The following is a 52,178-nucleotide window of genomic DNA, read 5'->3' on the forward strand; positions in this document are numbered from 1 at the left end:
AACAGCTCATACAACTTAATATTAAAAAAAAACCCAATTTTAAAACAGCCCAGATAGACAGTTTTCCAAAGAAGACATACAAATGGCTAACAGGCCCATGAGAAGATGCCCAACATCACTAGTTATTAGAGAAATGCAAATCAAAAGCACAATGAGATATCACCTCACACCTGTCAGAATGGCTATTATCAAAACATCTACAAATAACAAATGTTGGCAAGGATGTGCAGAAAAGGGAACCCTTGTACACTGTTGGTGGTAATGTAAATTGATGCAGCCAGTATGAAAGTTCCTCAAAAAACTAAAATTAGAACTATCATATGATCCAGCAATTCCACTCCTGGGTGTATAGCCGAAGAAAATTAAAATGCTAATTTGAAAATATACATGATGCATCCCAATATTCATAGCAGCATTATTTACAATAGCCAACATATGTAAGCAACCTAAGTGTCCACCAGCAGGTGAATGGATAAAGAGGATGTGATTGATACACACACACACACACACACACACACACAATGGAATACAACTCAGCCATGAAAAAGAATGAATTTCTGCCATTTGCAACAACTTGGATGGAAATGGAGAGTATCATGCTTAGTGAAATAACTCAGACAGAGAAAGACAAATACTGTATGTTATCATTATATGTGGAATCTGAAAAATAAAACAAACAGATGTATATAACAAAACAGACTCACAGATAGAAAACAAACTAGTGGATACTAGTGGGGAGAGGGAAGGAGGACAAGATAGGGGTATGGGATTAAGAGATACAAACTATTATGTATAAAATAGACAAGCAACAAAAATATATTGTACAGCACCAGGAAATATAGCCTTTATCTTGTAATAACTTTAAATGGAGTATAATCTATAAAAATATTGAATCACTATGCTGTATATCTAAAATTAATATAATATTATTAATCAACTATACTTCAATTTTTTAATGCATTTGTAAATATGATTAATATTATAGAATTATTAACTAATAACATTAATATTATTATAACTACTAAGTTATTTATAGTCAATTTGCAGCAAACCAAAACCCATAAGCCTTTTATTTTCACTTGGACTACTATTAAATGAGGTCTCTCACATACTATATTTATACTATTGTTTTTAACCAAAGTACATTTTGCATTTTTACCCATTCAATTTCATATTTTTTGTTTTGAAAATGAATTAATATACAGAAAAGTATACATGTAATAATGTTAATGATTAAATACAAATAACATGTATTCCAGTTATTTCCATATAAAACATTTATGTATATATTAATATTTACAAAGCATGAAAGTAATTTTGGGGCATGCAAATAATTTGATATTCACCAGGTTCCTTTTCCCATAAAATTGATTAAATAAATAATAAATTTTAAAATTTCATTATCATTGACATTTGTTTTCTGTAGTCTTTTTTGAAAGCCAGATTTTGTAAACTTCAGACTGGTGAGTTTGTCTGCAAAGTAGAAAATTCTGGAAGGGACTATTAAATATAAATCTTGATTTTGTCATCCAGTATATTAGCAGTTGCACCTGAATCTGTGTTATATGCAAATTTCATACACATGCTATCTATGACCCAATTCAATAAGTTAATAAAAATATTGAAGAAGGACAGAGTTGAAAACAGAATCCTTAAGTGACTTCTTTCCAAGCTGGCATAGTACACTAATAGCACTCTAGGTATTGATATTTCCAGAGGTTCCTATTGAGAAATGATGTGCTTCTGTCATATGCTGGTCATATGGATACTTTACATTTTATAATCAATCTTGTTAGTCATTTTGCTTTACTCTCTAGGAAGACCAAGCCCAAATTTGCAATGCAAGTCCAAAAATTGACATGCATTCCTCATTTCACCTAACTTTATCCTGACTTCACCTGACTATGCTATTCAATCTTCCTTTAGCCCTGACATTTTTTTTTCTTTTATCCTTTTTGGAATGTAGGGTTTTCTGTACATACAAACATACTGTAGTGATGCTGTGATGTGCTACCCAGACTCCCTTTCAGAAATGAAGAACAATTTCCCCAGCTGTTGGCCTCTTTGGGAATTGCCTCCACCAAAGAGAAGCACCTAAGCCAAAGACATACCCCCTCCCCTTCCCAGGGGAGGGGATTAGATATGTACAGGGATCAGACATATATCTAATGTCTAATCCCTGAAATTGTTCATGGGTCACCTTGAAAGAAGTGTCAGTGGAATAGTGGAGTAAGCAATAAAACTTGTATGGAGTAGGCTGAGGAGAGAATGTAAATCGAAGAAATATAGACTATGGCTACAGGCACTTCAAGAGAGATTTTGCTGAGAAGGGCAGCAGAAAAAAGGAGCAGCAGCTGGAAGGGTGCTGGATGAAGGTAGAGCAGGTATTTTGTTTACATTGAAATGACTGTTTGCTAATGGCAGTGACCCAGTAGAAAGGAAAAAATTAATGCTGTATGAAACAAGAGGGGTTAGTTGCGGTACCAAGTTCTTGAGGAGAGAGGAGATGGGATCCAGAACCCAAGTTGAGGGTCAAAAGGGAGCAGAGACAACCATCCACCATGACAAGAGGGAAGTATATGGTACAATTGGTACATTTGTTGGTGGGAAGATGATAAAAATTTGGTCTGCCTTCTGTTCTCTAGAGCATGAGGTAAAGCCATTAGCTAAAAGTACAGAGGAAAAAGGGAAGTTTAGGAGATTGAAGAGTGGGGAGAAGCAGAGACAGAAACTGAACATACTAGGGAAGTATATTAGGCCTGGTGAGCAGTACCAAGTGCCTACTAGATATTTTGGACATAAATTTAAAGAGAGACCAGTCAAGCTGGTATGAATTTTACTCCAGCTGTTTGACTGCAGGAAAAGTGTAAGTGGTTAGTTGGGTGGGACCACAGCTGGGATTTTCCTAAGAAGTGGATGGAGAAAGCAGCAGGGATGCTAAAGAGGTGTTCAACGGAGTGGTATTTTATTAATTCCCTCTGTGTCTTTCCAGGGTTTCTTTTTGCTAACATAAGTAATTATAAACACGTATTCATATTATCTTACTCTTTTTTTTTCACACTACATTTTTTTTTTCACTTGAAACACGTCTTGGAGATCCTTTGCAAATGCACTGGTTCCTCATCCTTTTTTACAGCTTCATAATATTCTATAGTATGCTTATAATTGACCATACACTTGGCTATAAAGCAAGTCTCAATGTGGTTTAAATGATTCAAATCACAGTGTATGTTTTCTGACCACAGCAGTGGTTAAATAAGTGTGTAAAAAATCATCAAGCTGAACATTTATATTGTCTGACTCTTCTATTAAATATATTTTCTTAAAAAAAACAAAACAAAACAGTTTTAGGGACTTCCCTGGTGGTCCAGTGGTTAAGAATCCACTTTCCAATGCAGGGGACACGGATGGGTTGGATCCCTGGTAGGGGAACTAAGTTCCCACATGCCACAGGGCAACTAGGCCTGCATGCCGTAACTACTGAACTTGCGCTCTCTGGGGCCCGTGCACCACAACTAGAGAGAAGCCCGTGCACTGCAACAAAGGGCCCACATGCCACCACGAAAGAGCCCGCATGCTGCAACTAAGACCTGATGTGGCCAAATAAATAAATAAAACAAACCCCTTGTAAGTTAACATAAATAATATTTTAAAAAACCCACTTTTCCACTGCCAGTCATAAGTTCCCTTCCATCAAGTCTCAATGATATCTATGCTATTTTATTTATCTTATTGTGTTTACTCATGTACATCTCTAAATCCACACGTTTTAAATGACAGGCATTTTACATATGTTATCCCAGTAAACTTTCACAACCATCCAAAGAGATAGTCTTTTAACCCCCATTTTATAGATAAGGAAAGTGAGAAGTGGAATAGTTAAAAAGTAACTTGCAGTGACCACTAAGTAGTGCTGAGTCAGAACTAAGAACTCAGAACTCTGATTCATAGCCTTTGCTCTTTACATAATAACATGCCATGATACCATTCGTGAGTATTATTCCCAACTTTCTCCCCTTGCATTTTCCCCCCTGGGAATTATTAAACACCGCAATAAAAATTCAACATCTATTGAGTACCTCCTTTATGCCAGGGTCTGGTTTCATTGTTGGCCATACAAAAATAAAATAAACAGTCCCTCCCCTTAGAGTTCAGTCTAAAGGGGAAGAACCACATAATTTATAATACAGTATGTTAAGTGCTACATAGAGGTGTGTGCTTTATCCACCATTCTCCTGTTTCTTCTGTCCTTCATGGATCAGTTATACAATCTTATCTGGTTATTTTTCTCCCTTTTCCTTCAGTTTACAAGCCCTCTAGATGAAGACGGCAAGCATCCTGCCAAATACATTCTTCTAATTTTTGTGAAATTTCGTGTGGCACAAAAGAGGCTGGAAGCTTCCCAAACAGGGTAAATGTTGAGTAAAGGCCAGGGTCAGAAAGGAGTAGGGTCTAATTTGGCCACTAAAGAAACTAGCCTGGGCTTCCCTGGTGGCGCAGTGGTTGAGAGTCCGCCTGCTGATGCAGGGGACACGGGTTCATACGCCGGTCCGGGAGGATCCCACATGCCCTGGAGTGACTGGGCCTGTGAGCCATGGCCACTGAGCCTGCGCGTCCGGAGCCTGTGCTCCGCGACGGGAGAGGCCACAGCAGTGAGAGGCCTGATGGGAGCTGGCACTGAAAGATATGTTTGAAAAGGCAGGGTAATGCCAGATCCAGACTACAGCCTGCTTGAAATGCCAGGCCAAGACATGTGCTTGAGCCACTAGGCAACAAGGACCTATTGTAAATTATCAACTCTGACTGATAAGATTAAAATGTTATTTTAAGATTGCTCAGGCAGTGATGTTTCAGAAAGACTGAAATTAGAAGATTCGGAAAGTGGGGAGGCCAGTGATGCTCAACAAACACCTACTGAGAACTCAGATCCCAGGCACTGGAGGTAAGGAAATGAGAGCCAGTTCCTGCCTTTGAGGAGTTCACAACCAACTGAGAGAGATAAACAACAAAAACGTAATGTAGTAGACATGATGACACAGTCAACACAAACCTAGGGTAGATAAAATATGGTGAAAGAGGAGTCTGATGTAGCATGGAAAGAGAGAAGGCAGGGGAAAGACATAGAGCTGGTAAGCTCTAGCTCTTCAGCCTCACCTGCTGAAATAGTTAGCTATGAGGAAAGGGAAAGAGAATGTTAAAGGGCGAGGTAATGGCTTGGCACAGCCTATCAAGGTTATGAACCATATAGTTAATGAGAGAGAAAGAGGAATGTTTTCTTAACAATGATCAAGCCAGAGGGCGTGGTCATGTCGTGGGCCAGCTCAGTTTACTTCCAGGGTCCTCTCTAACCCTCATCAGCTAAACTGAAGAAAGCAAGTAGTGTAGGTTGGCAGGCCAGGAAGGAAGCTAGAAAACTAGTTTAGGTGCTAGAAGATAGAAAATGGTTGCCTAGAAAGAGATTAGGGATGGAATTGACTGGAAAAGCACCCTAGAGAAATTTGGGGGATTTTGGTGTTGTGTATCTTGCTTAGGATGCTTGTTACAAGTAAGCATACGATTGTCAAAACTCAATGAACAGAACACTTAAGAACAGTGCATTTTAGGGAATTCCCTGGCGGTGCAGTGGTTGGGACTCTATGCTTCCACTACAAGGGGCATGGGTTCAATCCCTGGTCGGGGAACTAATATCCCACATGCCGTGTGACCAAAAAGAAAAAAAAAAAAACAGTGCATTTTATTGTAGGTAAATTATGCCTCAATAAAAAAAGAAATCAAATTACAAAACTTGAGGAGGGAAAAAAGAAAACTAGAACAGTTAAGACTCAAAGAGGGAAATTAGATCCCATGAAAAATTTCCCAACCAGTCTGAGAACCAAAGGAATTTGGGTATTTGGGGAAAGAGTAACTGATACCTATTATTTGCCAGACCCTAGACTACACTCTTTCACATATTTCAACTTTATCTCCGACCCAACAATGTCCATCTAAGCTCGGTATTTTAACAGTATTGTGACTATTTCAGGGAGAGAGTGAAATAGGTCTATGAAAGGAGGTGGCAGAGCTCAGACGAATGGAAGATTTTGTAGTGTGCAGTGTAGACTGTGAGATAAAAGATGTATGAGGGCTGGGTTCAGCCCCCCCGAAAGGCAGAAGGGGAAGAGGAAAAGGTGAGAGAAAGGCAAGGAGTACAGGAAATGTCTGAAGGAATTTCTCCAGAAACTTGAAAATTCAGAAAATTGGGTCCATCTCTGACTCAACCTTTTCTTCCACAAAAAAAGGAATAAAATTTTTGTAAATCAAACTTAAGAAGTCAAAACTCTGCCATTAAAATATTTAGAAGGGGGCCTTCCCTGGTGGCGCAGTGGTTGAGAGTCCACCTGCCGATGCAGGGGACACGGGTTCGTGCCCCGGTCCCGGAAGTTCCCACAAGCCGTGGAGCGGCTGGGCCCGTGAGCCATGGCCGCTGAGCCTGCGCGTCCAGAGCCTGTGCTCCGCAACGGGAGAGGCCACAACAGTGAGAGGCCCGCGTACCGCAAAAAATATATATATATATATTTAGAAGGTCTGGAACCATATGCATTAAACCAGGAGTCCCCAACCCCCGGGCCACGGACCACTACCGGTCCGTGGCCTGTTAGGAACCAGGCCACACTGCAGGAGGTGAGCGGCAGGTGAGCAAGTGAGTGAAGATCATCTGTATCTACAGCTGCTCCCCATCACTCGCATTACCGTCTGAGCGCCGCCTCCTGTCAGCATTATGGTGAGTTGTAGAATTATTTCATTACATATTACAATGTAATAATAATAGAAACAAAGTGCACAATAAATGTAATGTGCGTGAATCATCCCAAAATCATCTCACCCCGACCCTGGTCCGTGGAAAAACTGTCTTCCACGAAACCAGTCCCTAGTGCCAAAAAGGTTGGGGACCACTGCTTTAAACCATGAACCATGCTAAAGGAAAGTTATATACCTACTGTATAATGTTGCATTTTATCTCAGTAAACATGTGCTTTTTCTTTTCTTTTTCTTTTTTCTTTTTTTACCAGTTAAATTTTGTTAAATCCACTGTGGGATCAGAGAACAGTGTTGCTAAAAACTGGGACCTCTTTCTGCTGGCACAGGAGGAACTCCTCATACCTGTGATCTGTGTTCGACACAAGTGTAGGATTAAGAGTGGCATCCATTCCTTCACGCGACTGCCTGGGAGAGCCAGGCAGAGCATTTTCTCAACCCAGTGACAAAGTCTGAGGGAAGTGAGGTTGGGGCTGGGGACCTGAAGATCTAGAGCAAGCATAGGCAAACTTTTTCTATAAAGGACTAGATAGTAAAAATGTTAGGCTTCGAAGAACATACAGTTTCTGTTACAACTATTCTGCCATTTTAGCAGAGGTAGCCACAGACAATATGTAAAAAAATGGTCATGGCAGCAAGACCAAATGGGGCCATAGTTTGCTGATCTCTGGTCTAGAGCAGTGGTTTTGGCTCCTGACTGCACATCAGAATCATTTGAGGGGCTTGTAAAACCACTAATGCCCTGGTCCCACTGCCGAGACTCCAAATCTGAGATGGAGACCAAGACTTTTTTTTTTTTTTTTTTTTTTTTTTTAAACTAGCAGGTGCGGGCTTCCCTGGTGGTGCAGTAGTTAAGAATCCACCTGCCAATGCAGGGGACACCGGTTCGAGCCCTGGTCCGGGAAGATCCCACATGCTGCGGAGCAACTAAGCCCATGTGCCACAAGTACTGGGCTCACGCACCTAAATCCCGTGCTCCGCAACAAGAGAAGCCACTGCAGTAAGAAGCCCACACACCTCAACGAAGAGTAGCCTTCGCGCAGCAGCCAAGACCCAACGCAGCCAATAAATAAATAAACAAACTGCCAGGTGATCTTGAATTATAGTCTCTCAGCAAACTGCTGGGTGTTTTCATTTTTGTTTTGGTTTTGGTGTGTGAGGGTGGAGGAGCAGATGAATGCTGGAAGAAGAACTTAGGGCTGAAATGAAGTCTAGGTTAAGATTAGAACTGTTTTCAGTTCTGACAAATTAAGTGCTTCCAATACTTTAATTAACTGCTCTTTATTTGTTGCTTTCGGTGCACAGCACTGTAAGAAGCTGCCCAACCCAGCAAGTCAGCCCCCTCATCACTCTTAGCGAAGGAGGCCATGGGCAGGTGGAGGGAGCATTCAGTAAGCTACCTTCTACCTAACCTTCTTTCTGGAACCATTCACTATAGGCGCCTTCGTAGTTCCTAGCCCTGTGGAGAAAAAGAGAAGTGAGGGAAGGACAAGCCCAGGAGGCAGTGCCCAGTCACGCCCCAGCTAGCAATTCACACCATCCCCATACCCTTTGTATCCAAGGCCCCGGGCCAACTGTGTGGCTTGAAAGCCCCGCTTGCCCCTCTGACAGAAGAAAATGAGGTTCTCATCTTCCAGCTTTGGTTTCTCGGTGGAGTACAAAGCCTTGAAAGCAGCTGGCTCCATCTGCAGGGCAGTTTCCAACTCTATCACTGGGAGGAGGAGTCGAGAGGACAGAATGGAAAGCCGGCAGTTTGGCAATCTCAGGCTCTGAGGCTGGGCCTGGAAGGACTGGTCCTGTGGTCGAACAAATCTCCAGGGGGCCCCAAAACAACACACGGTGACCACCACCCACCAACCTCAAGGACAAGATACAGCCTACCTGCACAGGAAGTCAGCCACACAACCTTTGAATGGAAGCCACTTCCCTAGTTTGTGAGGAGGAGCAAGCAAACTCAGGCATTCAGTCTTGGGGAGATCGAGCGTGTACAGAAGCTGGCCTGCCACTTTCTTGTCGCCTGTTATCCCCTCAAACTTGAAGGGCCAGTTCGGCCGCCAGGATCCGCCGCCAATCAACCCTTCTTAAGGGAAGTTTGGGGGGCTACCGGAATACTGGAGCCCCGTAACCAGTGCCTTCCCCACACCATCCTAAGTGAGGTCCCATTGGCTGAGACTCTCCTGGACAGCCTCTCCACTCCACCACCTGGGCTTCCCCTCTCAATCCCATACCCGGGATGTTGAGAGCCCCAGGGATGGTCCCAGCTGCCGCCTCCTCCCGAGATCTCACGTCGATGAGCCGGGCCCGGCCCGAGGCTAGAAGTGCACGGAGTTCAGGGAGCAAGACCGTGGGCTCTGAGGAAGGGGGCACGAGAGCATTGAGGGGAGCAGGAATGCAAGGCCCGGCTACCGCGGCACCCCCTCACCTGGCCGCGCCCCTACCCGGCGGGGGATGCGCGAGGACCCCCCCCTCCGCCACGCCCCTTTGCGCCTCCCTCCCCGTGCACCTCCACCGGGGGGGCTCCACGCGCGGCCTACACGAGATCACAGGTCTCCCCTGCAGGTACCTCCAGCCATGGTACGCGCCGCAAATGCGAGTTTCAGGAATGCGGATCCGGCCAGCCCCCTGGGAGCCCGCAGCATCTCCCCCGCCCTCCCGGAGCCGGAGCCGGAGCCGGAGCCGGAGCGAAGACCAGACCGGAACCGGAAGCGAAGGCACCGCCTCTCGCACAGCCCCCTGCAGCACCGGTTCCCGGTGGCCCTAACACACGCCAGCTAGAGAAATCCTCGCGATTGCCGGGAGTGGGCGGGCAACGACACACCGGTCTGGCCCAGGTAGTAGGACTCACAGTCCAGAAGCAGCACCCCACCCTAACCTTGGCCCAACCCTTACTGGTCAAAGCACAACGTGCCCCCTCCCTCCCGCCCTGGGGCCCGCAAAAGGAGAAAAAACGGAGACAATTGTGGCTCTGAATATTTTATCTTTAAAAAAAAAAAGAAAGAAAGAAAGAAAGGGGGGGGGGAACCGTCCCCACAAGGGGGTAAGGCCCCCAGTGGGCCCTGCCTGTTGTTCTCCCTGGCTCCAGAGACTTCTGCATAGGCCTTAGCTGCTTGCCGGCCAATCTCCTCTTCCTGGGGCAGCAGCCACTGCTAAGCATCCTATCCCCACTTCTTGCTGAAGCCTGTTGCCCAGAGTCCTCAGGTGCACATCTGAGCTCCAGGGAAAGGAAGAACCAGTGGAAGCGCCAGTGTCCTGGGTCAAGCCAGAGCTTTGCTTGTCAGCAGACCCTCTGCTAGCACTCTAAGCAAGCACAGGGCAAGCCCCCCAGTTCAGTGTGTCCAGTGTCCAGCATGGAGACAGCACATGCATTGTGCAAGAGGAGCACAAGGGCCCAGGGGCTGCACGGTAGGGTTGGGCGAGGATGTCAGTACACATCCACGTGTGTGTTTCACACCACTGCAGGCTGCTATATCACAGGGCCTCAGTTCAAAGACACGCCTTCTGAACTCCCCCCAGTCCCATGCCAGAAGTGGGCAGTGAAGGAAAGGGCACGGGGTTAGCCTGTTGCTCCTGGGCTATCTGCAGTTTTCTGAAAGGGGCTGTAGGGCCCAAAGGCTCTGAATCCCCAGAATTAGTTGCTATCACTCTTGATGACGACCTCTACTCCGTGGTGCCTCAACTGAGCTCGTAGCAGCAGATTCTTGTTTTTAAGATCTTCCACCTACCATGGGAAGGAGGCAGTAAAGGAAATAGGTAGAAAAGTTGGCACAGCCAAGTCCCTGAACTTACTGGGACACCCACCAGTGAGGAGGAAAAGATAAAGCCCTCTCTGTGGAAAACAAAATAGGGAGGCCCAAGCTAGGTTAGTGGTTAGGGAGGCCGAGGACAGCTATACTGAGGGTAGGGGGGGGGTCTGACCTGCTGTCGAAGCACGTCATTGTCCAACTGCAGCTGGTCAAGCCCCTGCAGTTCTTCAGACAACCTGTGGTTACTCTGCCGCAGTTCCTGGATATAATCACAGGCTTTGGATAGAATTCCACCTTTACTCTGTAAGAAAAAGCCAACAAAATGAGGACTAGGATATAAGATACCTGGCTTGCTTTCCAAAAGCATGTTTACACTTTGGACCTCATTTTCCCTTAAGGATGGTGAAATAACATCTCCCAGGGATTCAGGAACCTCAGAGATAGGAAAAGACTACTGCCGTGTGTGCCCACTCTCTACCATTTCTGGAAACAATACCAGGAGACAGAATTCAGGCATCTTGCCCACTACCAGGGTCTTTCCATGACCTGGCCAGACTTGGTGCTCTCCATGGAGCAGTCTGGGATGATCTTGGACAGTTGTACAATCCAGTTGTTAATCTTGTCTCGGCGGCGGCGCTCCACTGTGGGGCAAAGTAGAGGACAAGGTGACTCGGAGAACTCACCAAAGGCCCTAGGGTAAAAAAATTACCTAACCTCTCCCCTCAACATCACTGCTACCCCTAATCCCACCAGACAGCTCCAAGCTTCAGACGCAGATCATACCTACCTTCATTATGCTGAGCCCTGCGTTTCTCATCCCGAGTTGTCCGGGGAGCTTCTGACTTCCTAGCAACAGAGCCCAGATTGGCCAGAGTGAGGGAGGGTCAAAAAATGAGATTGGAGTTTGGGGTGAGGAATGACACCAAATCTGGAAGGAATCAAGACCATTTCTGGTAACTGAAAAGAAACAGGGTTACTCACGGGGAATAAGGGTGGGTCCTGGGGGCAATAGAGCGCTGGCTTCCTCCTTGCAACACTTCTTGTGGTGACATCATCACAAAGAACTGACCTATGAAGATGCACGGTAGGTTCTGTCAGGACATAAGCCTGGGAACCTCACCAAGCTCTAAGGCCAAGGCCCTGGGACCCTTCTCTAAAAAGGACATACTGCCTCCTGCTGGAAGGGCAGCCCCAGACTCACTGCCTGCCCAGGTCTTTGTGATCATTTAAGGGATCTTGAGTAAAGGCCCACTGCCCAGCAGCCATGTCCCACAGCCTATCCCAGCCCCTCCAGCCAGCATCCTCACAAAATATCTCACCAGTGCCAGGAGGGGTCGCCTGCCCCAGTAGTGCCTCTGAGCCCTGGGTGGTAACAACAGCTGCTGTACTCCCCGATGTGGTACCCCCTGCCCCATCTCCCACTGCAGTGCTGGGGAAGTAAGTATAGTGCGTCTCAGCAGCTGTCCCCTCTGTGTCAACTGCATCATCACTCGTGAACGCACCCTGGATCACAGCCTGGGAAGGGGAGCAAGAGAACAGAGACAAGGGACAGTTAAATACTGCCCATGAACTACTCTGTGGCTTCTATCCCTTGGGAGGAGGGAGGGAGAAACATCCAGAAAGGGAGAGTCTAGTGCTTTGGGTCAAGGCAGCCCTAGATGCTTCCCTATCCCTAGCCACACCTATCCTATTGGTTCCCTTCTTCATCTTACTACTCAGAGTTCTAGTCCCCTCTGCAGCCCATACCCCTGTACCTGGGTCATGGATTGAGTGGCAGGGTAGCCACTGATGGCGCCAGTCCCCTCAGTCTGGCCATCCAGCTGCCCCTCAGACACCTGGATCACCCTGTACATCACCTAGAGGCAGGGAGGAAAGGGGGAGAGGGGAAGAGGGCACAAGAGAGTAAGTGCCAGGGGTTCCCGGATCCCTCATAAAGCTGCTCTTGGCTAGGGCCCCCAAACAAGAATCCTTCACAGACATATAGTTAGCCATTCCCCCTCCTTTCCCCATATAGAGGTTTCAGCATAGCCCCTACCCCACACCGATCGCTACTCCAAACCTCCTACTCCATCCCCCATCCCCTTCCCCTCAAATAGTCCACATCTTCACCTCATCCTCCAAACCAGGTTCTCCCCATGACAGGTTCAGTTACCTCCCTCAATCCCAACCCCAGGTAACACCTGCAGCCACCTGGCCCCCTCCCTTACCTGGCCCCCATTTTCAGTTCGGAAGACGTACTTGACGTTGGGGTCAGGGAAAGTGGCAGCTGACTGGATGCTGGCGATAGCCACACTGGTTGGGTCCTCCCCAGTTGCCACTGCGCCTGAATTAGGAAAAGGACATGCCTATGAGTTACTGCTTTTCTCCCTCTGTTGCACTTGCATGTCATTTAAAAGAAGTAGCTTGCACAGGTGATAGGCCCATGGGCTAGGGGGAGAGGCCACGATGGGCTCTTGGTCTCAGCTCAGTTCCGTTTCTCCCACTCACCTTCCTGAATTTGCACTGTCCCCTCTTCCGTTTCAGCTGTTTTCTGCTGCCTGTTTGTGAAGGGACAAGAGGAAGAATAAGGGAAGAAGTGAATTAAAAGCTCACTGGCCCATTATCATAAGGCTCCCAAACTCATTGGCATTCCCAACAGGTGCTAGGTTAGGTTAGAATAACAAGAGCTAGTATTTACTTAGCACTGAGCTAAGCACTTAACAGGCAATATCTTACTTAATACTAAGAACAGCACTGTGAGTAGGTAGCACTACTTGCATTTTATAAACTGGAAACCAGATCACATAGCAGGGTGATGTAGCTGGGACCTAAATCTAGGTCTGCCTGACTCCAAAGCCAGTGCTCTTAACCATTTTGCATTCTCCCAGGCCTCCCATCTCCCATCCCAGACCCTACCTCTTCTTCACTCACCCCTTCATCTCTCTGTGAGGGGGCACATCCGAGGAATTGGTCCTTCTTTGGAAGTCTTCGTATCTCCTGCCTCACAGGCCTGAGTGCTAAGTCCTGGTAGGAATCAGGGAGTCTAGTGAGTCTAGGAAACTGAAAGCTGCCCTGTTTCTAGAACCTAGGCTCCCTGAAGACACAGCCAGGAACATAAACCAGTCATCTGCAGGCGACAATCAGCTTTCTCCATTCTGATACTGAGGGCTGACTACAGTGATTGAAAAAGTAACTCTAGGGCTTCCCTGGTGGCACAGCGGTCAAGAATCCGTCTGCCGATGCAGGGGATACAGGTTAGAGCCCTGGTCTGGGAGGATCCCACATGCCGCGGAGCAGCTGGGCCCGTGGGCCACAACTACTGAGCCTGCGCATCTGGAGCCTGTGCTCCGCAACGAGAGACGCCACGATGGTGAGAGGCCCGCGCACCGCGATGAAGAGTGGCCCCCGCTTGCCGCAACTGGAGAAAGCCCTTGCACAGAAACGAAGACCCAACACAGCCAAAAATAAATAAATAATTTTTTAAAAAAGAAAAAGCAACTCTACAAATAGTGCTCCGCGTCTCTCCAATTATCACTCCATCTCCTGATGGAGAGGGAATAATTTATACTGCAAGACTGAGAAAGAACATATTTATGGATGGATTATTATTAAAGCTATTACAATCTGCCATGACATGGGGATTAGGAAGGGCCATGTTTAGACCACAGCTATCAAAAAACACAGGGCCATGGATGCTGACGCTTCTTCCAGCCTCTCAGGCACATACTGTACACCGAGAAATTCCTGTCCTCAAATCTAGGAAAGGGAAACCTGAAACCCATTGGAAAAACCTCCGGAACCATAAAGACTAGACTTGGCCCTCGGGCCCCTTTCTACTGACAGGGCTCTTGTTTTGGGGAGTCCAGCTTTATGTCATTCATTAAAGACCCTAAAGCCCAAGTGTATCATCTTCAAGCTCCTACTATTTTATTCACCAAGCCTTCCTGTAGAACAACACAGTTGCTAAAATGTTGCCATGACAACTCCAAATCAACTGAGCCTCAGCAAAAAGGGGTGAAACTCCAGGTTCGGGGGTTCGGATAGAGAAGAGACAGTGGGGGAGGAATCCATCTACGAGGTGCCTGCCTTAAGACCGTTGACACCCGGGTGGGGGGGGGCGCGGACTGGGGAGGCGGGCAGGAAAAACAAAGGGCTGAGCAGACAGATGCCTCCAGAAAGAAACAGCTATGTAGTACAAAGCAATAAAATAATCCCAGCAGGAGAGGGGTAAGACTTTTGTAAATTCTCTACCCATAAGGTCCCCCAGACCTTTATCTTCAGCGAATGAGCCATGGAAAGCTTGTATCCAAAGTGTTAACCAAAAAAAAAAAAGGAACTGAAAGTGAAACTGTCCAGAGGAAGTAGCGCTGCAATAAGATCCCAGTCCCTAAGGGAGAAGTAGCACCAGTGTTTCGAGACCACCTACCTCTCCATCCTCAGACCTGCGGAGGAGGTGCCCCTCTAAGGCTTGCAGCGCTGACGGCAGAAGGAAGCAATGAAACAGAGACCAGGGCACAGGAGGCGTCTCTATAGCCCACAGCTGTCAGACAGGGGCAGCCTCTGAGAACACCCAGCAACGGGATCAGGCTACTTATTCAAATCTTATTTGGACATCAGGAAGCATTTCCTGAGCATTAGGGGTATGCGACACGGAAAGCAGGCTAGGATATTGTGGCGTGCACGCTCAGGGAACGAGGGCCCTGCAAGAGCCCTAAGTCTCGACACAAAGGGAAAAAGAATCAAGTTCGCAAAGAAGTCAGGCGCCTAGACCTTGCCTGAGAATGCGACGTCTCCCTGCAGGCCCACCAACCAGTAGACGCTCAGCAGCTGAGCGCCGGCCAGGCGCGAGGCCAAGAGCCCGCGCGGTGACCTGGCCAGCCCGGCCGGGCTCACCCCTAGCCTCCGCTGCTCTGCAGAGGTAGGAAAGGACACGGGGGGCTCAGCGGGGCCCGCAGTGTCCGGCCCAACGGCTCGCGGATAGCAGCGCGGGAGGGCGGGGACGTGTGCGCTCGGGGGCGGGGAGTGAGTTCGGCCCACAAAAGGGGAAGATAACGAACCAGGCACGGCCCCCTCCCTCAAAACAAAGGCTTCCGCCCCAGGAGTTCCTGAACCTAAAAAACGGAAACAAAATCGAGGCTGCTCTGCCTCGCCGGCGCACCCAGTCTCCAGACTCCCGCCGTGTCCTGCACTCACCGGCCAAGGCAGCTTCAGCCGCCGATCTCCCCCAACCGTGTTCTCCCTCTCCGGACTGGGGTATCTCCAAAGACAGCTGGTCATGCGCACTCCCGGCCCGCGCCCATGTTGGTGAGGGGCGGAAGTGTCTCTCTGGACCCGCCTAGCCTACTCAGCCTCTGAGTCTCCCCACTTCCGTTCGCTCCATCTTGATGAGGGCTTGGATGGGGGCGTGTTGTGGGTGTTGCTGGGGCGGGGAAGAAGCAATGCTCAGGGATCTCGGGAGAATGGTCCTGAAGTCCTTGTCGCTTTCGTCGTAGTCCAAGAACGGGAGAAAGGACGGCTAACTTGGTGCTACCATTTTTCTGCTGGACAGTGCCTTTTTAGTTCCAGGAGAAGGGAGTGAGAGAGGCCAGCTTAGATCAAGAGAGGGACATCGGATGGAGGAGCCATCTTTAACAAAGGACATCTTTTTCAAGTTTTCTATTGGAGATTAGGACATATCTGGGCATACATAGAGTTTGTATTAGCGTTAGCGGTCACCCAAAGACCCCCAAGGCTTAGGGTTTTTGTGAGGCTCAGAGTTTCTGTGAGAGGTATCTTGATTCCCATTCTTTTCAGTCAAGACCTAGCCTTAATGGATTTGGAGCAGTGTGGTGTAATAGGGAGAGTTCACACTCTGGAGCCAGACAAACTCGTGTCTCAGACCTAACCTCTGCCACTTCTTAATTCTGAGACTTTTGGCAACGTTTGACTTAACATTGGTTTCCTCACCTGTAAATGGAGATTACAAGTACCAACCTTAGAGAATTATTAGGTGGGCCAAATAAAATCAAGAGAGTATATTCTGTGCACAGAGAATACCTAGCCTTTACTGGCATATAATGAGCATTATGTAAATATAAGTTTCTCTTCCCCATTTTCTGACCAGCATGAACCCAGCTGTAGTTTCTAGCTACAGGTCTTCACAACAACAACTGAGGAAGAGCACCCAAACAATAAAAACTGAAAAACACAACGTTTGGCCAAACGTATCACTCAAGACTTTAATAAGAATAATGAGACACCACACTACTTATGTGTAAAAAAACAACGTTTATTCTGAGACATTGCCCCTTGGGATGTGTGGCCCCAGCCTGTCGGGAGAAGCAGTCCCAGGGCCTGAGTGACTCCATTCCCCTTCCCTAAAATAGGAAGTTATTCCAAAGAAGAAAGGAGAGGCCAGAGAGATCTATACAAGACCTCTCTTCCTTGAGATGCGGGGAGGCAGAGGGTGGGGGAGCTGGGAAGGGAGCCAGTCCCTCCAACAAATACTCCGCATTCAAAGAGTTTCCTGCACATTTTCCTCCTAATCTGGAGTTAAGAGGAGCAAGAGGTGTCCCTGGGCCCAAGAGTAGAACAAGGATGGGTAACTCTAGAAGTGTTTGTATGTAATAGGCTCTGATCTGGCCCTGACCCCTGCCTCTACTCTGGACTTCCATGAAGAGAAGTTCATTGCCTAAGAGGGCAGGAACTTGGCTGGAGTTCTGCCTTCATTCTTCACGTTGAGAAACCGTTAAGTATGCCGCCTACTGTTTGTTCACTTTGGCCAATGACCCCACTCTCTGGGAACAGGATCTTGGTGACTTTCTCTGGAATCTTGTAAGGGATAAGTGCTTTGTGTCTGAGACAAGCTCAGGTAAACGGACCAAAACGTGCCTCCCACAGTCATAATTAGAAGCTGGAGGGCCAAAACCTTTAAAGTTGGGCACTGAAGCTGCTCAGGCTGCCTAAGAGACAGCGGAGAGACCCTGGAGACAGCTACTGTCCCCTATGCCCAGTGCTCTGGTCCGAATCACAGCCCCTCACCTTTCTCAGAGTTAGCCTGTGTTTCAAATGCATACGATCGGCGCTGGGGGGACGTAACGGGGTCAGGGAGCTGGGGTTCTCTCGGGGGCAGACTAAACCGACTCCGGGGTCCAGACCCTTCTGTGCCTTCATCTGGGAGCTCCAGGCAGCTAAGGGGCCGCGGACAATAGGCAGGGATCGTGCTATAGGGGGAGGTTTGGGGGATGAGGCTGTAGTCCCCAGCCCCAGTACAGGTCTGGGTCCGCCGAACTGCCTGAGCTTCAGTCCTCTGGCGGTCCCGGGCGAGGGCCACAGCAGCATCAAAGGAAAGACTGCCCCCATTTCTCCAAGAGGAGCGGGAGGCTCGGGACCCCCAGGCCCGTTCCCCAGGAGTTCCATCAAGCCGGCCAGGCCTTGGGCATGGGTTTGCTGGTGCCACATGGATCTTGCCACACATTGCACTGGGCATCTTGGCAAACTGTGGTTTGGGGGGCACCACAGGCACAGAGCGGACCTGTTGGACCTGAACCAGGGTGGAAGCCAGGCGCATGCTCACACCACCAGCTGAGCCAAGGGGACTGGGCTGCCCCTCAGGATCCATGTCCTCTGGCCGGGGTGGCTGTGGGGCTGTGTGTTCTGCCTCAGAGGACTGGGCATTGCCCTCTTTGGCACTGTCAACCTCCAGGGACTCTACATGTGACACTTCAGGGAGAGAGCCCTCTTCTACATGGTCACCTCCAGCCCTCTGGTCTCCCTCAGCTTCTCCGTCTCCACACTCCCGTTCCTTGCTGACCTCCCCTGCTCCTCCTTCAGCTGCTTCTTCTGGGATTCTGCTATCTTCACCATCTCCTTGGTCTTCTCTTGCCTCTTGGTTCTCATCCCCCCTCTGCCCTTTGACCTCATCTTTGCCTCCTTCAGCCTCTTGTTTGTGTACAACTTCCCAGCTCTCTTCAGCAATTTGCTTTTCCTGGGCCCCATCCTCTGGGTCCCTCCCGGCTTCTCCCTGGGCTTCATCTCCTTCCTCAGCCTCTTCTTCTCGCTCAGTCTTTCTTTCCTTCACCTTGTCTTTACCCTGCTCCCCTCCTGTTTCCTCCACACTCTTAGCTTCCTCCATACTCTCATCCTCCTGCTGACCTTTGGACTCCTCTCCCTTGGCCTCTGTCTCCTCTCTCTCTTCCCCACATCTTTCGCTCAAACTGTCAATCACCTTTTGGCTTCCCTCAGCCTCCACTCCTCCCTCACTGGCCTCTCCACCCTCCACTTCACTCTCTGGACTCCCCTCAGCCTCCTCCCTGATGTCCCATCTACTTCCAGCCTCAGCCTCCCTGTCCTCCTCAACTTCCCAGAATGCCTGTTCTCCCTCAGCCTGTGCTGGAGCCTCCTGTCTTCCACACCCTGTTCCCTTTTCCTCTAGACTGCCTGAACCCTCCCAGGTTTGGAGTTCGGGCCCCAGAAGGGGACTTAGGTCATCATAGGCACTCAGGAAGACTTCCTCCCCACTTTCCTCCTCTGCTTCAGGCCTGGAGCCAGGAGAGTCCAGGGAACAGCAGCTGGGAGCCAGGACAAACTGCGCCTCATCCAGAGACAGGTCATCCAGGGGTGGCTCCACGGAGAACTCCTCCACCTGTAAGCACAGCATCGTGGCTCAGGACCAGGTGGCCCTGTCCACCCTCTGGATTCCTTAGCACCCCCAAACCCAGCACAGCGCCTCCTTACCTGAGGCCCAACTCCCAGGAGCTCCTCCAGGTAGCCCATCCCAGGGTCGTCCTCCCCAGGGGAGAAGGCTGCTCCTGCTGGTCCTGCCTTGGCCACCTCCCCATCCACCACCCCCACCCACTCGGGCTCTGAGCTGCTTGAGTCCTCTAGGAAGGAGAAGGAATCCTGCACCTCCTGGGACAGGCAGTCCTCCAGGGCAGGGGTCATGTCCTCTGGGCCTGAGTCAGCCAGGGGACCTGCAGCTGGACTTGCCTCCAACTTCTCATCTGTTGGGAGAAAGGTAGTCCCAGGAATACAGAGGTCAAGACCAGCCCTGACCCTTTCCAAAATGAGTCTTCCTAGCATTGCTACAGTATGGTCCCAACATTCCCAACATAGATACTCCATGTGGCCGATCCTCTCCGACCAATATCCCTAACTACTGGCTTATAGCCACCTTTATTGAGCTCCTACCGGGTGCCAAGCACTGTGCTATACATTTTTATAATGCATTATCTTATGTTCTCCATAAAACAACCCTATAATGTAGGGTATTTATCCCCATTTTATATATGAGGAAAGTGAGACTCAGAGAGATTTGTCCACGGTCACACAAACAATGAGTGGCACAGCCAAAATTTGAATCCAAGACTACTTAACCTTATAGCCCTTATCCTTACCCAGTACCTAGTGCTGCCTCAGTACTTCTCATTATTGACACTTCAGGAACTGGAGTCAGAGCAAAGATCAGACCCCATCTCTGCCATCTCCTACCAAATTGCTTAACCTAAGTTTCAGGTTCCACTGCTGTAATATAAGGGTAACAACAATACCTGTGTCAACATTATGAGAAAATGAAATGAGCTAATGCCTTCAAAGTCCTTAACAAAGCACATCATAAACTCTCGACAAGTGTTAGCTATTAGTATTAATGTTATTATTATTATTACCATCATCTATGATATATTCTCACTTTGTACTTAGTAATCCCTGCTGTATATATCTGACACAGATCCCCATTCTTGGGTATATCAGTGATCTAAGGCTGCCAGAGATCCTCTCTGCAAGAATTTCACACAACCTGATAATATTACTGGATTCCCCCAATCTTGAATCCGGGGAGGCAGCTAAAGATAACCACCCAAAGCCCAGAGCAGATCCCCAGCATCAGAGCCTCAGCCTAGAGTTCTAGTCCCCTCTCCCAGCCCTGGGAAATCTTGAATCCTCACCTGGGGGGCCAGGGCCAAGGCCAGGGCCAGAGCCAGGGCCAGAGGCAGGGCTTGGCCGGGGCTGTAGGGTGGGGTACTCGAGACCACGGGCAAACCCGGCCAAGGAGATGTTAGAGATGATGTTTGGGGATATGTTGAGCATAGAACTGATGTGTGGTGGGAGGTTGACATAGTAGGGCTCTGAGATGTGGACGCCAGCACGGCGCTCTGCATGGCTGCTGCCCCCAGCACGGATTGCTGACTGCCCAGGTCGTGGTGTGCCGGGCTCAGAGCTCGTGCCAGCCAGTGCCTCTGCCTCGGGCTCCTGTTCACCCTCTGCTGCTTCCACAGAATCATTCTCCAAGCTCGCCAGCAGCAGTGGGCCTGGCCGAGGACTGCTTCGTCCCACCAGCCCCTCTGGCTCTGTGGAGGAGAGAGAGGTAGGCAACAGCCTCTGCAAGGGGCCTGGACACCTCAGAAAGGCTCTGGAGAGTGCCCTCTGTTTTCTCTATCCTGGAAGACACCAGGCCCAGCTTCCCTTAGCCGCTACTGCAAACCTTACACAGTTAGCAGGTCAGAGGTCACCCCACCAACATCTACTTAGGAACCCCCTTCCCTCCCTGGAGGTCCAATCACTAGCCATCACTCCCTGCGCCCCGCCCCGACACACACACACACAAGAGTGCACACCTATACTCACCATCACTGACCCCAGCCACAGCACTCAGTGAGTCCATGCTCTTGGCTGGCCGCAGAGTCACCTTATCAGATTTGTCCTCTGCAAGACAGGGATGTGCGTAGAGCCAGGGCCTGGCACACCCTCAGCAGAGCTCCCCCTACATCTCCCCAGACTTACCCCTGTCCTCAGCCCCCCGTGGAAGTTTACGCTTGGTCTCATGGCCAGAGCGACCCAGATTGAAGATAGATCTCCACTTCCTGACCTTCAAAGACCCCTTCCTCCTGGAGGGGATGGAGAAATCACTGCAGTTGCAGCCTGGTGGCCAGTGCAGGGGAGGAGGGCCCAGGAAGAAGGCCTTACTTGTGCTCTGCAATCTCTATGATAGTGTGATAAGGCCGCATCTGTGGGGGTCCATCACCAGCCTGCAGGATGCTAGGCAGGTGGTAGGGCAGGGATCGGGGCATAAGGTCCTCGGGGCTGCCTGACACCCGGACCCCTGGAAGTGATCGCCATCCACTTTCCACCTCACCACCTAGGAAAAGAAGAGGAATTGGCCAGCCAGGAACAGAGAGAGGGCTTTGGGTACCGAGCTCCTCACTGCACCCTCCCACTCACCAACTACCATGCTAGGGATATACCTGGAGGCAGACCCTCTGTGTCTAGCTCCTCAAGAGGGAGTCCTCAGGGACAAAGGGGGCCAGGAGATCCCAGGACATTGGCCCAGTGGGCCGGGGGTGGGAATGATCCTTCACTAGCCTCGAGAACCAGGATGGATGGTGATTAAGAGGTCAAGTTATGCCCTGGACGGAGAGCAGAAGAGGCCTACTCAAGTCCTGACTGCACCATTCTCTCTGCAGGGTCTTCTCCACGTGACCATAAGCAACAACACTTTATGAGACTCAGTTTTGTCATCTGCAAAGCAGGGAAACTGAACTAGATGATCTTGGAGGCTCTCTATAACTCTGACATGACTCCCAGACAGACAGTGGTGATTTGGTGAGTTGGAAGGACACTGACCAGAGAGAGCAGCACCCTCAAAGAGCTGGTCCACATGTGTGAGGATGAACTCGACGACAATGGACTGCACCCGCACCTCCATGAAGGCTGCTGTCCCATTGAAGCCTGAGGCCTCTATGTCCTTAGACCTGTGGAGGTGTGGAGTTATTCTTCCCCAGCCCCACCACACTTCCCCATTCGAATTCTCCCTAAAAATGTCTTATACCCTTTCCCCTGAATGCCATAAACTTCATCTCCACCTCTTAATCTACATGCATGATTCAAGTCTCAAATGGCCACTTCCTCCAGGAAGCCTTCTTGGACACCCTCCTCAGGATTAACCTCTACCTCCTCTGCACACCAGGGTGCCTTGTGTATAAGGAATCTCAGGACTTCTCACAGTCTGCCTTGCACCACAGGGAGTGACATGCAGCCCACTTCTCCAAGACCTTTGCTCAACAAACGTTGGACAAGGATGCCCCGACCCCTTCCTGCTCTAGTCCCTGAGCTAAGTGATGCAGTGTAAGAAAACACAAAGGTCTGGGAATTCCCTGGCAGTCCAGTGGTTAGGACTCCGTCCTTCCACTGCAGGGGGCACAGGTTCGATCTTTGGTCAGGGAGAACTAAGATCCTGCATGCCACTCAGCGTGGACAAAAAAAAAGAAAAAAAGAAAACACAAAGGCCCTGTTCTTAGGGACTTCACTCAAGCTCAGAGAAGGTGCTCACGTGGGTGAACTCCACTGCACTCAGTGTGATTCTGAAACTTCCTGGTCTCACTGGGTGAGACCCCTCTCCAGTGCACCCACACAGCCATACCCCCTCCTCGAGCAGCTTCCCAGGGGCTAGGCTCTGCCAGGATCCCCGCACACGCACCCACCTCAGCAGGTTGGGGGCCCACACAATGGCCAGGTTGCGGGCGTGCATGTTGGTCTGGGCACTCAAAGAGGCCATGTGCACCAAGTGCCGCATGAGGAACTCCAGGGTCCTGCAGAAAGGGGGCGTCGTGGGGTAGAGCTCACAAAGTGAGCACTCAGGCAGAGGCAGGATTGAGGTGTGGGAGCAGGAAGAGAAGTGACAAGTCAAGTCCCCAGGTGGAGAGAGAGCCTGGGCTGAGTGGGGTGAGTCGGGACTCTGGGTGGGGAGGAGCCCCACACACCTGTAGTTTGGGACAGGGAGTTCTCGAAGCACCTCTAGGATCTTGACCAAGCGCTCAGGTTCCAGCTGCACTGCCACAGCCTCCTGGTTGAAATCAAGGAGCAGGAGTCAGTGACCCAGCGCTGCCCCTGCTTCCTCCCCAGAGTTCTGAGCCAAACTCTCAGAAACAGTCTGTGCTGTACCCCACTCCATGCCCCAGGCTGAATCTTCAAAGCACACTGACGTAGAATTTGGGTCCTACAGGACCTGCAGATGAATCTTGGCTATGCCACTTAATAGCTTTGTGACCTTGAGCAACTCACTGCCACTCTGCCTTAGCATCCTCATCAGTAGTGCTCTGGTTCTTGAACACATCAGGTTCCACCCTGTGGATGCCCCAGGGGCCATGGAGTTGATTTCAAGGTGTCCAGGAAGGCCCATGCCCACCCATTCTGGTCTGTATGGGCTGAATGGCATGCCCTGGTATTCAGGGTCTCTAAATGATGTCATGCTCAATAAAATGCAACTTAATTTTTAAGTGTTACTCAATTCAAGAGAGCACTTTTGTCATGTATTTTCGTATCCAAAAGATGTTCAACACACCATCACAGTTCATGGAAGGGCACGCTTGAAAAAAAATTGACTTCCTAAAAGGGTTCTCATTCTCTTAAATGTAGGGAAGCTCCGGTCTAGGTGATTTCCAAGGGCTTTCCAGCTTCTGCTCTCTGTCTGACCTCTACTCTCCCCCAGTCTCACCCTGTACTGTGTGCACTTTGCAGGGAAAGGAGGGACAATGCAGAGCACAGGGACAGGGTAGGGCGGAGGTAGCAGCGCCAGGAGATTTGTAAGGGAGGGGTCTTTTCATTTTCATGTGGTCTCTGTCATGCAGGATCCCTAGGACTCAGTCTGGCATTGGACACGTCTGAGATGTCAAAACCGCAGAGGTCACCCTCAGCCTTCTCTCCCCCCCACCGCCCCGCTGTCACTCAACTCACAGCAAACTTGTCATAGAGCCGGTAAGTGAGCAGGGGGTCCGGCAGCTCTCTGAAATAGGCCTTGCACAGGGAGGAGACGCAGTGAATGTCCTGAAGGTAAACATCTCGCCGCAGGTCTGGCTTCCGCTCAGCCTCAAACTCCTGCCTGGGGAGGTGCAGAGTGGTCAGGAGTGGTGACGGTCTGGGGAAATGTAGGGACCCTCACCTACATTAAATCTATGATTTGAGGGACGGTCACCTAGGGAGAGCTGTAGAGATGAGCTCCAGGCAGGGTCGAGGGTCAATATGTATGAATCTTGGAAGGAAGAGGTTGGGGCGTGTATATACGTGAGGCAGCAAGTATAAGGCGTTGTATCTGTCAACGTGCAGAGTGGATGTTGAGATGGGTAAGTAGATAGGTAAATGGATCTATGCATGAACAGGGGTACATATCAGGATGTAGAGTCAGTGTGAGTAGCAATGTAGGGGTATGTAGGAGTCGGTAGAAGTGGGGGGATGAGCCTAAATGTGTGTTTCTGGGTATGTGTAAAGATGGAGGAGTGTAACTCTCAGAAGGAAACATAAGTGTAAATCTTCAGGACCTTGGATTAGGCAACAGTTTCTTGGATACGACACCAAAAGCACACCCAACCAAAGAAAAAAAATAGATAAATTTAACATCAAAATTACAAACTATGGTGTACCAAAAGACGCTATCAAGGAAATGAGACAACCCACAGAACGGGAGAACAGATTTGCAAATCATAGATTTAATAAGTGTCTAATATCCAGAATACATAAAGAACTCTTACAACTCAAAAGACACAAATAACCTAATTTTTAAATGAGCAAAGATTTGAATAGACATTTCTCCAAAGATACACAAATGGCTAATAAGCACACAGAAGGTGTTTGACATAATTAGGTATTAGGGAAATGCAAATATAGATGAAATATCACGTCACACACATTAGGGTGGTTATAATCAAAAAGACACACAGTAACAAGTGTTGGCTGGGATGTGGAGAAATTGAAACCCTCATACATTGCTGGTAGGAATGTAAAATGATGCAACTCCTATAGAAAACAGTTCGGCAGTTTCTTAAAAAGTTAGACATAGAGTTACCATACGACCCAGAAGTTCCACTCTTAGGTATATACTCAAGAGAACTGAAATCATATGTTCACACAAATACATGTACACAAATGTTTATAGCAGCATTAATCATAACAGCCAAAATGTGGAAACAACCCAAATAGCCATCAACTGATGAATGGGTAAACAAATGTGATAACGCCACACAATGGAATACTATTCAGCCGTAAAAAGAAATGAAGTACTGGTACATGCAACAATATGTATGAACCCTGAAAACATGCTAAGTAAAAAAAGCCAGACACAGAAATTTACAATTATATGATTCCACTTATGTGAAATGTCCAGAATAGGCAACTCCATAGAGACAGAAAGTAGACTAACGGTTGCCAGAGGCTGGGGGAGAAGAGCAATGTGGAATGACTGCTAATGGGTACAGGGTTTCTTTTGGGGTTGATGAAATGCTCTGGAATTAGACAGCGGTGGTTGCACAACCTTGTAAATGTACTAAAAAACACTGAATTATACATTTTTTTTGAATTATACATTTTTAAATGGTAAATTTTATGGCATGTGAATTATATCTAAATTTGTTTTTAAAGCTGGGTGGGTGCATGTGGGAGGGGAGGGGTGTGTGTGCATGTGTGTGTGTGTGTACTGCGTGTGTGCACACACATGCATGCATGCAGGCTAGCCTGTGGGGAGTGCGGGGCATGGTGTCAACCTTTCCCGAGGAGACTAGAGCTCCTCCCTTGGACAGTATCTATCATCTATGTTTCCTTCTCACCAGATCCCCTCACCCCTGTGATTCCTGGCCTCCTGGCCACAGAGCCCTCCCCTCACTGCCTGACTCACCGGAGCTTCTGGATGTTGGAAGAGACCCCTGAGAGGCGGTAGATCCCATCCACCACTCCATACTCCTCCACAAACTCTGCACAGCTCCTTAGCACCTGGGGCACTGAGAACACAGATGGGGCAGAGAAAGAGAAATCAGAAGGTCTGGGAGGTCAGAGACTACAGGGGGTCTGAGAAATGGATGCGTCAGGGAAGGGGGCTTGGGGAGACTCAAGGCAAAGCTCGTGGAATAAAAACTTGTCAGGGGCTTCCCTGGTGGCGCAGTGGTTGGGGGTCCGCCTGCCGATGCAGGGGACGCGGGTTCGTGCCCCGGTCCGGGGGGATCCCACATGCCGCGGAGCGGCTGGGCCCATAGCCGTGGCCGCTGAGCCTGCACGTCCGGGGCCTGTGCTCCGCAATGGGAGAGGCCACAGCAGTGAGAGGCCCGCGTACCGGAAAAAAAAAAAAAAAAAACTTGTCAGAAAGATTCTTGCAGGACATCAGCTCCAGCCAGCCAACCCGTTACAATCTCTCCGCCTGTTGGGCCTAGAGTCTCAGCATAAACTCCCCCAGTAAGGGGGAGCTCACTGCCTCCCCATACTGCCCATTCCTGTTTGGAAAGTTATGTCTTTGTTGACCTGAAATTCTCTCTCTCTGTAATTACTAGTTGCTATTTCAAAAATTTTAAAGGGACAGCAATGTGATTGGAAGAGGACTCAGGGTGAAGCACTGGTCTTGAAAGTGCATTTACATAACACTCTACATAAGATAAAGGAACATTAGCTCTTGCAACCAAAATGGAACAGAGCTGATGGGCATTATTGTGAAGCACCTCCTCTGGTTAGTGAATGCATGGATCTTAGATCTGCCTTAGGAAGGTACATGAAGTTGTGACAGACCTTCAGACAGGTCAATTCAGGAGAGAAGCACCTATATGCCAAGCACTATGCATTAGACATGAAAACTGAGGATCACAGAAGTAATGAGTGTGCAGTATCATCCAGCTGGAGCCAGGATTCAAATCCAGGAGTGCAAAAAGCTGTATTCTCTCTCCCTTCTTCGGAGACCTTCCCAGTTACTAGACTGTAAGCTCCTTAAGGACAAGATCTAAGTATGACTCATCCTGCTGTTCCTCATTTTATCTGTCATGGTGTCTCAGTCATGGGAAATCCTCAGAAACCATGTGTTGAATCTCATCTCCACAGGCCACATAGTTATCTCTCTAAAGCACTTCCATGCTTTACTTTTGTTTTTTTTTTAAGCACTTCCATGCTTTAAATCCTTTGCTACATACACTCTCTGCTCCACCCCAATCTTCAATGCTTAGCTTACAAACACAGAATAAAATAGAAGCTCCTCAACATGGTATACTGTATAAGACCTTTCACAAACCAGGCCCAGCTGCCATTCCAACCTTAGCTCCAGCCAGCTCCCCCAATAAATCCTACGATCCAGCACTTTCCTACCCGCTGAACAAGCCTTGGTACCATCGCTCATGTTTTCCCTTGCCTGGAAATGCCCTCCTTTCTGTCTCCGCCTGGTGAGCCCCTATGCATTCCTCAAAACACACTTCAGACATCACTTCCAATTCTGAACCCTTTGCTTACGTCCATATTATACTTCCCAAGGTCCTTTGTTTATATCTGTACATAGTATTTATTGTACTTTGTTATGATTGGTATATTTTGTATCTATACCTTCTGACAAATAGTAACATCCTCCCCAGCGTCTAGCACAGTGTTGAAACAGAGCAGGTGCTCAACAGATGTTTATTAAATTACTCAATGAATTAGTCAATGAATTGGAGCTTTAATAGAGAATATTGCCTAAGACAAAACATTGAGTTCAATTAACTGAGACTCACCAGAGAAATTCCTGTCATGTGTTCATGTCAGAAAAATCTGTGCTTCTCCTAAGCCACCTATTTTTTTCTTATGGACTTTATGAATTTCATACCTGATTATGTTTACCTCTTTAACTACCAGGAAGCTCAGAGCGCATATCTTGGAACCATATAGAACCACCTGAAATGCATTTCTAGGTACTGATTTTACCCTTCCCTTTTTCCCTTCAACTCAATTCCTTCAGTCATTTATTCTTTTTGTAAAGTTTTGGGTTTTGGAAGTCATCCATCTCAAGCTCTTTGTGGAATTGAGTAAGTTAGAAATACAGACTGCAGAAAATCAATAAATCCATCAAACACTATTTAAAACCCTCTTTATATGACCCGGAGTCCACACCCTTTACCCTCCTGCGCCCCAGAGCCAGGATTTGGGTGAGACAAGGAAAGCATCAAGGCTGCAAAATTTAAGCACTTACTCTTAGGGCTGTGCAAGTGCTAACCGTGCACATGCATGATCTTGAGACTGAATGCCTCCTTAAGAAAGAAGCACCTAGGGCTTCACTTGCCTGGCCCTGAGAGTGAGAGTTTCCTTACATTTTGCACCCTAGTCACCTCTCTTGCCTCACCTTAGTCCAGGCTCTACAGTTCACCATCCATCCCTTCAGGACCTCTGCCCATTTGCCAGGTTCCCAGCACTGAATGCAGAGATGAGGCAGGTTCCCAGCACTGACCTCAGGTTCCCAGCACTGAATGCAGAGATGAGGCAGACCCTCCTGGTTCAAGCAGTTGCTCTACTCTTGGGTGAATAATGCTACCCCAACTCTTTCGGCCGTCACTCTGTTGACTCATAAATAGTTCGTTGTCACCTAAACCCCAGGTTGTTTTCACAGTAACTGCAATCAATCCATGTCTTCTCCATCCCACCCTTCTCTGTTGATTTTGAGTCTCCACAGGAGGCCTTTGAAGAAGGCATGCCTTTAAAGAAGGCATTTGAGAGCCTAAGGAGTCAGAGCCATAGAGGAAATGGGTTTAGGAGATGGGGAAAGAGATAATAGGATCAAAGGGATGGAGGAGTCAAAGAGACAGTGATAAGAGAAATGGGGTCAGAGATAAAAGTTAGAGACATAGAGCTTCCCAGGTGGCGCAGTGGTTGGGAGTCCACCTGCAGATGCAGGGGATGCGGGTTCGTGCCCCGGTCCTGGAGGATCCCGCATGCCGCAGAGCGGCTGGGCCCGTGGGCCATGGCCGCTGGGCCCGTGGGCCATGGCCGCTGGGCCTGCGCGTCCGGAGCCTGTGCTCCGCAACGGGAGAGGCCACAACAGTGAGAGGCCCGCGTACCACCAAAAAAAAAAAAAAAAAAAAAAAAAATTTAGAGACATAGTTGGGGTGGTAGAGTCAAAGGGTGGGTCAGGGAGGAGGGCCTGAAGCTTAGGAAACTGGAGAATCGGAAACCTGAACAAGATCTCAAAGAGATAAATATTAGGAAAAGGAAGAACTCAATTCATATAAGTGCTCGGGAAGGAAGAGACCCACCTAGGGCAAAGAGCTGGGAGAAGGTGCTGAGATGGAGCGAAGCTGCAAGGATGGGGGAAAGCAAGATAATCTGGGAGGATAAGTTAACCACAAACACAGCTCTCCTGGCCTGGGCTTTCATTTTTGCTGGATCTTGGCTTAAAGAGAGAAGCCATCACTGGCCTCTCTCTGTCCTTCCACTTTCCACCTGTCTATGCTAGGAGGAGCTGGGAGAAGGGGAGAAGGCTGCCACTGCTGCTCTAGTACCCATGATCCTCCTCCCCTCTTGGACTCAGGTGAGGTTCTGGTGAAGGGCAGGAGGTACTTTGCTCTCTCTCTCTGGGATTCACTAGGATCAGGACCCAGCCACCAGATGCCTATCTCTTCCAGAAAACATGCCCCTCACCTTCTGGGAATGCTGACAGAGGCTAGGAAGGGATACAGGAGTGGGATCTGGGCTGGCTGTGAGTTCAGTGTTTCAACAGGAGATTGGCAGGGGGTCCACAGGGAAGGACAGCGCCAGGATGAGGAGGCTGAACTGAGGGTTTGCAGAGAACTGGAAGAACATCAGCCCCAATTAAATCATGTGGCCCTCACCCAAGAGCCATCATTCTCAAGAGGCATCCCTTGTAAAGGAGTCAACCCCACACTGGCAGCTGGGCTGTGCCCTGTTAGAAAAGAAAGAAAGGCACAGAGAAGCCACTTCGGCTGTTTAACATCCTTCCTTGGGGCCTGGGCTTTCCCTTAACTGAGGCCAGTGGGATGGGGGCCTCTGGGGGAGGAGAAAAGGGGAAGGAGGTGTCTGGGGACACAGGGGCGGGGCTAAGAGCAGGAAATGAGCTGGGAACCACCATCACCCTCCCTCAACTGCAGGCGCACAGAGCAGCAGCCCAGAGCAGAGGACAAAGAGGAAATGACAGATTGGGGTGGAGCGGGGGAGAAATCATGCCCTTCTTTGGGAGGAGGTTGAAGTACTAAAAAACAAGCTGGGCTGGGCAGTCAGGATACCTGCGTTCAATTCCAAATCAAATCAAGAAATGTTTTTGAGTGTCTACTCCACACCAAGCACAGTTGGGAGCCAATGCTGTCCCTGCTCCTGCTCGTTTCCAAGCGCCCTCCAAGGTAACTCAGGGAGGATGCTTTCCACAGACAGTCCTCAGCCCCATCCTCCTTTGTACCCTCTACCCCCATCTTCACACCAGGCCTCAGGCCATCTCTCTTACTGTTCTGGTGTTCCCATTTTAGCAGCTTCTCCCCTCACCTTCCACTTTGAACCTGTTTCTCCTTTGCACAGGGAGAACCGGAGAATCAGAGAGACTGGGGGAGGGGACTCTCACTACCCTGCATCTTCACTTGTGGCCCAGCAAGGCTGCGGAGGGATCAGAGCCCCATAACCTCATCTCCTCCAACCAGGAAACACCCATCCTCCCCATGTACCATCCTCAGGCTCTCCAGGGGCCCTTCTCCTGTCTTTTTTCATTCAGACCTAAGGACCATCCATGACCCCTCAGCCTTCCTCTCCTGTCCCCCAGCTGTTATCTTCTCACCTCTGTTTCTTCTACCTCTCCTGGGTGTCCAGTCTCTCCCTCCTCTCCTCTCAGGGCTCCCTCGGTGCCCCCATTCTCATCACCAGTCTCTTCACCCCCAGGCAGTCACACAAGGCTCTTCACTGAGCCACATTTCCTGCCCTGCCTGCTCATCAGCTGCCTGGGGGTGACCCCAAGCCACTGCCCCTTCTCCATGAGCTCCTGGAAGCCGCTTCTGTACCCTCAGCCTAGATCAGGCTGGAGAAGCGCAACGCCTGCCCCTCCACCCAACAGCAGCTCCGGGCTGGCCTCCTTACCCTCCTGGCCTGAGTGCTGCAGGTGCCCCTGCAGGTCACACCCAAACACCCGCTCCTTCGAGCTGCCCTTCTTCTTTCCTTTCTGCCGAGACTTCATGGCTGGAGCCCCAGGGCTCTGGCCCAGCCACCTCTGTCCCCTAAGACCTTTGCCCTACTAGTCCCCCATGGGATCGCAAGCCAGCCTCTGGGCTTGGCCTGGCCCCAGGGGGGCAGGGCCCAGAACTGGGGGTGGAGGGTGGCCTGGGCAACTGGCAGCAGCTCCTGCCTCTGGGGCCCCGGCCACACGGAAGTGGCTGTGGAAGAGGAAGCTGCCAGGACCCCGGCAAGAAGTTGTGTCTCGTGGCCGGGCCTGGCACTCACCCTTCTCGTCCTGCTCAGCCCTGGGGGGGCAGGAAGCTGTGCAGCTCCTTAAACCCGCTTCCTGTTAGAGCATCTTTGCAACCACAGAGCTGGGGTGGGGGAGGTAGCTGACATTCACATCCTCACCCATTGCTGGGCCTCCACTCATTGGTCAAGAGGAGGTGATGTCAGAGCCCTGGAGTGGGTGGTAGCGCCTGGGGCGTGAGCAGGTGACTGACACCCTTGGAGACCAGAATTCTGGGGTCTGAGGTGGAGACCCGAGACTTGCCTAGGAGCAGAGCAACACAGGGCTGTATAAGGCATACCCAGGAGAGAGGATGTCCAGGCTTTGGCCCTGACCGACCTGTAGTCTCAGTCAAATCACATTACTTTGCTGAGCCTCAGTTTCAACACATATAAAAAAATGAAGAGAGTGGACTAGATGATCTTTAAATCTTTCCAACTCTAACATTCTGTGGAACTCATTTGAATTCTGGGTTCTTTGACTGTAAAAAGTTTACACTGTTGTCTACTTTTCAGGCCTGTTGTAGTGAGACTCCAATACAATACAGGAGATAAAATACTGCCAACTAAGGCACTGCCTATCCTGGAAGGGCTTATAGTTCCACTGTCTGACCTCGACTCTCAGAGAGGGCTGAAGGTCTTGTGGAGGCCGTTTCTTTTCCCCTGTCCCCCATAGTTCCAGGCAAACTAACTCCTCCCCTACTTGGGACCACAAGGAGGATGGTGCTGAGACAGAGAGCACTGAGGTTCAGGACTTACACAGTCCAGGGAGCAAGACAGGAACCGGAAAGAACAGGTTTTATCTGTTTATTTAAAAACAGAATATCTTTTTTATGTACAAATATGAACATATTTACACAAAATATACATACTAGAATTCCATATCTTCAGGTTCCACATCCAAGGTCCTGGGCTGGCTGGAGAGCAGGGGATGAGAGTCTCTCCTTTGGTCCAGAAATCCAGCAGAGTTCAGGCTGAGCAGGGTTTGGGCACTAAATCTAGATATTCTGATTGAATGTATTTGGGTGGGGCAGGCAAAAATGGACCTTATCTAATCCCAACCGGAGAAACTTCTGGAAGAACCCCAAGTTAGTAACCCTGAGACCCCTGGGGAAGAGGAGACATTCTTGCTCCCAGCATCTCCTTCACCTCCCTTGGTCTATAATCACTATTCTCTCTCCCCGACACCACAACCAAACCAGGAGCCCTTGTCACCAAGTCCTAGTAGCCCCCCACCAAGGGATCACAAACAACTGTGGATACAACTAAGAAAACATGAGGCTAGGGGAAGAGCTAAGGAGCCGCTAGGGCCAAGGACCCTACCTACCCTCCCATAGCCAGTAACTGAGGGGCACACACCCCTCCTTCAAACTCTATCAGCTCTTAGGCTCCCTCCCAAGAGCCTGCCTAGATTAAGATGCCTGAGAGGGGGCACCTTTCAGAACCACAGGAATTAACCCCCTGGAGTAGGACCTGAGCATGGTCTAGCTTTGCTGAATTCTTGTGTAGGCTGATGTCACTTTAAGCAATCCTTGCAATAATAAATGTCCAGATGAATCAAAAGTTTTTTAAAAGTCTTTTCTCTTATTAATGCATTTGGGGCAGTAGTCCTTAAAGGAGCTCCACTGTGCAGGTTTATGTACAGCAAATATGTACATACAGCAGACCCAGAGGCCACCAGAGGGCAGAGAGTTTCTTCTGTAACAGTTTGAGCCTCTGGCTGACCCCTAGACCCTCTGCTTTACACTTGCCCCAACAGCTCCCAAGTGGTGGGAGCCCGGCTCCCGCACTCAGGAGGGCAGATTCCAGCTCCAACTATGCCGCACACCTGTACCTGGCCCACAGTCTCCACCTCCCGCCTCCAACCTCTGCATCATTAATACTGCTCTGGGGTCTGAGGAAAACACCTGCATTTTACAGGCAAAGGTCACACAGCCACACGACACACAAACCGATCCCCTATGGCGTTCCCCATGCAGCCACTGAACCCTGTGGCACACACACCACGGTTCACTTGGACTCTGGCGTGACAACACAACGCACACCATGGGCACAATCACCCCTCCGCGCACACACAGTGCACACTCAAACAAGTACAAATGCACACACAGTGACCTGCACACACTGTGGGAGGGACTCAACAAGCAGAGCCCTTCCATCATCCAACAGAAGGACTGGAGGAAAAGGTCGAGCAGTCAGTGAGGTGGGGAGCATCTTCCTCAAGAAATGAGGTGTGTAGGGAGGCTCCCCAGGGATGAGCTGAAATCTTCCATGTCAGCAGAGGGAACCAGGCTTAGGGGACAGAGGCAAGCCTGGGTCAGACCAGGTGCCCCCGCCCATTGATGTAGATGCCATTGCCCGTGGGCTTGGCCCGCAGGGTCCCATTCTCCTGCACAAAATGGTTCATGGCCTGTTTGATGCCTTCATCCTGATCTTCCTCCTCCTCTGTCCTCCCAGAGCCTGGAGACAGCAGTTCAGTCTGTGTTTCGATCTCCCTCACTGTGGTGAGCGTGGAGTAACTGCGGCCCTCTGCCTCTTCACTCTGGAGACCAAGGGCGGAGGGCAAGTCAGGAACCAAGGTGGGGCAGCCAGACATGAGGGGGTCGGCTGGGGCACGCTGGGGTCAGAGGTCAGGCACAAGCAGGGGTTATGGTTGCTCAGCGGCTCAGAGATGGGGGGCCAGGAATGAATGTTAGGCCTGGGGAAGGGGAGACTAGAGAGCAAAGGCATAGCGGGGCGGGGAGGGGATGGGATGGGGCAGCGTGAGTCTGAGGAATCAGGGGCCAGTGAAGGGGCAGCTGACGCACCACATCTGGGACCCGGAGAGGGGCCTGGGAGAGTGGTAGGGGCGCCAGCGGGGCCGGGGGCCTCACCATCACAGAGCAGCTACTGTTGTCCTTGAGACCATCAGGGTGGCCCTCGGCTCTCAGCCCTACACTCTCCTCCGGCTGCAGGGCCCGGACATGGGGGAGGAGTCAGAACAGGGCTCAGCCTCTTCACCTCTGTCCTCCCCCAGCCTCCCCCCTAATCACCTTTCCCCCAACCTGACCTGTCCATTCTCTCCTCGATGCAAACATCCTCATTTCCCCCACCCCTACCCTCATCCCACCCTAATCCCACCCTGAAACCAGTGCTGATGGTGGCTTCCCAAAGCAACCTCGAAGGGGGTTGCTGAAGGGACCCTTCTGAAGGAGCCCAGCAAACCCAAAGCAGCTCCAGACCTGCTGGGGCTGAGTCAGCGGCCAGACCTGGGGGCGGGCTGTGCTTCTGGTCCACAGAGGGGCCCCGGCCCCAAGAATGCATCCAACCTTGGCACACACCTGGTTCCTGGGGTCCGGGTGATGGGAATGCAGCCTCCGGATGGAGTTCTCCCTGGTCAGGGTCAGCTCCTCCTCACTGGGAAGACACCCCCTGGTCAGGAGCTGAGGATAGTGGTAGCCTCCCAGGGTGAACCTAGCCTGGCCAAGCCTATGTGAGCCGGGGCTGGAGGGTGTGGGCGCTGGGTTGTCCCTGCAAGTGCGAGTGAGTGGCTGTAGGTGGCGGGGCGGCTACAGAGCGTGTGTGTGCTCATGTGATACACATGCATGTGGATCTGACCCCCACTCAGACAGTGTGGCTCCCCTCATCCAGCTGTGACCCAGGCCCCAAGGCCCTTCTCACCTCCCAGAAGGCTGGCTCTGCCTACCTCTGGTCCACAAGCTCCTCAGATGTCAGGCCGCCCAGTCTCCTCTCGCTCCTCGGTCCTGGCCCACCTCCTGCTTGCCTCCCCTTTGTTCCCTGCTTACCTCTACCCACCCAGGAGTGGCCAGTACTCACTATTTCTGGGTCATCTGCTGGGCCTTGCGCCGATGGTATCGGGACATGAGTACCACCACCACCACCAGAAGGCAGAACAAGAGTGCGGCGATCACGCCCACCACCACCACGGAGGCCGACACCAGATCCACCCGTTTCCCTGTGGTATCCTGGGGGTCTGCTGGAGACAGGCCACTGTCTGAGGCAGATGCCCAGATCCCTGACCAGCCCCCGGACTCCACAGCCGCCCACGAACTGTCCTCACAAAACACGTCCCAGACCACCCCCTCAGCCTGGCCCTCTGCAAAATACATGCAGCCCAGCCCCCTCCAAATAAATATTCTCCCTATTCGCTCTCTCTGTCTTGCTCCCTGTCCCCCCACCAGGTCCTTGGCCCAGGTCCCAGCCTCTGCCCCAGTGCTTACCAAGAACATCCACAACCACCTGAGAATCCCTTGAGGAGAGCTCGTTGCTGACGTGGCAGACATAGGTGCCCCTGTGCTCAGTGGTCAGCGGGGGGAAGGCCAGGGTATCTCCTTCTGCTTGTACCCCACTGGGCAGAGGCCCGTCCAGCCTGGAGTACAGGGAAGCTGATGGGTGCTGGTTGGGGCGGGCTGAGACTGCCACGACCCAACGTGCCCGGGCAGCTCTCCACCTCCCTCCCCCACGACGTCACCCAGAGCCACCGGCTGTTCCCACGGTGCCCCTCCTTCCCCTAGGCAGGTCTAGGCAGAGGTCCCTTCTCCCTGCCACCCAGCCTGACCCAGGCACCCCCACACACACTTGGGGAAGATCCACACATGTGCCGTCCCACAAGCTCCATAGGCATCACGTCAGCCCACACTAGGTACCAGGTCCACACGGTATAGAAAGTCCACACAACAGGACTGTCCCTTCCTATCGGGGCTCAGATGTACTTGGACAACGTGACTGCATGACCCAGCACCCACGATGTTTAATGGCAGGATACATGCACACAGCCCCAGGCACAAGGCCACATGCATGGCTCATCTGCTCACATGTGAGCCTGTCATGGGCTCACACACATGTGTCCCTGACCCCTCCCTGATTGTCTGGACATCTCAGACCCTGAATAAAAGCCAAGGAACTGGCAGAGATGGGTGGGTGCTTCTGAGGTGCTAGCAACCTGGTAGTGGCTATAAGAGTGTTAGTTTCACAACAGTCACAGTCAGCTGTATCTTTTTGTCTTACTCACTTTAGGCACTTACATAAATATATAAAGTATTAACATTGAAATGCCGTATTATATTTCACAATTTTAAAGTTAAGGGAAAAAATGCCAAGGACTTATCAGCTAATTCCCTGCCAATTACCATGAATCCTACACTCCCAGGTGCAAGCCAATAACAATGTTTGGTGACCATGCATATTCTTGAATTGGTTTGAACATGTGCCCCAATTTATTTGGGGTTCAGAATATATTGTCCCAGCCCCAGTACGTGCTGGTCCTGAGGGAAAGACCCTGGTCCCAAGCTAGGCCCTTACCGTGTCCAGTTGTACGAGGGAGGAGGCTGCCCTTCACTCAGGCACTTGAGCATAGCTCCTTCTCTGCCAACCTGCCACAGCTTTTGGTCTTCAAGGCCCCTCACAGAGGCCTCGGCAAGGACTGGAATGGAAAGTTGGAGGAGAAAGAATGGAAATGATGCCTTTGATCATGCTCTTCCTCAAAGGGCCCCCGCCCCAGGCCCCACTTTGCCTGGAATAGCCTTCCCCTGCCCTTCTCCATCCTACTCATCTGAGGCCAAAGCTAGCCCAGCCCCACCTTACTGACAGCTCCCTCCCCTCTCTAAGTTCAGAGAGTCCACATGGGTTTACCTGTGCAATGAGCCTATAAGTCCCTCTGCACAGCAATGTGGCACACACCTTTTCTGAATCCCCCGTGGTCCGTAGCATAGCGCTAGTCACAGAACAGGTGCTCAGCAAACACTCCCTGATTCATCAAAGGCTTAAGCATCCTACTAGTTCATTCATTTCTTTTTTTTTTTTTTTTTTTTTTTCCCTTGGCTGTGTGGCACAGCTTGTGCGATCTTAGTTCCCCTACCAGGGATCAAACCCGGGCCTTTGGCAGCAAAAGCATGGAGTCCTAACCACTGGACCACCAGGGAATTCCGGTTCATTCACTTCTTTCACAGACATTTGTTAAGGACCTACTTTGTGCCAAATGCTGGGTTAGTATGAGTAGAAAACAGTGCTATCCTCCAGAGAGGCTCAAAGTCTAATGCCAGGAAAACAATATCGACTATCGACCGAGCACCTTCTATGCACTAAGCACTATGCAAGAGGCTTTGCATTCGTTCAGAACCCTGTACAGTTGATATAATAATATTCCTTCTGTTGATGAAGAAAATGAACCTTAACAAGATTGACTAACAGCTGGTAAATAGCAGAACTAGGGCTCATCCCAAGTCTATCTGTCTTCAAATCCTAAACTGTCTATTTTACAAAATGCTTTTAATTCCATGTTTATATCTGATTCTCCCAACAATCCTCTGTTAACAGAAGGACACAAGGTCAGAGAATGATTTGCCAAGGTCATCTGGGATGGGCTCTAGGTTTTCTACTTTGGACTGGTGCTCTCTCAGCCATACAAGGTGGCCTCCAGGACCCAGGCTGGCCAGACTGGTGTGGCTTAGGGTCTCTCACTATCTCACCAATCCTCTTGGAGCCCATGGGGGCGCCCTACCCAAGATCCAGGTACTCACAGGCCACTTGGAGGATGTGGGTGATCCTTTGGTCCTGGAGCAGGCCAGGGTGGGACACCACGCAGGTAAGTGGCTGTCCATTCATGCTGCGGCTGGGCACTAGATGGAATTCTGAAGTGACAGCAGCTGAGCGAGAGTGCGTGAAAGAGCGGCTGGATGTTGTGCCCTTGACCTCTGTGTCCCAGGTCACGCTGGGGGCTGGGCTACCCTCTGCTGTGCAGGAAGCTGCCAGTGTCAGGCCCTGGCCCTCTTCTAGTGCTGGACCAGGATTCAACGAGGGCAGGGGAGGCACTGCAGATGGGGGGGAGGCAGAAGTCACAACCTTTACAACCTGTGTCAGGAGGCCCCGCCCCATCCCAGTTCAGTCTTGCACAAGTGCAGAGTTTCAGGCCCCTTTTTCTTCTTTTATTTCATCAACAAAGATGCCAGATGAGTGGTAGCATTTCAGCGGACTTTGTACCTTTCTCCAATGCTTGAATTTTTTTACAATGAGTATGGGTGATTTTTTAAATAAAAATAATGAAGTAATTAAAAAACTAACCAGATAACATCTATATAATAATAATAATAGCCACCATTTATTAAGCACTTACTATGTGCCCAGAATTGTGCTAAATACTTTACAAACGTTGTCTCTTTTAATCCTGTCAACAAACATGAAGTACGTATTACTGTCTGTGTTTTACAGTTGAAGGAACTGAAGCTCAGGGAGGTTAAATGACTTATTCCAGATCATTAGCTAGTAGGTGAAGCCAAGATCCACACCCAGATTTTTCTACCAAGGTTGGTATTACTAACTTCCATGTGGATAAAGGGAAACTATAAAGGCCTTTATTTATTTTCATCTTCATAACATTAACAGTCCAAGCACAGAATGGAAAAGACTTAACTTGACCATAAGTCTAGGGCATCCATGCAAAGTGGTGGTTTAAAAGGTGATTGTGGTCTCCAACCACATTCACTGAAGGTCCAGATCAGGAAAGGTCTCAGCCCCACTGGTCATGCACAGCCACACTGGTCATAGCTGGGTCTGCATGTCCACGTCTAGGCACCACATTCTAAAACCATGGAGCCCAGGGTGGTGAGGGAGGCTCTGAATGAGTGTCTTTAGTAGAACTTGTTGCAGAAACCTGTAAGTTTAGCTTGAAGAAGAAGAGATTTGGGTGGGGCATGACGGAGGTCCTCAGCTGGTGGAAAGGCTGTCATGCAGAAGGGAGAATAAGCCTGTGCCATCTTGCTGGGGAGGGTGAAAGTAACCGAGAGGGACATTTCCAATCAGCAGAAGGAAGAACAGCCTAATATGTGGATTCTTCCCCAAGCCTGACCAAGCAGTATCAAGCTTTTGGGGTCACTTGGAGAGAATTTCTGGATTGGGGTGAGGGGGGTGGCTAAATGAAGCTCCCGCATCCCTACAGGGCCCCACCTCTTCTTCCTGTTCCGCCTCTGCCTGCTCCATCTCTGCATCCCCCCCCCCACCCCGCCTCCAGCTTCTGCCCTCCAACACCCGGGGCCTGAGGACCTGCGGCTTCGGCACACACAGCACCCCCGCTCCCATGCCCAACGGGCCCCACTGACCCAGCACGCGGAGCCGAAGCCGCGCCTGGAAGCTGCCGGCAGGGAAGGTACTGACGCGACACTCGTACTCGCCCTCGTCCGCCTGCACCGCGTTGCGCAGAAGCACCGCACCGTCCAGGGGGTTCCTTGGGGGAGGCGGCTCTTCCACGCGGCCGTCGTAGGCTGAGCTCACGTGCAGCCCGTATTTAGAGTTCAGAAGTGCCAGCTCCTGGCCGCCCTCGCCCTCATCCAAGCGAGCCCAAGCCACTTGCTCCACCTGCTCGCCCGGGTCCCCTCGGTAGAAGCAGGGCAGTTTTGCGTCCTGGCCCAGCACCACGGTCACCAAGTCCGAGGTCTCCAGCTCGCCCGCCGGGCACCGACCTGCAGGGGTGCAGACAGAAGCAGCCAGGATTAGGGGCGCTGCCAGAGGCCGGGGAACACTTATCCACAATGATAAGTGTCAGCAAAGGCAGCGGCGCCGTCAGTCCATTACCTCATTAGATTCACAAAACATTCCCAAGAGGCAGGCGTTATTGTCACTATCACCGTTTAACAGATGAGAAAACTGAGACCCAGAGACAGGAAGTGACTTGCCTAAGGCCACACAGGTGGTATGTGGAAGAGTCACACCCTCTCTCAGCCCAGGACTGTATCCTGAGCAATTGTAAAGTGGGGGCTATAACAGGAGGAGAGACCCAGCCTCTGCCCTCAGGGAGCTCAGGGAAATGGATTTTGTGCACACAAAGACGGGAAGCCATGGACAAACTTTCACAGAAGGCTCAACCTACCAATGGGGGGAAAAGTGAATGCTTTCAGAAAGCGTGGCCAGAAGCCAAGGCAAGGGTCGAGAACAGTTGGTGTCTGGGATGGGGCATGTAGTGTAGGCAGGGTCCAAACCAGCAGGCCCTTCAGAACAATCTTTTCATGGCTTCAAAATGAGAGACCTGGATTCCCAGAGAGAAGAAGGTATTCTATGTGGGAGGAATGGCACGAACCAAGGCTCAGAGACAGGACTGAGCAAGTCACCAAAGACAGAAAGGCCCAGATCAGAGGCCCAGAGATACGAGGTCAGGACAGACACACATGACAGTGTCAGAACCGTGAGCCAGAATCGGAGGACCAGAACCAGTGACAAAAGGCGAGTGTTTTGTGCATTGACAAGGAACAGTATGAAGCACTCAGGGGTATCTATCATGTAGCCTTATATGCAAATAAGGATGCATTTCCTGCACTCATAGAACCTGAGCTCTATTCTGGAAGAAGAGATAGGTATGGAGACAGCTATGGAAACACTTGTGATGATTTCTGATTTGGTGCTTAGTGGTGTGTTGCAGGTTAGTCATGGGATGGGACAGTCACAGTGGTCCCGAGTCATATGGGAGGGGCTCATGCATGAGCTGGGTAGAATCAGGAGGGGATGAGACCTGGAAAGGGGTCCCAGGTAAGGGACCAAGGTGGGAAAAGTCCAAGGAGGTGGAGAGGCTGGCTGGTTCAGGAAGCAGAGAGAAGAGGACAGAACTAAGGCAGAGGGTGTGTGTTGAGCAGGAGTGGGACATCTGGTCAGAGCAAAATCACCCAGGACCTTCCATACCAGGCAAAGGAATTCAGATTTGGCCAAGATGAAATAGGGAGTCACTAAAGCATGAAGCCAATGGGCATGTGCCCTCAGACTAGAAAGTAGGGAGACTGGGGACAGGAGACCCACTAGGACCCTGCAGCTGCCATCCTGCACCATGCTGCTGAGAGGACGGGACAGTTCCAGGGGAAATTTGGCAGGATTTAGTCACTGACCAGAAAGAGAGAGAAAAGTCTCAAAGACAACTCCTAGGTTTCTAGGATAAGTAACTTATGAGGGAGGCATGGCCAGGGAATCTCATGGCTGGGAAGAAAGAAATTTGGAGCTGTGGAATAAAGCATGTGAAACATAGGGCTGGGGGCTGAGGCTGTGGACAGAGTGAATGCTCTCTGGGATGGCAAGAGCTCCTTGCGTTGGAATGCATATCCAGCAATTCCCCAAAGTTCAAAGCTCCTGCCTCTGGCCAGCACTTCACACACCCTGCTGGCCCTCACCTTGCTCACACTATGCTCCTGCCTGGAACGCCCTCCTCCCTATGTCTGGCAGCTCCTACTCATCACTGTCTGGGCAACTCCTACTCATCCTTGAAGACTCTGCTTAGACATCACTTGCTCCTGGAGTCCTCCCTCCCCCCACCCCCACCTCAGGCAGAGTGAGGTGCTCTTCCTCTGTTCTCCTCTAGCACCCTGCTTTGCCCCATCGTAGTACTTTACACCACAGATTGTATTTGCTATTTTCTTGTCTGCCTCTTCCACCAGATTGAGAACCTCAAGAGTATAAACTCAGTCTCACATCACATATGGAAACATGGTTTCTGATTTAGTGCTCAGTGGCCTGCATTCCTGGCACATAATTGGTGTTCACTTAATGTTTATTGACTGACTGACTGAGTGAATGGGTGGGTGAAGGAATGAATGCGAGAGACAGACAGAAGAAGGAAAGGGTAGAATGAGGAGGAATGTGCAGTCTTTGGTTGGGCTGGGCAGGGAGGGGGTTGGCATGGCAACCTTAGGGTGGAGACAGGATAGGCTGGCTACCTGGGTTCTCTGCCAAAGGAAGCACCTCCAGACTGGACCTAGGGAGAAGGAAGGGGATGGAGGGCGTTAGGCATGGAGGGAGAAAGTGAAGCCCCACTAGCGTGGACCAGAGGGTTCCAGTGAGGCAGAGCGGCGTGGGACAGAGGAAGGGGGTCCTATGGCCCTGCTAGCAAGGGAGGAGGAAGGGAGGATGCTCTTGGGAGCTGGGAGGGCCCAAATGGGACAGGACAGACCTGCAGGGCCAGATACCAGGGCCCTGACCTGCCTAAGCTGATGTTGGTCCCACCCAGCCCAGCCTGGGAGTCCAGCTAACCACCTGCACCTCTCCCAGACACCTCCTCCTGGCGCCAGAGGGAGCAGGGCTGCCAAGGAAGGACTGGAGGTGGGCTTGGGATAGGGGCTTCCCAGTACTTCCTCTGCTTCGAACACTGGTGTCCATGCAGTTCACAGGGAGTCCAAGCCCTGCTCCACTGGGACACTCAAACCCTTTCCAAGACTATTTCTAGGACAATGTCAGATGGCATATTTTCCATCCCCATCCCAACACTTGCCAACCAGCTGGCCCCTCCCCACCACTAATCACTCACATTTCCCCCACAAAAAAATACCTTTTTTTTTTGGCCACACAACGGCATGCAGGATCTTAGTTCCCCAACCAGGGATCGAACTCATGCCCCCAGCAGTGGAAGCTCAGAGTCCTAACCACTGAATTGCCAGGGAATTCCCCAAAATACCCTCTTAGGGTACAACATGCATCAAGTCCCCAGCGCATGTCTGAGTCCAATCTTCCACATCGCTACCTGTGGGTCCAAGATCCCCATGATCCCAAGTGATAAGCCCAAGCTTTGCAGGATGAGGAACCCAGTAAAACCAGAAAGTCCCTTCTGGGTGAGCTCCCCATTGTCCTAAATCCACTGTTTAGTGGGAGCATCTCAGCTTGAGCAACGCCTTCCTTCACTTACACACGCACACACGCACGCACGCACGCACGCAAGCATGCACGCACACAGGCTGCAACTGAAGGAAAAGAGAACTTGGGCTTTAGAATCCCTGTCCTGGGCTCAGTGGACCCAGAAGCTCATACTCCCAGGGGAGGGTAGGCCAGGACTTCCTCCCCCTTCTCTCCCCCACCCAGTGCCCGCCCGACATGATGATGTCACCAGAGCAAAGGAGACACACCGCCTGCCTGGTGAGGTCACCCTGCGGGCATGTAGTAGCCAGGCCAGGCCCACGGACCCTTCTGCTGCAAATTGTTTCCTGAGCCTGGTGGACTCTGCTGGCTGGGCACTCCTCCCTCTGACCCTACCCGACCTGACCTGACCCGACCCGACCCGACCCGACCCTCCCCTGCTTCTGGGAGTACCAGGACGCTGGTCAGGAGCCTTGGTGATTCAGCCACTGCTGCACAGCAGGCCCAGCCTCAGTCACCACCAGCCACCACCTTGCGCAAGGGAGAGAACAGGCCCAACTGGCCAGACGGGATCCCTGCCCTCAGCCTCCCCCACCCCTGGCCAAGCCCCCACGGGCCTCTTTGGGGCCCTGCCCTCTGTGTACCCTGCCTGCTCCCAGACAGGCCCTCCATTCCTGGCTTGGGCTGGCTTCCTGCTCCCCACCCTGCACCTGGGTCCCAACTTTCCTATCTGTGTGAGGCCTGGCCTCTGATCTCCAGAGGGGAAACAGTCTGGCAGCTGCAGATGACAGCATCTCTGGGGAAGGAGGCTTTTCTTTCTGAGAAGCCTTTCTCCTTCAGCATCCCCTGCTAGTACATCTAGGGGTACACAGTGGGGTCCTAGAGATGGGCCTGTAAGGAGGAAGAAGGGAATAAGTGTGAGCCTTTTGCATCTGAACGTACATCTTTGGGTGAGGGTCTGGTGAGCCTCAGTCCTGGTTCACATGCAGGAGAGGCTGTCTCTTTGCATGAACTTGGGGGAGTTTTGCACATATATGTGTTCATGTCTTATCTTCAGGAAAGCGTGTGTGCTTGTCTGCATCCAGAGCAAGCTATGAAATGGCGTGTGTGTGTGAATGTGCACACATAGTAAATATTTTGATGTCGGTTTCTCTTGGCTTCTGCATGGCTGTCTGTCTCAGCTGCCTTAGGTCACTGGTGTGTGAGGCTCGGCGCCTTAGCCTCTGCACCCGTCTGGAGTGTCGCCCAGGCATCCCTCCCCACCCTACCCCAGACTTGAGGGCAGATGCATCTCAGGTGGAGGGACCCAGAGATGAGGTCACTGTCCCTCCAGGGTGATGGGAAATAGCCATCAAGGACTCCTCAACAGAACAAAACAAAAGCTCTCTCCACCCTTGCTCCTCAGGTTCCTACTAGAAGGACCCCCACCCTTCTCACCCCCCAGCCACACCCCCAGGCCCCCCAGCACCTCTGGCCCCTCAAGGAGGCCTCTCCCTGGGAATCTGTCAGGCCTCTGCTGCTGCCACCACCAGAAAAACCAGCTCCAGCTCCAGGCCTGGGGTGAGGGTTGTCTGGTGTAGGTTTGGTGGGAAGTGGTGGGGGAAGACCCTGCCTGGGGCTAGGGGGAGGGGTCCAAGCTGTCTAGGGTCTCACTCTCCTTTGTTAACTCTTGCCTCCCCTCACCCCACAGAAGCAGCCTCCACCAGAGACAGGTGGAATATGTGGGTGAGTTTGGGATAAGAAAGGATGTGGGAGGGGAGCCCTGAAGGTGATATACACAACCCAGCACTTTTTTTCTTCCATTCTTCCCCCCATAACCTTGGCCTTGGAATGCTAAGGAACTTTGAAAACCAGCAGATTCTCCCTCTGCATTTATCCACCTCCCTCATTTACCCCACATTGTCCTAAGCCCCCCAGCTTAGTGAGAGCTTCCCAACCCGGGCAAAGTGCCCACCACAGATTAGTGGATGGGGAGGGGGCCACACCAATCACAAAGGGAGGTGAGAACAATGGGTGAGGGCAGGCCTTGAGGCAGCCCCAGCTCTGGCCCAGACACAGCTCCCAGCACAGGTAAGTCCCGTAAACCCCCCCGGAGCCAGAGTCTGAGCCCGGCTGAGTCACCAAAACAACCACACCGTGGGTGGGAGACCCAGAATTCCACTTCTCCCAAACTCCTGAGATCCTAACCCCCTCCCCAGTCCTGCCAGCCAACCACCCCCCTCCCCCATCTCTGCAAGTGTGCCCAGCTCTGCCCCGCCCCAAATCACAGCCTCAACCTAGCTCTCAGGACAGTTTTAAAGGCAAGAGGGGAGGAGGGTGGCCTGAGAACTGTGCGTAAACTTCTGAGGCCAGAGGCTCCCTGCCTCAGTAAAAGAGTGACCCCGACCCCCTCCTGCACAGCCCTGCTCCAGGAGGCTTGCCCCCAGTTCTGAACTTGACCTTTGCATTTTAGATTCTGTTCCCAGATCCAACCCCTAGGCTCCTCTCCTCCCTTCACTCCTGACTCAGCTCCCCACCCCACCCCATCCCTTCTCTCTGTCCAGATTTCGATCAGCACCAGGGCAAGTTTGGAAGGCCGGGAAGCCCAGGCATTCTCTCCTCACTAGGCTGGCTCCCCACGGTGGCTGACCCCTCTTCACTTTGCCTGGAGGACCCCAGGATCCCGAGGCTGGGGTCTAGAGGCTGGGACTGCGGACTCTCCTATGAGCCCCTCACTGCCACCTCTGTGGCTGGGGTCCCCTTAGCCCAGCTCCCTGAAACCCTGGGGCGGGACCAAGGTCAATGGGGCCACAGGGCTTCCCTGGGATTCCCCCTAGTTCTCCCCACCCTGGGCAGGGAAGCTAGCCTCCCTTTCTGGCTTCCCTGGCTTTGGGTAGATCCTACAGGAAAGGGCCTGCCCCCCTCTGTAAACAGGAGTAGAAAAGCAGGGATGGGGCCCTTCCCTTTCTAGGAAACTAACTTCAGACAGAAAACTGGTCCTAACCCTCAGAGGACAGACCTCAGAATTCAGAGAACCCCGTGCCCTCTGGGGTCCTGCAGCGTTCAGTTGGGCCCCCCAAAAGATCTAGGAACTAGGATCCTATTGGAGGGGTATCTGTAGATTTAGGTCCCTCAGCCCCAGGGCAGGAGATGGGGAGGGAGAAGGGAGGGGACCTCACATGGAAACTCATCCCATTAAGGAGAGACAAAGAGCTGTGGTGTTGAGGTGCCTCCCTAGCCTGGGCTCCTTTCCCTGTCAGGGGTGGGGCAGGGCCCTGGGGCTCAGAGCTCTAATGGCCCAGGACTTGGTGGGGGCACTAATTTGCAGCAGAGCAGGGGCAGAAGGCAATATCCAGGGTAAAGCTACCCTTGGTCCCCACTGAGAAATGGGGCCAGGACATTTCCCCCTTCTGTCACCACAGCCAGACTGACCGCCTCTTCCAGCACCCAGCACCCACCTTCAGTTCGGGGCTGGATATTTATGCAGCCACAGGCTTTCAGAGCTGGAAGGCCTATAGGGATCATCTGGTTCTACCTCTTGGTCTATTGAAGTCTAGTTTCTTAGTTGCCCAAGGTCGTGTAGCAAATTAATTGCAGGAAAGGGACCAGAACCCAAGACTCCTGACTTCCCAGTCCGAGGCTTTTTCAGAGACAACACTCTAGTCTCCTGGGGGCCATTGAGGAGATGCCTACAGAGGAGCCAGAATGGGGGTGGCAGTTAGGTAGGCGCATCTGATCCTCGGGCTAGGAACCTGGAGTCTGAGTTCCAGCCTTCAGAGCACCCTCCATCACTGTGCAGGTTATAGCAGTAGAGCGTGGCTCACTGGGCACCAGCTTCCCTGGAGCTGGGTAGCCACAGCACCTGTCCAGGCACTGGGCAAGTTTGGGGTGACACCCTAACTAGAAGGGGTCTCCTCTACCCTTCCCTGGCTTCTCTGAGAAAGAACAGCTTCGTGTCATGGGAAAAGAAAGTGGGGACTTTGTCTTGTTCACGGCTGCATCTCCAGCATCCAGCACCCTGGCTACCCCCAGTGTGCACTCAGAGGTACTATGCTTTAATGAACTAAGAACTGGGAGACCAAGACGCTAACCCTGGTTACGCTTCTAACACTGAGTAACCTTGTTAGCTCACTTGCCTATCTGTTTCTTTCAGTTTTCCCATCTGTAAAATGAGGGAGTTGAATCGATGATCTCTTTGGTAACTTCTGAGTCCTGAGACATCATGGCTCCATTCTTTAGGCGTGGGTAGATCCTACAGGAAGATGACTGCCGAGTTCCCTGGCCCCAGCAACCAGGCCCCACCCTCTTGGCCTAAGCGAGTGAGAAGGTTGTCTGGAAGATGGGAATTAAGATGTGGGGGGTAGGGGGGATGGTAGGGCTTGGTGTTTCAGTAACCTGCGATTGGAGGCTGGGCCAACAGCTCCTCCATTGTAAGATCAGAACAGGAGCAGCCCCTACCCATCCACATGTCTAGACCTCACTCTCTTCCACACAGCTTTAGCTGGGAATGGAGGTTGGCGGACATCACTGCTAGGCCCTGCTGGACAACTGAGGCTCCGTCACTACTGATCCTGGGACTGGGAATCAAACTGTCCCATATAGATAAGGCCTTGTCTTTCCAAGGAGAAAGATTTCTCAGTTGCCCATTATCCTGGGAACAGCCTATGGAATCCTACCTACCGTGGACTCATTATGTACACGCACGCACACATACACATATACTCTCCCCCACTCTGAAGATTAAAATTCCTATAATTTATATCTTCTGTATATACATTACATGAGAGTAATACAAGGCATCTAGTTGAGAAAATGGGGGGACAGGGGATAAACAAAAGAGTGCCCTACCCTAGACCCCCACTCTTCTGAGTAACCGCCTGATTCCCACCTCATAGAGGCACCTCATAGTGTGCTCAGGGACAGAGGGGGCCAGAACGAGAAGAGCTTCCAGCTCCCCTGTAGTCACCCAACAGTATTCTAGGATATCGTGAAGAGAGGAGAAGGAGACAGAAAGGCCCTGTCCACTCTCTGGGCATCAGGCTTCCTACACCTGGATGACTGGGGAAACTAGCTGCGGCCTCAGTCAGCAATTCTGGAGCCCAGGAGGTAAGCGAGGGAACCTCCAGGAAAACCTGGGGTGAAAGCGTCACCACCGGTTCTACCTCCCTGGCCACCTGCAGCAGGTCACCGTATCTCTTCCCCAAGAGGCAGCTCCAGCCCTTTGGCTGAGGTGGTCAGGGACCCCAGACCCAATGACCTGGCCTGGGGCTGGAAGGGGACATGAAGCAGGAGAGCTACAGTGGCTCTTCTGGGGGCACTACTATCAGCTGGAGGTGGGAGAGAGAGATTGATTCCTCAGTTCAGAGTAGAAGGAAAGGGAATATGTATGTGTGCGTGCATGTGTGAGTACGTGAGTGTGTGTGTGTGTGTGTGTGTGTGTGTGTGTGTGTGTGTGTGTGTGTGTGTTGGCCTGGGCTCAGAAGTAAGGATCCTGAAGCAAGTCCTACCTGGAAATGATGCCAGCAGCAGTAGCAGCAGCCAGGCCTCAGGCCCGCACATCTCGGCTCCCAGGGACAGAGGCATCGGTCAAAAGGCAGAGCTGCCCGGTGTTTCTGAAGTTCCACAGAGTTCTCCCTGGGAGCCGGCTCTAGAGCTGGACTGGGCACCGATCCAGAAGGCAGGAAGTCACGGAGTCCTCAGGCACTGCCGCGCCTGTCTATCCCACTAGGATCTCCACTCGGGGACCCGGCCCCGTTCCACCCACCCAACCGTAGCTACCCGCAAGTAGCCGTGATCCGTGATCCGGAGCTCCGAGCTCCCCCAGAGCTGCTTCCCACGCCGTGGCCAACAACGACAGCAGAAACGCAGAAACTTGGGAACCTGCTCAGCAGGTCAGAACAGGTGCGTCTCTGGGGGCTGGGCCTGGCGCGGAGACTCGGCAACCAACACCCCCCCCCCACCCTGCAGCCTCCGCTGGCTAATGGGTGCCAGAGAGGGAGGGAAGGAGGGAAGGACCTGGGGAGTGGGATCCCATCGTCAGCTCCAGGCTTTACCTGGCAGTGTGTGGAAGGGGCTGTGACCAGAGAGGAAAGGCGGGGGGCGGGGGGGCTGGGTAGGAGAAGGCCTGGCATGGCTCAAAGAGGGAGGCGCCAGGCCAGGAGGAACAGGGGCAAGGCCCTTGTGGGTGGAAAGGAACCCAAGCACCCCACACCCCAGCCAGCCTTGCTGCCTTCCCCCGGGCCTTGCGGAGTTCCCCAATCTCCCAGAGGGGTTCAGCTTGGGAGCCAGAATCAAAGAAGGCCAGAACTGAGGACAGTACTGGCCCAAATACCTCATCCATCAGATGAGAAAACAGAGGCCCAGAGTGAGGAAGGGGCTTGCTGGAGGACACACAACTTCGGTAGTATCAGACATCCCTATCCCTGAGGTAGAGAGTTAGTTCAAAGACCCCTCAGATGGAACTTAAGTGACCCCCTCCGCTTCACCCCTCCCCCACAGAGGATAAGCCAAGGGATTGACCAAGGAATTAACCCCGCAGATTCCTGGCCTCCGTAGCAGGACCCTCTCTCATCATCAACACCTTCTCATTACTGGCCAGAAGTCCCCAAAATGCGTCAGCACTACCTGAGTGGAACGGGGTTCCTTTCCACCATCTCCATGGTCATTTTATCCATTTATCCCATGGTCATTGGACAAAGCCACATGTCCGGACTTTGCAAGGACAAAGTCTTGATTCCAAATTCTCCATCCTTACATCCCTATAGGTATAACTCAGACCTGTAAGACCACACGTTTCCGTGTTGGATGCATATAATGTAACCGTCAAGTTACACAAAAACTTACTGGCCTAGCTGGGATAGCCAGAGGAGGGGACAGACTCTGAACTCCCTGAAAATTGAGGGATGGGGAGGAGCAAGATTGCTGACATACTGGAGCTAAAAATATATATACAGGTAGACAGGAGAGAAGAGAAGATACATACGGGTTAAAATCTTGCAGTGGGATCCTTTTGTCTGGAGAGGGGCAGGAAGGAGGAGCCAGGAACAGCAAGGTGGGGGGGTCATTTCAGGTAGAATATTTTCCACACACACACGCACCCCCGACTCTACCTGTCAAAATCTTACTCATCTTTCAAAACTGACCTCAAGTGCCACATCTTCCAGGAAGCCTTCTCAGCGCCTCCCACCTAAAATTAATCTTTCTCCCTTCTATTCTTCCTCAGCCTCCGCTAGTCCCTTTATTACAGCTTGTGTACTCATAATTTGTGCACATCTTATCTCCTTATCTAAATTGTAAGCTTCAATTCAAGAAGCAACAATTGAAGCCTGCTGTGTGCCAAGGATTCAGTAAATGTGTTAAATTGAGGGACAGGAAGAGAGCTGTAGTCTGTGAACTCCTGGAATGTCAGGCTTGTTTTATAATCTTGTCTCAGTCATCCATGCTAGGACAGTCCACAGCACTTAATGGAGACTGAAAACATTTTTATTGAAGGCATGATGTTATGAACGGAAAAGGCGTCCAGGTAGAGGAGTGGAGATCCTGACTCTCCTGAATCTGGTTAGTGACCCAGACTTTAACCCTGCCTCTGGACTGTGACCCCAACTAACTCTCTCTCTAGATCCCAAATCTCAGCAGTGTCCATGGTAGTGACCTCTTCTTGGATGGCTGTTTCCCACAGGTCGGGGCCAGGCCAAATGCCAAAGCTCCTGTTTCTCTCCACCTCCACTTTGGTGAACCCCTTCCCCCCTTCGGGACTCACATCCCACCTGTGTCAGGGGAGCAGCCCCACCTCTATGCTGCTTTGAGATCCACGGTGGCAGGGGTGGGGTAGAGCAGGGGGGAATGGGAGGAGGAGCATCCCGTGTTATAATTATAATTATCGAAACTTGGGCTTCCCTGGTGGCGCAGTGGTTGAGAATCTGCCTGCCAATGCAGGCGACACGGGTTCGAGCCCTGGTCTGGGAGGATCCCACATGCCGCGGAGCAACTGGGCCCGTGACCCACAACTACTGAGCCTGCGTGTCTGGAGGCTGTGCTGCGCAACAAGAGAGGCCACGACAGTGAGAGGCCTGCGCACCGCGATGAAGAATGGCCCCAGCTCGCCACAACTGGAGAGAGCCCTCACACAGAAACGAAGACCCAACACAGCCAAAAATAAATAAATAAATACATAAATTAATTCATTAAAATTTTTTTAAAAACTCTTGGATCCTATCACGTGATTTCAGAGGAAGTCCCTTCTTTCCCACAGATTCACCCCTCCTGGTCCAGGAAACCACAGGAGAAACTGAGGCACGGTGGTAGGAAAGCAGTTAGATCACAAGGTGGGTATCCAGTCCCTATATCTCCTTCAGCCTTTTAGTTCACAATACATCTCAGTGCTGCCAGTCAGGAAGTCTGTGAACCTCTGGCTGGGACCCTCAGTCACCCACCCCCAACTCCAGCCATGTGGAGCACTGGGGGGAGGCTGGATGTTCCAGAGGTGTTAAGTCCAGGTTGTGCCAAATATTTTTTCCTGGGTATGTTCAGGTCCTATTAGACCCCAGAGGTGGCCTTGGAGGGAGGGCCACGTGTACCACTGGGCCTGAAAGTGAGCACTTGGGCCAGGCAGTGGTTCCAGCCCTCTGCTTGAGGTAGGGATCTTCCTTCCCCTCATCTAACAAATATCGGTCTCCAAGTCCTCCTGCCCCCTGTGCCCTCAGTCCTGCATATCTCACAAGGGCCATGCTCTTGGGGAATACGCCCTCACCCTTAGGCCTTGCCTTCGCTCTTCTGGGATGAAGCTTGCAGAAGGCAAATCCCAGGGTTGGGGCTAGAAGGAAATACTGCTTGGCGAAGACTTTCCAGACCAGTGCCTGGTCTCTTAGGTTCTGTTCTTTCTTCCTCATTGAACCCCCATTCCCCTCATGC

General features: G+C 51.2%; 4 protein-coding genes across 16 annotated transcripts; all 4 read right to left on the reverse strand.

Annotated features, from left to right (window-relative positions):
• Nucleotides 1–8,060: 8,060 nt before the first annotated feature.
• Nucleotides 8,061–9,484, reverse strand: TSTD1 (thiosulfate sulfurtransferase like domain containing 1). Its single transcript, XM_059067604.2, has 4 exons — nucleotides 9,359–9,484; nucleotides 9,024–9,146; nucleotides 8,344–8,506; nucleotides 8,061–8,254 (listed from the first exon to the last, which is right to left on the reverse strand). The coding sequence occupies exons 1-4, from the start codon at nucleotides 9,432–9,434 to the stop codon at nucleotides 8,203–8,205; spliced, it is 414 nt and encodes a 137-aa protein (XP_058923587.1). The 5' UTR covers nucleotides 9,435–9,484; the 3' UTR covers nucleotides 8,061–8,202.
• A 268-nt stretch (nucleotides 9,485–9,752) lies between these two features.
• On the reverse strand, nucleotides 9,753–16,010 carry USF1 (upstream transcription factor 1). Of its 8 annotated transcripts, none has more exons than XM_059067395.2 (11): nucleotides 15,711–16,010; nucleotides 13,449–13,541; nucleotides 13,026–13,075; nucleotides 12,746–12,861; nucleotides 12,293–12,394; nucleotides 11,858–12,053; nucleotides 11,520–11,607; nucleotides 11,326–11,384; nucleotides 11,085–11,179; nucleotides 10,711–10,839; nucleotides 9,753–10,513 (listed from the first exon to the last, which is right to left on the reverse strand). In XM_059067395.2, the coding sequence occupies exons 2-11, from the start codon at nucleotides 13,454–13,456 to the stop codon at nucleotides 10,424–10,426; spliced, it is 933 nt and encodes a 310-aa protein (XP_058923378.1). In that variant the 5' UTR covers nucleotides 13,457–13,541; nucleotides 15,711–16,010; the 3' UTR covers nucleotides 9,753–10,423. The 8 variants fall into 8 exon arrangements, with proteins under 8 accessions (XP_058923378.1, XP_058923388.1, XP_066895643.1 ...); XM_059067405.2 differs by having other exon boundaries at nucleotides 12,777–12,861; nucleotides 15,711–15,915; XM_067039542.1 differs by having other exon boundaries at nucleotides 13,434–13,541; nucleotides 15,711–15,841.
• Nucleotides 16,011–16,765: 755 nt separating this feature from the next.
• ARHGAP30 (Rho GTPase activating protein 30) lies at nucleotides 16,766–31,711 on the reverse strand. 5 transcript variants are annotated; one of them, XM_059067701.2, is made up of 12 exons: nucleotides 31,332–31,711; nucleotides 26,155–26,257; nucleotides 24,225–24,369; nucleotides 23,252–23,334; nucleotides 22,973–23,080; nucleotides 22,116–22,243; nucleotides 21,459–21,630; nucleotides 21,276–21,379; nucleotides 21,120–21,197; nucleotides 20,441–20,842; nucleotides 19,233–19,498; nucleotides 16,766–19,140 (listed from the first exon to the last, which is right to left on the reverse strand). In XM_059067701.2, the coding sequence occupies exons 1-12, from the start codon at nucleotides 31,426–31,428 to the stop codon at nucleotides 17,524–17,526; spliced, it is 3,303 nt and encodes a 1,100-aa protein (XP_058923684.1). In that variant the 5' UTR covers nucleotides 31,429–31,711; the 3' UTR covers nucleotides 16,766–17,523. The 5 variants fall into 5 exon arrangements, with proteins under 5 accessions (XP_058923684.1, XP_066895637.1, XP_066895639.1 ...); XM_067039536.1 differs by having other exon boundaries at nucleotides 16,767–19,140; nucleotides 21,276–21,376; nucleotides 31,332–31,689; XM_067039540.1 differs by having other exon boundaries at nucleotides 16,769–19,140; nucleotides 19,404–19,498; nucleotides 21,276–21,376; nucleotides 31,332–31,689.
• A 767-nt stretch (nucleotides 31,712–32,478) lies between these two features.
• NECTIN4 (nectin cell adhesion molecule 4) lies at nucleotides 32,479–49,177 on the reverse strand. 2 transcript variants are annotated; one of them, XM_059067116.2, is made up of 9 exons: nucleotides 48,776–49,162; nucleotides 39,788–40,147; nucleotides 38,213–38,503; nucleotides 36,996–37,116; nucleotides 35,915–36,063; nucleotides 35,511–35,667; nucleotides 35,015–35,090; nucleotides 34,568–34,642; nucleotides 32,479–34,236 (listed from the first exon to the last, which is right to left on the reverse strand). In XM_059067116.2, exons 1-9 carry the CDS (start codon nucleotides 48,849–48,851, stop codon nucleotides 34,012–34,014), a joined length of 1,530 nt encoding a protein of 509 aa, XP_058923099.1. In that variant the 5' UTR covers nucleotides 48,852–49,162; the 3' UTR covers nucleotides 32,479–34,011. The 2 variants fall into 2 exon arrangements, with proteins under 2 accessions (XP_058923099.1, XP_058923092.1); XM_059067109.2 differs by having other exon boundaries at nucleotides 32,480–34,236; nucleotides 35,511–35,670; nucleotides 48,776–49,177.
• Nucleotides 49,178–52,178: the final 3,001 nt, after the last annotated feature.

This window comes from Kogia breviceps, chromosome 1, assembly GCF_026419965.1.
Source record: "Kogia breviceps isolate mKogBre1 chromosome 1, mKogBre1 haplotype 1, whole genome shotgun sequence".
NCBI lineage: Eukaryota > Metazoa > Chordata > Mammalia > Artiodactyla > Physeteridae > Kogia > Kogia breviceps.

What these genes read in the sequence shown, in the direction of transcription:
- USF1 (XM_059067395.2), bottom strand. An exon ending in AGAGCACCAAGTCTGGCCAG is followed by an intron (nt 10,840 to 11,084) that starts GTCATGGAAAGA and finishes TTTTTCTTACAG; the next exon opens with AGTAAAGGTGGAATTCTATC. An exon ending in ATGACGTGCTTCGACAGCAG is followed by an intron (nt 10,514 to 10,710) that starts GTCAGACCCCCC and finishes TTCCCATGGTAG; the next exon opens with GTGGAAGATCTTAAAAACAA.
- NECTIN4 (XM_059067109.2), bottom strand. Translation starts at nt 48,851, where the DNA reads ATGCCTCTGTCCCTGGGAGCCGAGATGTGCGGGCCTGAGGCCTGGCTG. An exon ending in CCCTCGTACAACTGGACACG is followed by an intron (nt 36,064 to 36,995) that starts GTAAGGGCCTAG and finishes CCTGTACTCCAG; the next exon opens with GCTGGACGGGCCTCTGCCCA. An exon ending in GGTGGTTGTGGATGTTCTTG is followed by an intron (nt 35,671 to 35,914) that starts GTAAGCACTGGG and finishes GCCTGTCTCCAG; the next exon opens with CAGACCCCCAGGATACCACA.
- TSTD1 (XM_059067604.2), bottom strand. Translation starts at nt 9,434, where the DNA reads ATGCTGCGGGCTCCCAGGGGGCTGGCCGGATCCGCATTCCTGAAACTC. An exon ending in GGCGCGTACCATGGCTGGAG is followed by an intron (nt 9,147 to 9,358) that starts GTACCTGCAGGG and finishes CCCCTTCCTCAG; the next exon opens with AGCCCACGGTCTTGCTCCCT. An exon ending in TGGGGCTCTCAACATCCCGG is followed by an intron (nt 8,507 to 9,023) that starts GTATGGGATTGA and finishes TCCTCCTCCCAG; the next exon opens with TGATAGAGTTGGAAACTGCC.
- ARHGAP30 (XM_059067701.2), bottom strand. Translation starts at nt 31,428, where the DNA reads ATGAAGTCTCGGCAGAAAGGAAAGAAGAAGGGCAGCTCGAAGGAGCGG. An exon ending in GGCTCTATGACAAGTTTGCT is followed by an intron (nt 23,335 to 24,224) that starts GTGAGTTGAGTG and finishes GATTTCAACCAG; the next exon opens with GAGGCTGTGGCAGTGCAGCT. An exon ending in ACGGGGGGCTGAGGACAGGG is followed by an intron (nt 21,198 to 21,275) that starts GTAAGTCTGGGG and finishes CCTGTCTTGCAG; the next exon opens with AGGACAAATCTGATAAGGTG.